Source organism: Sorghum bicolor, chromosome 9 (genome assembly GCF_000003195.3).
Source record: "Sorghum bicolor cultivar BTx623 chromosome 9, Sorghum_bicolor_NCBIv3, whole genome shotgun sequence".
NCBI classification, from domain to species: Eukaryota; Viridiplantae; Streptophyta; class Magnoliopsida; order Poales; family Poaceae; genus Sorghum; species Sorghum bicolor.
Genome location: NC_012878.2, coordinates 3,129,990 through 3,200,538, shown reverse-complemented (window position 1 = coordinate 3,200,538; position 70,549 = coordinate 3,129,990). Strand labels below are relative to the sequence as shown.

At 42.6% G+C, this 70,549-nt stretch overlaps 7 protein-coding genes and 1 pseudogene across 13 annotated transcripts; 3 read left to right on the top strand and 5 right to left on the bottom strand.

Annotated features, from left to right (window-relative positions):
• Positions 11,681-16,892, top strand: LOC8068198 (probable WRKY transcription factor 31). 2 transcript variants are annotated; one of them, XM_002440505.2, is made up of 6 exons: positions 11,681-12,139; positions 12,363-12,470; positions 12,571-12,726; positions 14,184-14,486; positions 14,650-14,763; positions 15,965-16,892. In XM_002440505.2, the coding sequence occupies exons 1-6, from the start codon at positions 11,852-11,854 to the stop codon at positions 16,697-16,699; spliced, it is 1,704 nt and encodes a 567-aa protein (XP_002440550.2). In that variant the 5' UTR covers positions 11,681-11,851; the 3' UTR covers positions 16,700-16,892. The 2 variants fall into 2 exon arrangements, with proteins under 2 accessions (XP_002440550.2, XP_021304147.1); XM_021448472.1 differs by having other exon boundaries at positions 11,682-12,139; positions 12,363-12,461.
• Positions 20,914-25,144, bottom strand: LOC110430277 (aspartic proteinase-like). 6 transcript variants are annotated; one of them, XM_021447662.1, is made up of 13 exons: positions 24,936-25,100; positions 24,788-24,855; positions 24,189-24,599; positions 23,993-24,053; positions 23,757-23,851; positions 23,543-23,655; positions 23,182-23,455; positions 22,776-22,889; positions 22,585-22,649; positions 22,232-22,373; positions 22,020-22,139; positions 21,429-21,517; positions 20,914-21,335 (listed from the first exon to the last, which is right to left on the bottom strand). In XM_021447662.1, the coding sequence occupies exons 3-13, from the start codon at positions 24,579-24,581 to the stop codon at positions 21,251-21,253; spliced, it is 1,551 nt and encodes a 516-aa protein (XP_021303337.1). In that variant the 5' UTR covers positions 24,582-24,599; positions 24,788-24,855; positions 24,936-25,100; the 3' UTR covers positions 20,914-21,250. The 6 variants fall into 6 exon arrangements, with proteins under 6 accessions (XP_021303337.1, XP_021303338.1, XP_021303341.1 ...); XM_021447663.1 differs by having other exon boundaries at positions 24,793-24,855; XM_021447666.1 differs by having other exon boundaries at positions 24,746-24,855; positions 24,936-25,044.
• Positions 29,092-30,387, top strand: LOC110430247 (annotated as a pseudogene).
• On the bottom strand, positions 32,351-34,275 carry LOC8071290 (diacylglycerol O-acyltransferase 3, cytosolic). Its single transcript, XM_002439196.2, has 2 exons — positions 33,932-34,275; positions 32,351-33,496 (listed from the first exon to the last, which is right to left on the bottom strand). The coding sequence occupies exons 1-2, from the start codon at positions 34,190-34,192 to the stop codon at positions 32,534-32,536; spliced, it is 1,224 nt and encodes a 407-aa protein (XP_002439241.1). The 5' UTR covers positions 34,193-34,275; the 3' UTR covers positions 32,351-32,533.
• On the bottom strand, positions 35,547-41,917 carry LOC8071289 (ABC transporter B family member 4). Its single transcript, XM_002439195.2, has 10 exons — positions 41,104-41,917; positions 40,620-41,017; positions 40,281-40,519; positions 38,909-39,434; positions 38,476-38,749; positions 37,533-38,395; positions 37,168-37,434; positions 36,802-37,065; positions 36,407-36,700; positions 35,547-36,261 (listed from the first exon to the last, which is right to left on the bottom strand). The coding sequence occupies exons 1-10, from the start codon at positions 41,480-41,482 to the stop codon at positions 35,908-35,910; spliced, it is 3,858 nt and encodes a 1,285-aa protein (XP_002439240.1). The 5' UTR covers positions 41,483-41,917; the 3' UTR covers positions 35,547-35,907.
• LOC8068197 (putative F-box/LRR-repeat protein 23) lies at positions 52,251-55,956 on the bottom strand. The gene is made up of 2 exons (XM_002439194.2): positions 55,521-55,956; positions 52,251-53,229 (listed from the first exon to the last, which is right to left on the bottom strand). The coding sequence occupies exons 1-2, from the start codon at positions 55,871-55,873 to the stop codon at positions 52,584-52,586; spliced, it is 999 nt and encodes a 332-aa protein (XP_002439239.1). The 5' UTR covers positions 55,874-55,956; the 3' UTR covers positions 52,251-52,583.
• Positions 56,264-58,789, top strand: LOC110430246. The gene is made up of 2 exons (XM_021447562.1): positions 56,264-57,637; positions 57,754-58,789. Exons 1-2 carry the CDS (start codon positions 57,621-57,623, stop codon positions 58,787-58,789), a joined length of 1,053 nt encoding a protein of 350 aa, XP_021303237.1. The 5' UTR covers positions 56,264-57,620.
• On the bottom strand, positions 60,954-66,881 carry LOC8068196 (acyl transferase 4). Its single transcript, XM_002439193.2, has 2 exons — positions 66,318-66,881; positions 60,954-62,184 (listed from the first exon to the last, which is right to left on the bottom strand). The coding sequence occupies exons 1-2, from the start codon at positions 66,762-66,764 to the stop codon at positions 61,321-61,323; spliced, it is 1,311 nt and encodes a 436-aa protein (XP_002439238.1). The 5' UTR covers positions 66,765-66,881; the 3' UTR covers positions 60,954-61,320.

Sequence of the window (70,549 nt, the reverse complement as noted above, 5' to 3'; positions counted from 1 at the left end):
GTCTTGCTCCCCCTTGGTCCGCGCAAGGACCAAGTGCTCTCTACGGGCTGATTCTTCGACACTCCGTCGCGGTGAATCGCCCAAAACCGCTCACAAGCTTGACACGAGCCACCCACAAGAACTCCGGGCGGTCTTCGTGCCTCCAATCACCACCGAACCGTCTAGGTGATGGCGATCACCAAGAGTAACAAGAAATGAACTCTCACTTGACCCAAACAAGGCACTAGAGAGTGGTGGATGCACACTTGACTCTTGGAACTCACTAGAGAAGGATTCTCTCAAGAAATCACTCAATTCTCAATCCTCTCTAGGCTCTTGCAACTCTCTTGCTCCACAACAAGTTTCTCTGATGTTCAAATGGGCAAGGGAGCTCTCATGGACGAGGTGGAGGAGTATAAATACTATCCACGAAGTCCAAAGGTCGGCCAACCGTTTTCCACTGAAAACGGGGTCACCGGACGCACATTATGTTGCACCGGACGCACTGCACCGAGCGTCTGGTGCTACATAACGGCTAGCTGCACTCTTCTCTGACAGGTCACCGGACGCTAACTCCCAGCGTCCGGTGCACCGTCCGGTGCTCGGGGAAAATTTACATGTTCCCTGCGCACGGGACCGGACGCTACCCGGTGCGTCCGGTGCTAGCGTCCGGTGCTCAGCGGAACTTTGCAAGCTTCCTGGGTATGGGACCGGACGCTGCCCGGTGCGTCCGGTGCCAGCGTCCGGTGCCTAACCCTAAGCACCACACTGTTCCAACGGTTAAGGACCTCACCGGACGCACTCACAGAGCGTCCGGTGCAGCGTCCGGTGCCCCTTTGAGCACCCAAACTTCGTTGAAACGCGATCGCTCCAAAACGAAGTTGAAACCTCTCGATCTAAGGACTATCTCTGAGCTGCCTAGTGCTAGGTTTACCAAGTGTGCACCACACCTAAACCTAAAGCCTTGCCTAAGTCAAGCTACTAGATCAAAGCCCGTCTTAATAGTACGGTCAAAGGAAAACAAAGTCCTAAACTACTCTGAGTGCCCTTCTTCACCATATGGCACTTAGACCTAGTCTAGTCTTGATGATGTCCATCCATCCTTTGAAAACCAAAAACGTTTTCCACTATTAAGTAGGCATGTACGTCCCTGTCCATCGAATATCTATATACCATGACCTTACCTATGACTTTGCCTCTGCAAAACACAGGTTAGTCATAGTAATCATAATGTCATTAATCACCGAAACCACTAGGGGCCTAGATGCTCTTTCACACGTAATAGGGGGATCTATGGAGGCAGCGTCCTCTACTCATCTCGAGCCCGAGGTGCGTCCTCCACTCTAGCGTGTCGTCCCCCACCTCGACGCCGGCCATGGTGGCTTCCCGTGGTGGATCCATGGAGTGCTGGCCTTCCCATGGTGGATACATGGAGCACGATGCAGATCCAGTAGCGTGGTGGTCTCCTCCACCCAATAGGCGATGGTGGCCCATCCCCCATCCCATCCATGGAGGCGGCTCAATCTGTACCCCCGACGGCGCCCCCAACCCATATGCCTCCCCTCTTTCCCTTTATATCGCGGCTACAGTGGATTTTATGGTGTTGCAATCGTTTATCCGAGATGTTTTAGTAGTCTATTTGAGATGTTTCAGTAGTAGTTCTTTTGTTGTTGCAATAATATATTTTTTATTGTTTCAACTTCTTGATCCCAATGTTGCTATAGTATTGCTTTCTTTGCGATGTTGCAGTATGTTTTAGTTGCTTCAATCTCATGTTACAGTAGGTTTTTTATGTTGTTGTAGCAGTTTGTTCGGTGTTGTTGCAATAATATGTTCATGGTGTTTCAACTGGTTCAACTTATTTGTTGCAGCAATTTGTTCGGTGTTGTTGCAATAACATGTTCTTGTTGTTTCAACTGGTTCAACTTATTTGTTGCAGCAATTTGTTCGGTGTTGTTGCAATAACATGTTCATGTTGTTTCAGTCGTTGTTTCATCATATTGTTACGGCGCCAAGCAGGGGGGCTAGGGGTGAGCTGTGGGAGTGAGCTAGCGATGGGTGGAGGTGCTGGGGGACCGACGAGGTTGGGAGGGGGGCGGATCTCGTGGGTGTGGAGAGCGTGGGCGGTTCTTTTCATCTCCGTGCGGGGCGGGTGCAGTCGTTTTATTCAAAAAATTTATGCAAACATAGTTCAATTTAAGTTATCCTTGTAGAACTTTTATTAATAAACCAAGCCACGACAAAAGAAGTGATATTTTGTATAAATTTTTAAATAAGACGAATGGTCAAACTTAGTGTCAAAAAAGTCAAATATCTTAGAATGGATTGAGTAAATAACAAAATACAAGCACTCATACTCGAACTCCAGTGAAAAGGTTCCACCATAATACAATGTTACTCTAAACAATAAATGGCAGGTCACTCTTTCTTTACCCCTTTAAACAACAAAGACATAAGGACTAAATATTTATGTATGTAAAAGTTAAATAAGCTAGAAAATATACATATTTAGGAATATAAAAAGTATTCTAGCAAATAAATATTTTCATAATACATATATTAGTAAAAATATTTTTATAATAAACTTATTTGAAGATATAAATGTTACTAATATTTTCTATAAATCTAGTCAAATTTAAAAAGGTTTGACTAGTATGAATATTATAGTGATAATTATTTTGTAACTGAAGGAGTATATGTCTAGTGACAATAATCATGACAGGTAGGACACAAATTTATTCTGTGCCTCCAAAGTAGTAAAACATCTTTATACGGCCTATTCATTTGAGTTTATCTGCCGAATTCTTTCATAACAAATCAGCGAACAGTACTTTCAGTCATGATTTAATATTATATGTTTGGATCCACCGACCAAACTTTAGTTGGCTAAATTTAGCTAGTAGGGATTAGTTGAGTTTAGCTACTTCAATACAGTTAAACCTAGCTAAAATTTAGTTGAGCCTATTAGCTAGAGGATCCAGATGCCCTAGTTGAAGTTTAGTTGAGAAAACTTTTGGTCGGTCAAAATTTAGTTTGGAAATTTTATCTAGCTAAACTTTAGTTAACTAAAACCAAATATACCCTATTACTGTAGAGGATGTATATCCCTGACGGTTTTCCAACAGGGTTGCATGACTTTCCAATTTCCATATAACGCTAAAATCATCGCTGACGGTGCGTAGATGTATAGCAACCATCACGACTGTTTGCTTTTACCGACACTATGTGAAAGCACAGAAAACAAACGAGGAAGACCTATCAGAGCGATAATTACCTTATTCACTTGAGTTTATTAGTCGAATTTACCAGTTATTCAATAATATTTTTCTCTAAAAATAAATCAGTCAATAGTATTTTTTACCATGAACCAAACGATCAAGACAAATTTGACTTGTAGCTAGCTTTTGTAATGATAAAAATATACCAATTTGAATAGTAAAAGTTATTCTAAAAGTATTTTCGCAATAAATCAAATAACATCAACCAAGGATGTTGAGAAGGGATCGGAGTAGTAACAAATATCATTGGTCGTATTTGCCATTGTACTGTTACTCAATCATCTTGCATGCATGTACCGACTCTGGATTCCTCTATGCATGATGTCAAGTAATCATTTTTATCTATCTCTTTTCTAAATAAACTAAGAGTCTGTAAAATCATTATTTTTATTAGAAAAGGTCTACTTAACACCCTCGATTATTGATTATTGTCTATTTCACCCAATGTCACTCTCTAAGACGGTACGCTCTGGCCTAGTGTTATAGGTGAGGGGGTGAATAGACAATCACCAATAGCTTAGGGTTTTAAATAGAGTTTTTTTCAATTTCATCGTATAAAGTAACTTTTTTCTGAGACCGTGCCTAATCGACACTATTTTATTAAGAAGATGTAGAAGTTTTGGTACAAGTGAGCCCACGGTAGTCCAGGGATTACCATTAAACTCACAAAACAACAAACCAACAAGAAAAAACAGTGGGGAAAAGGGGAGGACCCTCCATCTCAAACCTAACCGACTAGACCTGTAGAAGGAAAAACATCTACGCTTGATACCAACATAGGTGATGAAGCCACAGTGGCAAAGTATCCACCAAGAAGAGATGAGATAAACATCCAGTAGCATGGTGGCAAAGCATCTGAGACGATAAGAGTGACAAAGTATCTGCAAGCTGTGGGGCCCCATCATGCGCTCAGCAGCAAAGCATCTACATGAGGGGAGACCAGAACGACATCAGTGGTAAAGTATCTGTCCAAACAACAACGATAAGAAAAGCATCCGCCAAAGATAGCGCTAATGGCAAAGCAGCCACTAGGGAGAAGCAACAACTGTAGCAACATCATCCAACCTCGTTGGACATACCAAAGTGTAGAGGAGCTTGAAGTACACGCATGCACAACACATCAAAGAGCAACTCTGGCAAAAGAAGCAAGAGATAAATCAGCACAGGGGCGGATCCACGGGGTGGGCTGCCCGGGCTGCAGCCCCCCCGGAGCCTGATTTATGCCTTTAAATAATCTATAGTACTTTGTTTCAAATTACGATTAATCTCTAACTTTAGTTCTAAAACCTTCACTATTTAGCCCCCCCTTTTGTCCTAATTCTGGATCCGCCCTTGAATCAGCACGATGCTTCAACGAAGCCTTCATGAAGGGACGGACCTTTGTAGACGCCATCATCGTTGAAAGAGGCACACAGTGAGATTTTCATCGCAAAACGTAGCTTGCTGACCTGCGCATAAAAGCTTCGACGACGCCTCCATGAAGGTAAATGACACATGCTGCGTTACCGCCGCCGGCCCAAGCAATGACTTCACTGGCTCTAAAACTTCTTCAGGTACTATGCAAGAAGTCGAAGAAAGCCACGCATACCAAACAGGACCTTAATTTGAAGAAAATCGCACTCAAATGCATGCATATGTACTAGACACTAGCCAGTGAGGATTCATCCTGCTAGACTCCCAGCTAGGTAGGTCCCCGCCACCGGCATGACGGCGGCCCCTGTACGCCGCTCTCTCCATCAAGTAGAAAACTTGGACAAAATCATGCATAGAGATACGTAGTACCATGCACCTATCGATCTAGCTCAAGAGAATTGCAAGTCACGTACTGATCCTTCGACATAATGAAACCATGTGGACACGTCTCCTTCGGCCAGCACTAACGTTACCTAAGTTGATATTGAGTGTTCGGGCTTCTAGTGTTTTTAGTTAGTAATAAAACACTACCACGTACTAGTCAAAACACTAAGAAATCCTCACTAGGAGACATTTACTAGTGAAAGTTTATACTAAATTTTGAATGGTACGTAAAACACTAAGATCACATCACTAGAAGAAATTGTAAAATCTAGTTGTGGGGGGTCATATGCCTACATGCATGTACTACGACGTCCCTCTCGCTTAAGAGTTAAGACACGCCCATCTATGACTAATTTTCTTCTCGAAAGTCCAAGTGGTCATACGCGCAGAGACTACTGACCATGCACATCAGAGCTAGCTAGTACACACTAGCAGGTCCATACAAGTCTCTGTCCCTTTGGCTTTTTGGAGCAGAATTATCAGATCAACGATATTTAACCTGCCTCCATCCCTCTTGCAGGAGTATATCGATCGGCATCGCCATCTACATCTACTAGCTAGGTTGCAATCAGCAAGTAGCTAATACCAGTCCCAGTCCCAGTCCCAGTCCCAGTCCCAGTCTAGTCCAGGCGCTCCAGAGTGCAAGCTAGGGCGCCGCTATCTTTTACCGCCAGCAGATCGAAGCTACCTACCTTTGGTGGACATTTTGGCCTGCCTGCCCTGGTCTTCTCTTGCAGCTTTCTTGAGAAGCTGCACAATCAAGGAAAAACACATCAGTTAACATAAGCTGGTCTAACTCGGAGAGAAAACATGGCTATACAAAAAGCTGCAAAAAGACGTATATATTGTTCATTTGCTTCTAGTTTCAAGTTCATTTTGGCTACAAATATCTTATATATAAGTTGTACCAACCAGCAGGCCCTTAATCTTCTTCTAAAGCTAGCTAGTGGTCATAGGTTCTCTCTCTCCACGTACATACATGCATGTCAACGTATACACGTCGTGGTCATGCATATGTCCATCACCTTTTCCTCCCGATCGACCCGTCAATGAATCTTGTTGCTTTCAACTTTAGCACACTAGCTAGCTCGCCTTTATATATATGCTTCTCTATTTCCCTGCTGCCGTCGTGGATTGGTTGCTTATAGCTTCTTGTTATTGACCTCAATTCAGTCGTCGTTTGCTGCGACCTCGCGACGACCTCGGTTCGTTCATCGTCGTCGTTTCTGTGTCTCATGCCCTTGTATTTGTCTGTGAATCTATCATACATACATGCATGTCCCTGGCATTCCTTTTCAACCAATAAAACAAACTAGCCTGCAGTCCTGCACACACACACTGCCCACAGAGACAGAGAGAGGAGCAAGTGGTCTTGGCTTGCACACTGAACTTGCTTGGTCGATCTCGCTATCTCCTGCCTCGTGCTTAGCTTGGAGCCTTGGACTTTGTTAGGGTTAGGAGCTTAATCTTGGAGAAGGACAATTCGCAATTGTCTGCAGCTGAGATATATACATGATTTTCTTAAACCACCGTTGTTGCCTAATTCCAGTCCCTTTTTACACTAGCTCGCTATAGGGATGCTGGCTTAGAGCTACTTCAGATAATTTGCCGCACCGTACCCCACTTGTCAACTTAACTTCATTAATTGGATGGATCCATTACATTCGTGCATCACGTGACATGAAAGCACAGTTTGGAACTTAATGACCACTCAACTCTGGTCGTACACTCATGTCAACTAGAATACACAGAGGTAATAATATCGGTGCTTAGTTTGTAGAATTCTTATTAGCTAGTTGAAAATTATTAAGCATAAGACAACCTTGGCTGCAGGGTGATCACCTTTTTTCCATGGTTTTATTTTAATTAGCTTCAAACATGAGTATGATGTATTGTGTGGTCTTACACCTTACAAATGCAAACATGATTTTTCTTCTTCTTCTTCTTCTTCTTCTTCTTCTTCTTCTTCTTCTTCTTCTTATGTGGTCAATTACATTCTGTCACAGGGGCCAGGGTTTAGGTATGCACTTACTAGGAAACAGAAATTTTGTGTGGGTCAAAAACCAGTAAGAAAGCTAGCAATACTGCACCAGGAAAGTTTTTATTGCCTAATGGATAGAGGGACAAACAAATTTTGTTTTGTTTCTTAGTGTTGGTTTCTAATAATAAAGATTTTTTTATCGTTTTTCCTTGTTGTCGTCGTTTCTAGGAACCTAGAGTGTTATTATGTTCTTCTAAGCCATACCTTTCATGGGCAACCACTACAAAAGAACCTTTTCCTTAGGGTTCTGGTTTTCTCATATAACTGATCTCCGTAAATGAGCTTTTATGTAGAATAATGTGTATGATGATTTTCACTAAGCCGGCATCTCCTCAATGAAGGGGAAAGCGGGTGCCTCTTCCAATTCGCTGCCATCACATCCTCTGTTAGATCCAAGCCATCGCCGCCACCACCACCACCACCGGAAATCGCTAAAAGAACATTTTCCTTACAATTTTGATTTTCTTATATAACAGATCTCGCTTTTTATATGATGTGTAGGCTAGGTTTCACTAAGCCATCATCCCCTCAATGGAGGGGGAGAGTATGCCTCCTCCTTCATCATTGTCACCTTCTTCATTAATCCAAGCCATGCCTCCACCATCGGATCGGTGAAAAGGAGGAGAGGGATTGATGACAATGGTATCACCTTGCCTCTGAATCCTGATGGTAGAGGTCGAAGGAGGCCACCTAGTGGCAGGTCACAATGGCCTGACGTTGGAGCATGCTGATGAGTGCCTAGGTTTCTCGGTAATCAGAGGTCGGAGGCGGCCACACACCATTGAATCTAGATGTCTTGAGGTTGAAGAAGGGTCACAAGGGGCCAGGGTCTAGGCACCTACCAGGAAACAAAAAATGTGTGTGGGTCAAAAAGCAATAATAAAGTCAGTAAGACCGCAAAAGGAAAGTTTTTCTTGGCGCTAGTTGCTAATAATGAAGATTTTTTTATGGATTTTCTCGTGGTCATCATTTCTCAAAACCTAGGGTATTATTCATTTTAGGCCATAGTTTTTATAGGCATCTACTACAAAAGAACCATGTCCTTAGGGGCATCTGCTACAAAAGAACCTTAGGGTTTCGATTTTCTCATAAAAACATCAAGAATGAGATTTTCTTTTCAGATGATATGTAGGCTAGGTTTTGCCCTTTGAAAAGTTTGGCGCACGGACCTAGAAGATATTTTTGCTATAATTTTTTTAGAGAAGGGGCTGAGAAGCTCCAATCCATTAGCATGCACATAGAAGAAATTTTTCCTATAAATTCCTGACTATTTTTCATATCACCCGTGTTGATGCATTTGGGCTTGACCAATTAATTATCTTGAAAGAAGATCATAAATTTTCCTTAAATCATGTAACCTAGTCATTTTGATTATCATATTTTTATACAACACTAAATTTACAGAAAGTCTTAAACTATTGTTAAGACTCAGAAAATCTTACACTAAATTTAATTTTATACAATAATAAAGTGTAATAGTACAAGGGTTGGCTCGTATATACTCCACAGGGATAGAAAGGGAAATATCCATGTAATGGGTATCATACAATTAGTAACATCAATATGGATAAATTGTCAACGTGCGAGAATGGAGAATGTACAAGCTACCGTTCATTCGTTAATCGCATTTACATATATGTACTTATTAATTATCGACCACTACGACAGCATTTGAGTAGCTTGTAGGAATAAGCTATCACTCTAGCAGATTTTTCATACTACAAGTCAAAATTGAAAAGGTCCTTGTCTTAGATAATGCACATTGTCAACTAGCTGATGGTGGCCATTGACCAGCTAGTTAATCAAGGCAGCCCCAATGGCCGGCTGTTTCACATCTCCGGTCTCTCATTGTTTCTTTCTCAATTCTCCACAAATTTGCTATGGCTAGATAATATATAATATGGACGATGACTGAAAATATGTTTGTGACTATATAAGTCCACCTCATTTTGTCTTGCAAGCATAAATTTTCTCCGACCAGCACAACTCACATACTCCCAGGATTTAGAGATGTCGTTTAGGACAGCGACATGGTCTTCAAAACACAACTTTAACCTCTTATTTTTATAAAAAAAATAAGAAAAAAATAATATATGTATTTTTTATGAAAGTATTTTTCAAGACAAATTTATTTATATAATTTTTACATTTGCAAACTCAATAACTTAAAAGTTATTGATAATTTATATTCCCAATGTTTGACCTAAACCTTGTCTAAAACGACATCTAAATCCTATACGAAGGGAGTACACGCATAAATATACACATTCTACTCGAGATTGACGAATGGAGCCACCATAAATATCCATGATGTCACCTACCATTAATTTAAAAACGTAGTTGTGTTAAATTCTAGAATAATACAAGAAAACACCAATACTCCGTACCATAATAAATCTAGCCAACTGAACTACGCTTAGTTTGCTAAGAGCAAGGCTAATGGTTTAGCTGGGCTGCCGGTTGAGAGAAGTTGCTATATCACTTACAGCTAATCTAAACATCAACATGTACAGTGAGCCGGCTGGGAGGTCTACTATGGCCTTGTTTAGGCTATCTCCAATACAAGACCTATTTGGGAACCCAAACCCAAAATAGGTTTCTAACACAATACCTATAGCCTCCAACAGAGTACCCATACAGAAGACCCATTTTTGGTACCCAAATTTGGGTATCCTCTCTTCTTGAGACCCATTTGCAGAGAGTGTTGTCTTTTAGGTCTTGTTGTTGGAGAAGACTAAAAATAAGTATGGAACCTTTTACCTGTAGCGCTACCCAAAGGACAAATAGGTCTTGTATTTTGGGTGACCATTGTTGGAGATAGTCTTAGCTCACCCCAAAACCAAAATGTTTTCAAGATTCCCCGTCACATCGAATCTTTCGACACATGCATGAAGCATTAAATATAGAAGAAAATAAAAACTAATTACACATTTGTAAATCGCGAGACGAATCTTTGATCCTAGATAGTCCATGATTCGACAATTTTTACCACAAACAAACGAAAGTGCTACAGTAGCGAAATCCAAAATCTTTTCACATCTAAACAAGGCCTATAATAAAAATACAAGCATTTAATGATCGAGTGGAGCACGGGACCAGGGAGCGGAATGGCGGGAGACGGAAGCGTCGGCATCGCGCTCGCAGCGGGCTAAGAGACGGCTGGGACAATCAAATTTTTTCTCGTATCTTGAGCCAGAGGCGAGCGAGATGGGAATCGCCGGCTTTGTAATATCTCTCCTACGTGGCCTGCTTTTTTGATTACATGGACTCTTGCAGTCGGCTAAAAATAGCTTATTATACTTGCTCTAAACTACGTACAACTTCTTAAGAGCACATGGACAAAGAGTCAACAAAATCAACGCTTGGGTTATTCTTTCATTTTGTAAAATTACTTTCCAAAATTAATGCTGCAGATAGATAGATAGTCACCGCTTAGGATTTCCTTTCATTTCTCAAAATTAGCCGGTGTATATTGTGGGTTAGTGACACAATATAACCATAAATCCCTAATTTTGTATGAGCTTCTACAGTATATAACCATAAAAGGTAACCAGTTAAATTTATGTCCAAATGAAATAATGGAAAAAAGGAGTTACTCTGACATGTTTTATCAGTCAAAAGATGACCAGAACATGGTCAGCAATTAAGGGCGTGCAAAAACCATTAAGAAATATGGACAGTGTTGAGAGGATACGATCGAGTCTTTTAGGTAGGAATAAAAAGGGTTTTAGCACATGATATACAGAAAAAAGATCCCCTACTGTTCCATTTGCCCACCACAGGACAAAGAATTGTAAAGAAACCCAACCCGTAGTAATAATAATAATAATAATAATAATAATAATAATAATAATAATAATAATAATAATAATAATAATAATTTTATATATAAAAAATGATGAGAGAGATGTTATGGTTCGTGGCCCCCTCTCGGCCACTCCCGGAGTCGCAAAATGCAGCATCCGTTGACTCAGTTGACCCGGCCCACGCGCAGCGACACGTGGGGCAGGGCAGCGTCTTCCTCCGGCCTCCGGTCCAGCCTCAGCCAGCTCTCACGCTGACGCCACGCGTGCCTGGCCCCACCCAGTTCGTCGCCTTCCCATTGGTCCAACAACTCCTCCTGCCGTCGTCCCGTCCCGTGCTATGGTATGGATGGACAGGTCCAAAGTCGGGCCTTGTTTACTTGCCCTGAAAATTTTGCATATTTTCCGTCATATCGAATATTTTAACGTATGCATGAAGTATTAAATATAGACGAAAATAAAAACTAATTGCACAGTTTAGTCGAAATTAACGAGACGAATCTTTTGAGGCTAGTTAATCTATAATTCGACAATATTTGTTAAATACAATGTTTTAAATAGCGGGCTAAGACGTTTAGCGGTTCATGTCTAAAACAGCTAATAGCGGAGCTAAATCGGACTATAGCGGAATATAGCGGCTAAATTGTACATGAACACAAATAGCAGCACTTTGCCTCAAAAGGCTATAGCGAGCTATAGCGGCAGCTATAGCGGGATATTTAAAATTATTTAAATACAAACGAAAATACTACAGGTCTTTCCGTTCCACGTTTCCAGCTTCTTCATTCCTTCTTCTCCTCTCTGTAGTAGCTTGCATAGTTGGACATCTCTCTCTCTCCTCTTTTTTTCTCTCTCTAGCTCGTACGGCACTGCAGGTCGTCACAAGCTGTATATAGCCGTCTCTTCGTCTCCATTACCTGGGTTGATACCCTCTCGCTCCAACCCCACCATCCATGGACTTGGTGCCGAAGCAGCAGCAGCAGCAGCGGAGCAAGGAGAAGCAAGAGGAGGAAGAGGAGATGATGATGGCCTTGGCCGAGCACGGGGACAGGCCGCAGGCGGCGGCTTTCGGTCACGGTGGCGGCGGAGGCGGCGGGCGCAGGAGCGAGATCAAGGAGGTGGACTTCTTCTCCACCGCCGGCGGTGCCGCTCGCCGCAGGACCGACGACGACGACGATGGGGATCGAGAGGAGGCCGCCGCAGGAGCACTGGCACGCGGTTGCCATAACACCACGGTCAACGTAAGTCTCCCGTCGAGATCGAGATCGAGATCGAGATTGCGAGCTTGATTGAGATCGATTAATTGATGTCTGTGGCTGTGCAGCCTGTGCTTGCAATTAAGATATATATATAGCCATTATAGTATATACACTTTAATTTACTTGATCATCCTTTGTGCTGTTGTGCGCGCGTGTACGTTCTTTAATCTGTATATACATATATACATGTTTCGTGCCGGCGCAGACTGCACTTGACCTGCTGACCACCAGGGCGGCGGCGGCGGCGGCGACGCCAGCAGCAGTCGACGGCGGCGAGGGTACGGCGAGTGGTCGTGATACAGAGGTACCAATAGTAAGCTTCGTCTGATCCTGTTCATTAATTCTTCCACACGTTCAGAACTTATATTGATCCGGCCTCTTACGAACACACATGCATGTGATCGATGGAGTAGGTGGATGTGGCGGCGACGGCGGCGGTGGAGGGGGAGCTCCGGCAGGCCAGCGAGGAGAACCGGCGGCTGCGGCGGATGCTGGAGGAGCTCACCCGCAGCTACGGCGCACTCTACCATCAGCTCATCCAAGCCCAGGCTCAGCAGCAGCAGCAACAGGTATGATAAACTAGACTAGATAGCTAATTAATTGGGTGCCTAGCTTGATTCTTCGTGTTCAAACTTCAAACTTTGTTGAAAAGAAATGGCTACGCGTCTTAATTGGAGCCTACTACATAGTCAACGTTGTACTTGTCTTGTTATCAAAAAGATATGATTTAAAGATCTCCTGAATATCTCTGTGTTTACTATTATATATAATCGAAGAGAAAAAAAAAACTCCTATCCTACCTCGTGAATGGAGCAGCCAGCAAAGCGAGACTACTACTCATACTTTATTCACTTCATGCACACAAATTTTTAAATTGATCGTTCCTACAAACCCGCTGATAGAATATTACATTTAAATTATTGAGTATATATAAATAGGCTAATTATTAATTCCAATCTGACACCCTGCCTATCTATTTGACTCATATTTTCTTTTCTGGATCCATTTGATTCCTCAAATTAGGTCGGTCTTGTTCTAATATATGTATTCTCCTTTATATATGTGTGTGTAATTAACCAAGAAATGTCATATATAACGATGTTAGACCAATTAATGATTGATGGAATTTTAGAAATTATACATTTTAAAAGCTAGCATTTCCTCAAGTTAGACCCAAATATAATGCATTGCATACCCAGCAGATCCCAAGACATATGTGAACAACACAACTATTTTCTCTTCAGTGGTTCAGATGGGCACCTCATTTAATTTCCGTGACCACTTGCTATAGTGTTTACCGTATTGAATTGAAATGCAAGCTCCTTTCTATTGAGATTCTTGTGCTCAACTATCAATTAATAAGCATTAACATCCCCAAGAAAAATTTGGACACCTGATGATTTTAGGTGGCTAATCAAATCTATGTACGTCGATTATCGCCCATGCATTTGCATTGATAATTTGGATTGGAAAGAACTGTCTCCATCCATGTGTGCACCCTCAAAAGCCTATACTATATACAGAGTACATATATAACTGTGCTATAGAACCTAATATATATGTCTTAGAATCAGACTCCATATATCATCGATAGATACGAGTTGTTCTAACTCGTATGATTATGAGTCGTAAGTCTTGAGGAGCAAGTGAATGGTATTTTAAGAAATAGTAAAAGACGGAAGAAAGAATTAGGTAAGTATAGATGTAGTGCATAGATATAGATATAGATGTATATAAGTAGATCTCGCCATCGAAAGCAGCTTGCCGTGCAAACACAAACTAAGCTTGACAGCAAAGCCTCACTTAATTACTAACAGTAGTTAGCATGTTCATTCATGTCAACGTTACATTGGGGGACACATTGCACTGCCCCCATATGCATGCATTTCCGAATTCCGGGTGCTTTCATACGCACCATTTTCTTACTCTTATAACTAACTCTTGTCTACGTGCTGCTGTCAAGCAATTAATTAGCACGAGTAGTTCATGGCAAGTGATACGATGGTCGATGGATCAATCGATGCAGGCCTGCAGTGGCGGCGCAGCGAACCCGATGCTACCGGCGGCAACGACGACGGGAGTACAGTTCATGGACCACGCCGGCCGCGTTGCTCCGGCGATAGCAGGAGAAGCGGCCCCGCCGGCGTTCAGCGGTGACAGGGGCGATTCAGACGATGGCAGCGGAGGAAATGGCGGCGAAGCGGATCAAAACGATGGGATGAAGACGCCTGAGCGCGGCGAGAACGTCGACCGGTCACCGGCGGCGGCGGCGGAGGCGCCTTTGCGGCGGGCAAGAGTGTCCGTGCGCGCACGGTCCGAGGCCCCAATGGTACGTACTAAGATTTGCAGATACAGATTTATGTTGCTGCTGTCAGCAAATAGAATACATGTATATATGAGTGTGGATTGAAAAGACTGAAATTCACATGCACTCTTTCTCAAATTTTGAACGAATCTTTGTTTGGGATATGTTCATATTCATGTGTGTGTAGATCAGCGATGGATGCCAATGGAGGAAGTATGGGCAGAAGATGGCCAAGGGTAACCCATGCCCCAGAGCTTACTACCGCTGCACAATGGCCACAGGATGCCCAGTCAGGAAGCAGGTATATATTGCACTAACAATCTATTATCTATGCATATCGCGGTTGCTACTTCGTAAATACTCTCTACATTTCAAATTATAATTTTTTTTAGCTTTTATAGATATATTGTACATAACATTTCTTACGCGCGCGTTTTATGTTTAGATGCATATTAAAAGTTATGTATATAAAAAAGAAACTCATGTTTTAAATAACGAGCTAAGGCCAAGGTGTTACACCGTAATTAGCGTACTTTAGCGGTAAAATAGTAGCAAAATTGTACATAAACGTAAATGGTGGTATAATTTTTTTCAAGCTATTTCGAACTATAGCGGCAGAAATAGCGGGCTATTTTTTTCTACGAAAGAAACCATAACAATTTGCAATTTAGAACGAAAGACAGAATCGTTACGATACTGTGCATTCTTCCGCTGGCTTATATTCAAAAGGACTGGTCCATCACATGCTAGGACAGGTTTTTCCTAGCTATTGGTCAAGGAAATGCCAAACAAAAGGCTGCGTGTACTTGATTTGAATTGAAGGGGGACTACTATACTTACTACGACCTGTAGGTATATAATGCAACATGTATGCACTTAGCTAATAAACAAGCAAATGATCGCCATGGTGTATTATTATATGCCGTGGTCCGAATGTCTGATACGTTGCGTGCTCCACAAATTCAAACACATGTGTAGTACTTTCTTTGCATTTCAATATTTGGATATATATAGTCAAATATGGCATTTGAAAACGCACACACATACACCCAACAAACCAGCTGCAAGTACATTTGAATATACCTTTGCAACCCCTGATGACGACATTATCCTATGATAGAGATGACATTTTAATGTGAACATACTATATGCTAGTGTTGCAGCCTGCACGCTTGCATACGTTATTGATTTGAACCTACCTAGCTATATATCTCCCCATCTTTGCCTTACCTGTCCCAATGAACATTTTATAAATAGATCAAACTGTTCACAGATTGTGACATCTCACCAGACGGCTTTAAAATATTTTCCCTTACGTGTTTGTTGCCTTTAACAACTTTATTATTTAATAATGCTGCTAGTTTTTAGAGATCAGATGCCTGCATCTGCATGCATGCAGCATGAAAGAAATGAGCATACGTCATCAGTAACTAATGGGCACACACCGACACACGTGTGCGTGCGATGCATATATATATATATATATGTATATATGTGCGCAGGTACAACGGTGCGCGGAGGACAAGGCGGTGCTGATCACCACGTACGAGGGCACGCACAACCACCAGCTGCCACCGGCGGCGGCCGCGATGGCCAAGACGACCTCCGCCGCGGCGGCCATGCTCCTCTCGGGCCCGGCCGTCAGCCGCGACGTGGGCGCGCTCTTCGCCGGCCACCACGTCGCCGCCCCGGCGCCGCTATTCCAGTACCACCACCCCTACGCGTCCGCCATGGCCGGCGCCACGCTGTCCGCCTCCGCGCCGTTCCCGACCATCACCCTCGACCTCACGCACGCGCCGTCGCCGGGGGCGGCGGCGGCGGCTGCGGCTGCCGCGGGCCTGCTCCAGCAGCGCCAGCTGATGCCGCCGCCTGTCCCCACGATGACGCCGTTCCCGATGTACGGCTTCACTGCTGCCGCTGGGCACAGGCCGGTGCCGCCGCCACAGCCACCGGCGGCGACGACGCTGTTTGGTTTGGACGGCAGCAACCGGTCGGCGCTGGAGACCATGACTGCTGCGATCACTAACGACCCCAACTTCACCACGGTCGTGGCGGCCGCCCTCTCGACGATCATGGCGGGAGGCGCAGAGCCACCGGTTCCCCGGAGCGGCGCCGCTGACGCCGGAGATGGTAGCAACGGTAGCGTTGGCATTGAGCCTGCCACGGCGGCGGCGGCCGGAGCACGTGAGAATGCATTGCATGCACTTTTACAAAGACTTCATGACAGCCGGCAATGACATTATTGGAATCAAGCTAGCTCATGCACCTCTCGATCCATCTGTGGATACATCCATATACACATGCATCGGCTTTGTAGTTTGTACACGTAATGCATGTATACCATAGAGCCCTCTTATATACGTTGTAGAGTTGTAATTTTGTAAATGGATTATAATTGAGATTTTTATAGAGGCAATTTGATTTTTCACACCTTCTGTACATTCTTTCTGCAGTTAGTTGGGGAAACAGCACTAGCTACACGTTTCACAATCTATTACAGTACTATGCATAAGCGCATAATCCAACCATTATTAATTAGATGTCCTAAAGGAAGAGCGTCCACGTTTCACAATCTATTCCAGTACTATACATAACAATGCTATATACCACCATATAGCACTACGAAATATTAAAGGATTTTAGAAGACATTCATCCCTATTAACAGAGGTGTGCATTCTGTGGATCCGCCTCTGTAAATAGTTAAGCCGGCTCCAAGCAAATGTCCGCCTTTTTTGTTAATAACTTGTAGAGGCATATGACAGGCTCCAAGCAAATGTCCGCCTTTTGTTAATAACTTTTACAGGCATGGTATTCTAAATTAACTGCTTCTGTTAATTGACTGTTACCAAATTGTTAATTCACTGAGACAACTTCTAATAAGATGCCTGCCTTAAAAATGACTACTAACAGATACCGGCGTTCTAAGTGTCCGCCTCTAGAAATTGATAGAGGCCGCACGCTTAAGAAGGCCTGCCCCTGCAAATAGTTGTATGAAAAAATTCGTAACTTTTTTATCTGAACTCAAATAAAAACAAATTTTATACCAGAAATTGTAGTGCTCGATGTGATATACTCCCTCCATCCATTTCGGAGTCATTTTAGGGTCATGCGCTAAATTACCAATGAAAAAATACCCAAGGAGAAATTAATTCGGCTAGTGAAAGGAGCTGTATGTAGACGGTTGAATTAATTAGACCAATTAGAGGAGCTGCATGTACTTAGAAAAAAGTGAAAATAGTGGTCCCTAGCTTAGATGACTCCGACTCTTGGAGAATTTGTTTCCGATAAGATGACTCCGATAAATGGATGGAGGGAGTACAACTTTGTAGTTGCTAAGTTTTTTATTTGAAACTATTTTGTAGAGTACCAAAAATTTATAACTACAGTTGTAGTTGATCACATGCTCTATTCACCTTAATAGTCAAATGGTAAACAAAGGTTGACTATGTCATTTACGGTCTAAAATGTCCATTAGATGGTTGCCATTTAACCATCTAAAATGGTCCAAATGGAATAGAGTTAAGTGTGATTAAATGGGCTAAATAGTTGCTAATTCATCATTTAGTCAATAGGAGAACTATAACTAACACATTGGCACTCAACTCATTAGCATCACAAATATAAGTTAGAGTGTGATTTAGTTTCCTTTCCAAAATATTTTATTTGCTAGGTTACATATTTTTTTACATACATAAATTTGAATACTTTCTTGTATATTTGAATTTTACATACATAATATGTATATTTAATGGTACTTTACAAGACCATTGAACTCTGTTTAAATGCAGACTAAACAGGTCTGGATGACCGACTATTTATCTTTTGACGTTGAGAATATATTTCATCTCATATGTCTATTGTGCATCTTTTCCCTAGGGCAGAGGATGTTTTCCCCCTAAGGGTTTAGGATAAAGTGTGACCGACAAAATGGACCCAATATAGGATGAATTCTCAATTGTTAGGCTACAATTATGTCTTGCCAAATGTCTTTCTCATGTTCCAACTTCCAGCACCATTTACATTTTTTTAGATAAAGGATAAAAATCCGGCTTCATCTATCTGAAAATAGAATGAGACCAATTATTACAACGAGAAACGACCAATTATTACAACGAGAAACTATCTCAAGTTTGGCTGAGCAAAACAGCCGGACAAAAGATCACCGGAAAAAAGAAAAAGTTTTTGACTAAACGACACCAACATGTCTGTGTGCAAGCCAACCATTGGAACTAAAAAACTCTAGAGCCGACGTCTCTAGATGAACTGCTACTGTGACGAGCTGATCTTTCAGGCCTTCAAGCCGCTGCAAGCTCGCCCATAGGCGCAGCCAGTGAGTTCCTCTGAAGAGTACCTGCAAAAAGGATTTAGGTTTGCATTTATCAAAAACTATTTCATTCTGTGATATCCATATAGCCCACAATAAAGCTGTTGCCGCTGTTAATAACAACGTATTTAATTTTTTATTTCCTTGTTTGGACCAAGACTCGAACAAATCACTGGTACTAGTGGGTGGAACAATACCGTAAAGAATATGAATAGAGCGCCACAGAAATTTAGCGTAGAAGCAATCAAAAAAAAAGATGTTGAATCGTTTCTGGAAGATGACAGAGACAACACGATTTGTCTCCATGCCAATTCCTCCTAACTAAATTATCTTTAGTTAGAGTTACTCCTCTCCTTAAGTACCACATAAAGATTTTTATCCTCATTGGTAACTTTGTTTGCCAAATATCCATGGGAGACCATGTTGTAAACGTGGTGCAATAGTAGGAATGCAAGAAGCGCAACCTACAAGCCCAAAGTTCGATTCCCCGTTCTTACAAAAGGTGTATGTTGATGGCAAGAAGGGCACTATCCCTTGCTAGAAAAAAAAAAGTTCTCTGCTGGATCACAGTTTTGGCAACAATGACCCTAATTACAGATTCCTGATGTAGGTCTGTTCTTTTTTCTTCTATTTTGCTCTTTGTTTCTTTCCTGGTGATTGTATTTCTTAACTTTATTTTACCTTTTTATTACTACACTAGCAAATATGCCCGTGCGTTGCAGCGGAAGAAAAACATCAAATGACCCTAGAAAGTGATGACATAATGTTACATATCTATTTATATTTATCCTTTTTATAAAATTTAAAGTCCATAATTTATTTTATTGATAACAATAACATCTATGGTATTAGATAGTTAATATTTACAATAATATGTAGCTTGAAGACATATTTATTTAATAATAAAAATAGAAATTAGTTAAACCTTATCTCACTCTAATATTACGTCTTAATATACTTCAGTATTATATTAAAACATGAGAAGTTTGATGCTAGCATTATTTTTTATTTAGATTAGGATTGCTATGAAATATGAATCAAGCATCACATTAAATAGGCTACCATAAAATTTTTATAATAATTGGAGCAAGATAACTACAATTTTAATTTTACACTAAAAAGCATAGGCAAACATTTCCAACAAAAAAAGTGTACTAAAATTTGTGATATTTTTGTTTACTGCATGGATCTACATATGTGGAGGTGAACAAAATTTGTTTTATATTTTTTAGATTTTTCTATGAATTACTACGCATTTATTAATTTTCAGCTGATTTTTTTATTTAGATTAGGATTGTTATGAAATATGAATCCAGCATCACATTAAATAGGCTACCATAAAATTTTTATAATAATTGGAGCAAGATAACTACAATTTTAATTTTACACTAAAAAGCATAGGCAAACATTTCCAACAAAAAAAAGTGTACTAAAATTTGTGATATTTTTTGTTTACTGTATGGATCTACATATGTGAAGCTGAACAAAATTTATTTTATAATTTTTATGTGAAGCTGAACAAAATTTATTTTATAATTTTTTATGAATTACTACGTATTTATCAATTTTTAGCCGATTTAAAGAATAAAAGAAAAATAAATTGAAGATTTTACATTGGGACCCATATGAAAACTTTTTTTTTTCTTCCATTGTACCGATTCCAGACTGTTGACCATGACCGACGGGTAGAGGCCATCCAAGGAATTGAAGATTTTGCATTGGGAACCCTAGAAAATTTTTTATTTTTTTTCTCTTCTACAAACTTGGACGGAGGAGGCCACCGGGAACCCTAGAAAATTTTTTATTTTTTTTTTCTCTTCTACAAACTTGGACGGAGGAGGCCACCGCCGAAACCAAACGAACGGGGACAGGAGACGGAAGAAAATATTGAGGCAAACTGAAATTTTGGCTCTTTATTAGTAGGTATAGATATAGATATAAAGAGCCGGGGATTTCCCCTACTGTTGCTTTAAAAAAAGGTACACTTAATTAATAAATATACACCTATTGTTGTCTCTCATGCCAGGCTTATAAATGGCATCATTGTTCAGGCCCAGCCCATGTTGTCTCTCTATTCTTAAGAATAGCCCACTTTGACACCCTGTGCAACTATAATTCAATCCATATCCAAGAAGGCAAGAGCTATCCTACTGAAACAAGATTGCATTTATACATGCTCATCAGTTCAAAGGCAATCCATAAATTATTTTACATGTGATAAATTGTACTACCATGAACAAACAGTTTTCAAGAAAGCCCTGTCCAAACATTTGCTCTTCAACTTCAAGCATACATGTCTTCGAGCATCCACTTGCTTTTCTCCAGAAAGAAAGCTCTGTTCACGTTTTCAGTTTCAGCATTTTTGGCCATCCATTTATTTGCGGCGTGCTGTCTGCACGTAGGGGATAGAGAAACTACACATCCCTGATATATATAGGATATTTTCATGAAGAGCCACACTCCTCATGCAGATTCCGCGAAGCCAATCCTGTCGTTGCCGAAGTCGAACACCGTGTGGTAAGCTCCCATGAAGACATCCCCAAGAATCCTGAAATTGTTCGTATGCAAGCTCTCAGACTGAGATGGGGTAGAAGAAAAATATCAAGGTAATGAAGCAATGCCATGTTCCAATGTTCCATACCAGAGAGGACCACGCGGTGGTGGGACGTCATATGCCATGAAGCCACTGATGCAGACAGTTTGGCCTCCTTGCTCCAGCTTCACGATGTACTGCAACACATGTTTCACAAGGTTTGAGGGGTGTACACAATTGCAGGAATGATTGTCTAATAAAATTATAAAGAAGGAACTTGAGGTGAACTAGAACGACTTCACTTCAAACCATGTAGAGTTATAAATTTATCTTCAATACATCTCCTAGGCATTTTTCGGTTCCAAATGTCAATTACTAATCATGTCACTTCAAGACTTAAAAATCGTTGCCCTCAAATGTTGAGTTACTAACTGCCCAACACTGGATCCTTCTTAACTAGGATAGATTCCTTCTAATAAACATCAAGTATAAAATGTTCGAGCCTACTAATAATAAACATCAAGTATAAAATGTTTTAGCCTACTAATATATATCTTGTTTACAAAATGTTCAGTAAATTTGATTAATCATTTATCGATAGCATCATTTGCTGAAAAAATTGGCTACTTTATTTTATAAAATGAAAAAAAATGTTATTATAAGTTGAAAAATGATATATGATGGGCTACTGAAAAGCACCTGCTCTGGTGTTAGGGTGAAGGTTTTGTTTGCAATGGTGAATGCAAGATTGGGCATCGTTGAGATATCCTCGCAGCTGACAGTTGATTCTCCGCTGGGGCTTGGTAGACGCTCACATAGCTGGAACACAAGCAGAACCTTGTCACAAATTATATAATTATAAACAAATGACAAAAAGAAAATCCACAGTAAATCATCATTAATTTGGTAACCTGGTTAGCATATTGCAATATCAGCTCCTTCGTTTTGTTCTCACGGAGCTGATTCTCTATCCACACAACAGCCATCTCACAGGCTGAGCACATAACATCTGAGCCCAGGTTTTCTTTGCCAACAACAGATTCAATTCCCTTGCTGCAGAAAATTTTGCATGATAATTTATCACATCATTTTTTTTCTCGAATACGCAAAGGATTTGTGTATCATTGCTATTAAGAAGAAAATAGTTTCCAGTACAAACATTTATCACATCATTAAAAGAACATGCAACAACATGGAAAAAGCATTTTTGGTGTATATCACAACTGTACGATGGTCTGGTAATCTGCAATAATAATAGGCTCACCTGACAGATTGAGCGCCATCAAACAGACACAGACCAACCTGGCTGCACACTCTCTCTGGATCTGTCTGCAGTGTCAAAGCATTACCAAATTACTGGAGTTCAAAACAAGTTTAACAGCGCACAATCATCTATAACGCCCGTTCCACAGTGAGAAGTCTGATGAAAGATAAGAAATGCAGAAACTAGCAAACCTGTGCTATGAGCAGTTCGAGGATCATCTCTCCATACTGGCTCACAACTTCTTTGCATTCTTGGCTGATAATTCCAGCAGCCCCAATTGCTTCGTTCACTTGGGCAATTATAGTCTGCAAAAAAACATGAGACAAGGCTTTAGTCATGGCATATTCCAAAAGTTGTACTCCCATTCATTCAGTACCAAGGGACCTTATCCAATTCTGTGTTGACTCAAGCTGGCGATTACCAATAGTCTTAACGGTGTTACATAAGTAAATAGTGTAGCTCTAGCATCTACCTCAATTCTAGTAGTAATTAATCTACTGATGACTGACTCCAAATCAGCTCAAGTTTTGCAATCCCAGTGCCTATGATGAAGCAAAATACAGAGAAATTCAGGATCATCAGAATGGAGAGACATACCGTTGGACCGCCCAGCAAAGAAGTCCCAGAGTCGACAATAGCGGCACAGCCCTTGGCGCAGAAACCAGTGGACTGGCCATCAATGAGAAGATCACCCATGTTGAACTGCCAGTAACCCTTGGTGGAAACAGGAACATAGGTGTGGCTTCCCTTGAAGTGATCAGGGTCGACACCACCAAACACAAGCTCGCCACCAGATTCCGCATCAGCGTTCCGGTTAAGCCAGAAGGAGAAAACATCTTCCGCAAGCAGGTTCTGCTCTTGCATGCTCTGCCTGGCAAGGAGAAAAAAAACAGGTCACCTGTTAAATGGCAGCACAGGCAAACCAAGGCCAGTGATTTGGTACACCAAGACTACATACCAGATCGGAGGAGCTTTACCGACGGAGATGTCAGGGTATCCAAGACCAAGAATGCCATCAAACTTGCCAATTATAAACGTGATGCTGGATTCACGCGTCGTCTCGATGAACTTCTGAAATGGGTAGATTGATCTGCAGCGTTAGAGATACAGTCCCGCGCACGCGCGTGAATGTCAACACTGGAGGCCGGTGATGTTAGTAGCATCAGATTTACCTGGCTTTTGACAGTAAGGTCTCCAACCAGCACGTCGTCGTAGCTGAAGAATCCAGCAATTGAACCAGAGCCATAGGTGATTTTGCAAGTCTCTCCTGAACAATTTGACCAAGAAAGAGTAGAGGCATTTAGTGATAGTCTTTGAACTACCCACAAAACATAAATTGTTTTCTTTTTTAAAAAGAAGAAGAAGAAGAAGAAGATATGATGAGGCCTGGACACAAATATATATGTACCATCCTTCTTGTAAGTGCTAGACTTGGCGGACTTGTATCTGGGGTGGAGGTAGCACGCTATCTGCAGTGATGAGAACATTGCAACGAAACCAAACATCAGTCATCAGATGTAGTATTTGCAATGATGCATATGGATGTACATATGACGAGCCAAGAATGCCAAGAACATAGATAGAAAGAAACAAACGCCGCGCACCGAGAAGTAGCATTTGGAGGAGGGGACCCAGAGGTTGGAGCTGCCGGTGTCGAAGATGACGGTGAAGTTCTGCGGCGGCGTGCCGAGGCCGACGACCCCGTAGTACTGGGTGTTGAGGTAGTCGACGAGCGGTACGTCGTCGCCGGTGCTGGAGGCCCTCAGGCGGCCGTGTTGGAGGCTGTCCTCCTGCCTGGCGACCTTAGCCGCCTGCAGCGCGTGCTGGTCGAGGCCACGCTTGCTGAGGCCGACCCTGAGCAGGCCGCCGTCGCTGTGGGCGGACGCGCGGAGCAGCAGCAGCAGCACGCATGACAGAGCCCACAGGCAGGCGGTGCTAGTGCTACTGCCGGCCGGCAGCAGGAGCTGGTGGTCGGTGCGGCGCCGGCGCCCGGCCATGATCCTGTCAGTATCCCCCTGCAGAAAATTAAAAAATAGTACAGGTAGGTGATGGAGAAATTTGTGAGAGGATGTTGGCACTTGGCACGGCCACTCGCATGGAGCAAGCTCGATATGCAGAGACTGCAGAATGAACAGTCAGTCATGCATCATCCTAGGAGTACCAGTATGGGAAACTGCAAGCGTCCAGATCGACGACGACCTACCCTACCCGGCCACCCGGCAACGGCGTACGGCGAGGCGGAGCAGAGGAGGGAGCTGAGGTCACGGCGAGCTAGGTGATCGAGGCAGGCAGGGGAACGCGAGTCAACGGTAGTAAGGAAGGCGGAGGGAGCAAGCGAAGCGACTACTCACCCTGCTTGTTGGCGGCTTGTTGCGTGTAGCTTGTTCCTGATTCCTTCAAAGAGCGGATTGATGATGAGGAGGAGGAGGAGGAGGATGAAGAGGACAGTGGCGAAGGAAGTCAAGGCGGAGAGGGAGAGGGAGAGGGGTGAAGTGAAGTGGAGGAGGGGGAAAGAGAGAGGAGGAGCCGAGGGCCGAGGGAGACGCGCGGACCAATGGCAGTGGCAGGCACTGGGATTGGCATCGTCCACGTATACTGAGCATCTCCAACAACAGTTATTCAATTAAAATTTGCTATTTGTTGAAGTTTGCCAAGTCACTAAACATTTTGCCAAAGAAAAAATAAGTTCATTTCTAAGTGTTTGACATTTTTCACTTGACATTTCTCAAAATAGTGGACCCAACTAATTTTGTCTGGGAATCTTTCATCTTCGCGGGAAATTTTCTCGTCGCTGCGATCGATCTCCTAGCCTCGCATCGCTGCAACAAAACGAGGGGGTGATGGATCTCCTAGCTGGAGTAGCGTCGCATGAAGGAAGGAGAGGAGGCGGCGATGGATCTCCTAGCCTCGCGTTGCTGCAAGAAAAGGAGGCGGCGCGCAGAAAAAAGGAGGAGGCGCGCGGGGGAACGAGAATAGTCGCGCGCGAGGACTCGTACGCGGGAAACTACCATGACGTGGGGAGTACGGGCACGACAAGGAGTCCAAAATTCTCGGGATATCAAAATTGCCAAATCATTGTGCCTATGAAAAATGCCAAGTTTTGTCCATCAAATGTCAAGTTTGCCAAAATGCATAAGTCAAATGCAAAACTGTTAGAGAGCAGTTTTTAAGGTTTTTGGCAAATTTCAAGAATGCAAAGTCCAATTGCATAACTGTTGGAGATAGGAGTAAGGGTTGAGAGCGGTATGAATAATTCTCTGTTCCAATCTGTTTTGAATCTAAATTTTAAGAATATAAATAAATATTTTTAATATCTGAATGGATATGAATAATTCGGATCTAATTATAGGCGGTGCAGCGTAGGATATAAGATTGGTAAAATCTGCTGATATAGATTATCTAATAATTGAAAACGGATTATCTAACACTTATAATAAAATAATCCGAATATTTTAAGAAGTTTAAGTGAAAAGAATATAAGTCAGTCTAGCCCACAAGAAAGTTCGTCCGATAAAAGAATTCTACCAAAGTGGAAGACTAGTACAAGACAAAGAATGAGGACAAAATTTTGTCTAATTAAGGCCTTGTTTAGATGCAAAAAGTTTTGGGATTTTGACACTTTAGCATTTTCGTTTTTATTTGACAAACATTGTCTAATTATGGAGTAACTAGGCTTAAAAGATTCATCTCATGATTTACAAGTAAACTGTGCAATTAGTTATTCTTTTTATCTATATTTAATACTTCATGCGTGTGCCGTAAGATTCGATGTGACGGAGAATCTTGTAAAATTTTGGGTTTTTGGGTGTATCTAAACAAGGCCTAAAAATATTTACTTATTATACACACTTTTTTATACTCTTAAATTCAAACTGCTAACTTGTATTAAACTTTTTAGATCTTAAATTGAAATGCTGGATTGATGGTGATTATTTTATTACACAACCGCTTTATAACTTTAGTTAATGAATTATTTTTTATTATAAAAAAACAACACATAAACATATATTATTTGACTTTTAAAAATTTCACTTCCACTTAGATACCAAATCCATACCATTTTTGACATCTCATCCCTATACTACTCCTCCCTCCGCGTCTCAAAATAAGTATCCTTTTCGAGGAATAACTTTAACTAAATATATAGTAAAAAGTATTAATATTTATAGTACATAATTAGTATGATTAGAAAGATCTTTAAGTCTAGCTTTTTAACAAATTTATTTAGAGATATAAATATTGTATATATTTTCTATAAATCGAGTCAAACTTATAGCATAAAAACCTACAACGACACTCTTTTTAAGAACCGAGGAAGTACGTCCAATCACCACCCTGGGCCCGGGCTTGCCTGCCTGGTTCTGGGTCTTGTTTACTTCCAAATTTTTTTGCAAAATATGAACAGTGACATTTTCGTTTGTATTTAACAAATATTGTCCAATCATGGACTAATTAGGGTCAAAAGATTCGTCTCATCAATTTTGATCAAACTGTATAATTAGTTTTTATTTTTATTTATATTTAATACTCCATGCATGCGTCTAAAGATTCGATGTGACGGGAAATCTGAAAAATTTTGTAAAATTTTTTGAGCATCTCCAACAACTTGGTATTTCAACATGCTATCCTACTGAGGGCCTGTTTAGATTAGAGATGAAAATTTTTTGGGTGTCACATCGGATGTGTCGGAAGGATGTCGTGAGGGGTTTTTAGATACTAATAAAAAACAAATTACATAACTCGTCATGAAACTGAAAGACAAATCTATTAAGTATAATTAATCTGTCATTAGCACATGTGGGTTACTGTAGCACCTAAGGCTAATCATAGAGTAACTAGGCTTAAAAGATTCGTCTCGCGAGTTTCAACCAAACTGTGTTATTAGTTTATTTTTTTATGTACATTTAATGTTCTATGGATGTGTCCAAAGATTCGATGTGATGGATGAAAAAATTTTGGGCAGGGAACTAAACAGGGCCTAAATTTGCTAAAAGCATAAAAATCCTCCTCCAACAACTCCTTATCTCAACTTGCTAAATTTCCCAAGTTGCTATCCAGAGGTTTCTACTGTCGAGATTTGTCAAGTTGCTATCCCGAGCGCAATTTGTTGGAGAGACATATTCTTTTACCAAGTGAGCGGGTCCTATCTGTCATCCTCTATTTTTACCAAGTGAGAATAGCAACTTATTGGAGACACAACCTTTTTTCTTTTGTTAAACAAATTAGTAACTTGCTATAACTCAAGATTTTGACAAGTGAATTTTATCAAGTTGTTGGTAAACAAGGCCAACTCTTGTTCGGTGTACCAGTAACAGTTGTGAATAGGCCTCGGTACGGCAACGAGGCGAGTCGGCAGGCGCATTGATGCGTCGACGTACGATGTTTCACCCGTATATTGGGCTGGGCCCCAGTAAGCCTGGCCCGCGTGTCGGCGGAGGTAGGTTACTTGTGTGGTGGACACACAGTTGATATAATGCATGCACAAGAAAAAAGAAAAAAAAAAGAGCGGTGCGAAAGGAACGGGTGGTTGCTGATTGGGGTGGCGTGTTCCACGCCGGCGAGAAGATATTTCCCACCGTCCATGGTTATGGTTGTACAAAAATCCACTCCCCTATACAGTACACGGGTAACACACGTACATCTTGTTCCTTGCTAATTTTGAAAACTCCATTAAATAGCTATTAATTTGATGATTAACATTAATAAATATACATATTAAGTAAGAAATTAGTGATAAATGGCTCACTCGATCTTGTTTTCCTGTCAAGCTCCACCACTGGTTGAAGGCCTTAGGGGTGAAGGGATTGGATCGTATCAGTCCAAAGGGATAAGAACACACGGTGAGAAAAATTAAAATTATATACTGAAAATATAAACTTGTGCCTACTTCGTTACTGTATATATTTACTCTAGATTTTCCCATGCCTAGCACCTCGCAGCAAAAATTTATGAATGTTTAATTTTAAATCATATTTTTAGTATTTTAAAATGTATATTTATCCTAGAAGTATTCAAAAAAATTCAAAAATTACTTATACTTTTTAAGAGTCTAATTGACCTCCTTAAATTATCGTGAAAGTTCAATTTACCTTGCTTGTCGCTAATGTGGCGCCATGTTAGCCAACACTGTTTCTAAAACGATTTACGGGAATTAGAGTTATGCGAGTCAAAAAAAAAGAAAATCCAATTTTCCAATTATAAGAAAGATTGGAGGAGGGTAGATGGACTTTTTCCTCGTATCTATGCTTATGTCGCCGTTGCTTGGGCCTTGAGTCCGTCTTCTTTTTCTGGGCTGCACGCATACAACGATGCTGTTGTATATGGGCCGGATCGGACGCGTGTTTCGTTTGGTCAGCTGCCGCGGCGCTGGGGTTACTCTCAGCTCTGACGGGCAGCAAACAAGATACTGTTGCTAAGTAACACATTTTCATTTGTTTTGGCTGCTTGCAGGAATTTGCCTTTCTCATCTAAGGTTACTGCATTGCATTCCATAGGAATATAATGGCTATGGGGTTGATTAATACTAATCCTATAATCCATAAGCCAATAGACGACCAACTGGAAGTATTCGATATCCTTCTTCATGATATCGCTTTCATAAATGCAGTGAAGCTTTTTTTTTCCTTCCATTTATCTATGAGTTCTATACCTTAGCCAATTTGTTGTGGCCCTTAATGTTCTTTACATCATATTAGAGATATAAAGGATCCAGAGCACCCATACTCACTGGAACAGCTGTAACTGAAGACTCAGTTTCACTGAATGATGAAAGTAATCATGTCAGGTAAGTTTTTTCATATGTCTAGGTTCCTTGGTTTGGATGTACTATTCAGGATCATTACTGAAGATCACTCTTGAGATTCATTTTTCCTTGCATCAGGGTTAATTTCACCCCAACAGTGCAGCACTGCCGCATGGCAACTATTATTGGCCTTTGCATACATGTGAAACTTGTCCGAAGTCTCCCTCCTCGTTACAAGGTTTGTTGTCGTTGTAGAGCTTGAGACAAAGTTATCATGTTACGATTTACACTATCAATATTATTTTTCTAGAGCAATCAGGGTTTGGTATGTTAGCATCATGACCTGTTTAGAAAGTTCAAGAAATCTGTGATAGGCATGTCATTTATGTCAGCGTACTGCTGTCATTAGGGATTGTATTGTTGCTAACTACTTTTTCAGAGGTGGTACCTGGGCCTCAAATGTCTGTTTATCAGATTGAATTACAAAAATGATTATACCTTTGTTGCACATAAAACTTGGTCACTGAAATGGTTAGAGAATTAGTAGCCCCTGTACATATATGCTGTACATTTCATAAGAATGTATTTGATTTTTACTGGTGGGAATACAATCTAATCAGTCAGATCTGGAATCTTTCTTTCTTTATTTTTAATCATCAACATGTTATGGATATTGTTTCTTTGTTGTGTGTGAGCGCTCTCTCTCTCTCTATGTGTGTGTATTATTTGTTATGTCCTGAGAAAATTTAGTCAGCCATCTGAATCTTAGCTTTTGCAGGTGGACATAACATGCAACTGAAGCTGCTGGTATATGTTCTACAGCTTCTGCAATAGTTACCATATCTATCGCTTGGCTGAATATCTCAGCATATAAATTAATTCTTTGTTGCAGTAAATAAGAAACTGAACGACAAAGAACGTGTTGCGGCTGCATTGGAAAACTCAAACCTACTGGACATGGTTGAAGAGTGCTTATCAACAACATTTGAATGTTGAGGCCTGAATACTATATCTGGGTGTCACAGCGTTGATGTTCAGAAGCCACATAAGCTTATTCCCAGTGGAGTTCACTTTTGTCTTTCTTGGAGTAGGTTCTATGCCCTCTCTCTTGTCTTTTTTCTATCTTAATGAAATGACACGCTGCTCTCTTGTGTCATTTGAGGAAAAAAATGTTAGATTTTGATGACGCTGATCTTTTGTCAATAATTTGCAGTACTACTCTCCAGGCCCTCTAATTGCAGATGACTATTTCAGTGTTCTGGCTAAGATTCCCAAATGTGAAATGCAGAGACCTGTGAGATTCGCTTTCAAAAAGAGACCTGTGAGATTCATCCTCTACGTGATGGCTGTGCACTCCAGATGTTAGATATTCTCTCTTTTCGAATGGACTCAAGGTGGTACTGATGGTGTTGGGCATTACTGCCATTCTGTTGTTGGCAGCCTCTCGGATTCCAACCAACAATTGAAGTATAAGTTGTCCTAAAAAAAACTTGCATCTCCTATCAACAATCGATGGAGTATATCTCAACATGGTTCAAAACAGCATGTTGCTCAGATCAGGCCAACTCTAGTATCTGGTGATCTCAAAAGCAAAGCTTTTCAATACTATTGTTGTTGCATTGAAAATTTTAGGTGGCCATGGCAACGCACCCATGCCCTAGGACCTTGAACGTAAGAATGAGACCCCTTATCCCGGAAGTAAGAAAAAACAACAGAGGACAAACAGTCCAGAGTCAATAAAAGAGAAATCAAGTAGCAACGGCTAACTTTTTTTAGCTGGGGCAGAAGATAAATTGAGTAATGAAGATGGGCAAGAGCTTGCATCAGAACTTATATGAAGATGGGCAACTGAAGCTGCTGGTATATGTTCTACAGCTTCTCCAATATTTACCATATCTATCGCTTGGCTGAATATCTCAGCATACAGAATTCTTTGTTGCAGTAAATAAGAAACTGAACGACAAAGAACGTGTTGCGGCTGCATTGGAAAACTCAAACCTACTGGACATGGTGAAGAGTGCTTATCAACAACATTTCAATGTTGAGGCCTGAATACTATATCTGGGTGTCACAGCGTTGATGTTCAGAAGCCACATAAGCTTATTCCCAGTGGAGTTCACTTTTGTCTTGCTTGGAGTAGGTTCTATGCCCTCTCTCTTGTCTTTTTTCTATCTTTTTTTTTTGCGAGCAAGTCTTTTTTCTATCTTAATGAAATGACACACTGCTCTTTTGTGTCATTTGAGGAAAAAAAATGTTAGATTTTGATGGTGCTGATCTTTTGTCGATAATTTGCAGTACTACTCTCCAGGCCCTCTAATTTCAGTGTTCTTGCTAAGATTCCCAAATGTGAAATGCAGAGACCTGTGAGATTTGCTTTCAAAAAGAGACCTGTGAGATTCATCCTCTACGTGATGGTGTTGGGCATTACTGCCATTCTGTTGTTGGCAGCCTCTCGGATTCCAACCAACAATTAAGCATAAGTTGTCCTAGAAAAACTTGCATCTCCTATCAACAATTCATGGAGTATATCTCAACATGGTTCAAAACAGCATGTTGCTCAGATCAGGCCAACTCTAGTATCTGGTGATCTCAAAAGCAAAGCTTTTCAATATTATTGTTGTTGCATGAAAAGTTTAGGCAGCCATGGCAACGCACGGATGCCCTAGGACCTGGAACGTAAGAATGAGACCTCTTATCCCGGAAGTAAGAAAAAACAACACAGGACAAACAGTCCAGAGTCAATAAAAGAGAAATCAAGTAGCAACGGCTAACCTTTTTTAGCCGGGGCAGAAGATAAATTAAGTAATGAAGATGAGAAAGAGCTTGCATCAGAACTTATATGAATCTGATAACCTCAAACACAAACACTGCACCTGCAGGATACTAGTTGTCTAGTTCCAGTTATTTCTTCATCCAGACAGTGGAGAACACTAACATTAACCATCCTTATATATCCCTAGATGGTTTGCAACAGATGCTCTCATGCTCAAATACGAAAACCATGAAAACAATCACAGTCCAATATGGATCAGAAATCAGAAACTTTGATTACCATACATGATACATGTTCTATATAGTATAGACATATAGTACATAAACTTAGCACTAGCAGCCTAGCAAGGCCGTAGCTATTATTTGCACTTGAGTCTATACATTTGTTCAGTGCAACATCTGTGAATAGAAGCTTCTCTTGAAGTAAGATTAAGTCTATGTGGGTGTCATGCCCAGATCAGCGTCTCCGAAGAGACCTGCCACTATGGTGCTAACATCTTCAAAACCTACACCGATGCAGAGTGGGCTCCCCTTTGCAGAACCTTCTGCAGAGATGTCGCTCCTCAGCCGCACGTTGGGACCTAGGCCACACTTCCCCAGGCATTTGCAGCCGACAACCGCACCTTCAGTACCCACAGTCTTCTCGAACTCCTGCAGAAGAGCAAGTGCGCCTGCCTTCTTGCATTTGCCTCCCATGCAGACCTCAATTCTGCTGGTTGTGGATGTCTCAGCTACTGCAACGCTGCTGACCCTGGTGGCTTGCACCGCGGTTACTGGCTCTAAAGGTTGAGATGGTTCCGGTGCCAAAGGTGCTGGAATTTGAGGAACTATGATGGGGAGACCTGTGGTTGGAGATGGCATTTCTGGTGTGGTGATTGTAGCGCAGCGGCTCATCCTGACAAGTTGCCCCTCACATTCGCTTTCGCTGGACTCTGATGAGCATGAGGAATCGTCTTCATCCCTGCAGCCATTCAGCGTAGCCATTGCCATCTTCTTTGCTTCTTTTTCCATCTTCATGGCCTTCTTCGCGGCCTTCTCCATCTTCTTCATGGCCTTCATTTGTTCCTTCTCCATCTGCTTCATGGCCTTCATTGCAGCCTTATCACACTCCATCGCAGAGACAGCTAAGATGCTTGATGCAACAACTTCAGGATCCGCTGTTGAGATCATTGTGCGCTGATCAACGTTCATGGTCGCCTCGTCCTCGCAATCGCTCTCGCTTGACTCCGAAGAGGACTCATCTTCTTCACACTTCATCATCGCAATGGCTGTCTTCGTCGCGTCCTCCTGCTTCTTCAGTGCTTTCATAGCAGCCTTCTCTTCTTTCTCTACCTTCTTTATCTTGTATTCTTCATCCTTCATCTGGCTCAGCTCTTGCAGCAGCAGATCTGTGGCTTCCTGCGTGCACAGGTGAAAAGAAATGAGAACTCAAGTTGATTGCTTCAATCAACACACATAGGCAACACAAAACTATCAAGTAAATCAATTACCAACACTTAACGCACATGTTCAGTCCAAGTATTATGCAGTAAATACACATGTTCAGTCCAAGTATTATGCACTGGTAATTTGTTCCAAAAACCGTTGGGTTACCAGCAGGAACTGAAATTAGTTGGCAAATAGAACGTACGGATTTTTACCATTCAGATAACAAATCGACCATATTACTTATTATACCATCATCATGGTTATCCTCAAAGCGCACCCGAATTCTTCCACAGGAACCAATTAATTGCAGCAAGCACCACCACAAGGCAGATTCTTCATCCATTTCCCAAATCGAATACAAGAACAAAAGGCGAGGAAGAGAGGAGGGAGAAACAGATAGCTCACCGAGAGGACCTTCTCCTTGGCCGCGTCCCCCGCGACGAGCCCCATGGCCCGGAGCTTGCCCAGGTCCCTCGCCACCGCCTCCACCGCCTTCCTCCGCGGGGCCCCCTCGTAGTACCTGAGGTGCCCCTCCTCCGCGAACCCTCCGCCGCCCCCGACGCAGGCCACCCTGGCTGGGAGCCTCCTCCTCCTCCCCACCCTCGCGGACACCGGTGACGCCGACGGCAGCGCGTATCGCCGGAGCGCGGCGCCGGTGAGCTCCATGGCGACGACGAGAACGAACCTTCGTTACCTGCCCGGCTGCCGACGCCACACGTTTGTCCGATTTTTTCTTTTCTTATTTTTTTTCTAGATTTTTCGTTATAGAAAAAGCTCGTGCGTCACGCTGCTTTGGCTTGGGATTTTACCGTTATGCCCCTTGGTGGCGTACGTGGCGCGCGCTGACTGGCCCGGCGACGGCCGCTATCCCGCTCGTGCCGTTCGAAGATCCTGGCCGTCGGGCGCTGGAGTTCGGCGAATGGACGGCCGCGATGCGTGACACGTCAGCGAAGACGTGGTCTAGCTGGCGGTGAATGGACGGCCGCGTGGTTCCTGCTCCTGCCTACGGTAGAGGGTAGACCAAGGGCTTGTTCACTTTCCATTTTTTTAAAAAAAATAGGTATGGTAGTATTTTTGTTCGTATTTGATAAATATTATTTAATTATAGACTAACTAAGTTTAAAAATTCGTCTCGCAAATTACAAATAAATACAATTAATTATTATTTTTATTTATATTTAATTAATGCTTTATACATGTGCATTCAATGTAACGGGAAATCTAAAAATTTTACAAATTTTTTTAGAACTAAACAAGGCCCATATTGAGAGGAAAATTTCAACAGAGTCGGGGTCGTCGGGCCGATTCCGATTCAAGAGCGAGGGAGGGAGGTGCAAATCGGATTGGTTGATTCTGATGATGACGGGCTGGATTACTAGCCGTGAACCGAAATTTTCTGAGTTCTGACAGATAATCAAAATGTTTTCTGCAGGTTTAGATGCTGCTCATCTTCTCTAGGGTTCATTGGTTTCCTTAATTTAGCGTCTTGTTGCTTGCAGGAGGATTCAGCGGAGGATTTTCTCGAATTCAGCATCTTCTGAAATCATTTACAGTTTTATATATGTTGACGGAATTGTGATAGGTTCTGTCACTACAAGGTCTGTCCCTCCGAGTGACGGAACACCTGAAGCCTGAAGGAGTGAAGGCGCCTTGTTTCCCACCCAAAAAATTTTCATCCATCACATCGAATCTTTGGACACATACATGAAATATTAAATGTAGATAAAAAAATAAGCTAATTACACAGTTTAGTTAAGAATCGCGAGACGAATCTTTTAAACCTAGTTAGTCCATGATTAGCCTTAAGTGCTACATTAACCCACATGTGCTAATGATAGATTAATTATGCTTAATAGATTTGTCTTGCAATTTCTGATGAGCTATGTAATTTGTTTTTTTATTAGTTTTTAAAAACTCCTCCCGACATCCTTTCGACATATCCGATGTGACATACAAAAATTTTTTATCACCAATCTAAACAGGCCTTAGCTTTTCCTCAAACTGGGATGAACTCAAGGCAAAGGTAAGGAGATGTCACCATCATCTACATGTTTCTTGTTATTATATATAATGTATATACTATATTCAGTATTTACGCTTGTTACACTGAATATCTGTGTTCATCACATTAGTAGTAACTTAGACAGGATTGTTACATTGCTATTTGTGTAACTTAGGATTGCTACATTGCTGTATTTGTGTAGTCTTCTTTCCGGCTTAGCTATGCTACGGAGTTTATACATCTTTTGCCTTGCAGTGTCTATTTCACCAGGAGCTGGACAACCAAAACGGGCGCCTCAACTTTGTTAAGCTGCCAGTCTTTGCATGCTCAGTTGCTCACCTATCACAAATTCAGACTATCTGCCTGGACTTTCCATGTGTTACGACGGCGCTGCTGAATGGAGCGCGACGAGGGACGCATAAGCGCCACCCTCGATCTTGATCAAGGCGTCATGCCTCCCCTTCTCGACGATCACCCCATCCTTGACCACCGCGATCACATCCGCGCCCTGTATCGTGGACAGCCGGTGCGCGACGATCACTGTTGTTCTGTTCACCATCACCCGGTCCAGGGCGTCCTGCACTGAACGTTCGGATTCTGCGTCGAGGGCGCTTGTCGCTTCGTCGAGCAGAAGGATCTTGGGATCCTTAATGATGGCGCGGGCAATGGCGACGCGCTGCTTCTGCCCTCCTGATAGCTGAGCCCCACGCTCCCCGACCATGGTGTCATATCCCTGCATTGTTCAGGTAATAGCTGATCTCTGTAAGGTCTCATTTCTTTACATATCATCTTGTTCTTCAGAGTAGGAAGTTTCTTTACATATCATCTAGTTCTTCAGAGTAGGAAGTACACAGTAGTACATTTGAGGAGATTATTACCTGATGCAGTGAACTGATGAACTTGTGAGCATTTGCCAACCGTGCGGCAGCCACGATATCTAATTCTGTTGCTTGCCCGTCCTTTCCGTAGGCAATGTTTGCCCGTATCGTGTCGTTGAACAGGGATGGTTCTTGACTCACCAGCCCCATCTGTTGCCTTAGCCACCTCAGCTGGAACTTCTGTATGTCCACTCCATCTAGGAGTATATGGCCTGCGTTAGGATCATAGAATCTCTGCAGCAACGCTATCGCTGTTGATTTGCCACTACCACTCTCTCCAACAAGTGCAACAGTCTGACAAGTAAAACAGTTCGATTTCGTAAACTTGTATGCTGTATGATGATAGGTTCAAATCAAGTAACACTTTAATCCTGAGAAATTTAGATGTTTAGTACCTTTCCAGATTGAATTGTCAGGCATAGGTCTTGGAAAATCTGAACATCGGGCCGTGTTGGATATCTGAATCTCACATGCCGAAATTCAATGTTGCCACTTAGTGGCTCCAGAGTTACCCCAGCATCATCGCTTGGATCTATCCTTGATTTTCGATCCATGATGGCAAATATAGAAGATACGGCTGATTTTGCTTTGGAAGAATCTGATGTGAGGGTACTTGTATGTGACACCCCGATTGCTGCCATACTGAGAGCAAGAAATACCTGCATTCAAATGGCGAAAACATATATTATTTACAAATGTTTTATACCCTTAAGATTCACTTTTTTATAATGTAAACATCGCATATTTAACATGATACATACCCTGAAAACTTTGGGAAAAGTTGTTTTATCATTCTCTACAAGCCGTGCACCAGCATAGAAGCTGGCAGCATAAACTCCAAACAGCAAGAAGAAGGAAACCCCAAAGCCAATACCGTTTGTTATTCCTGTCCTGATCCCTGCTCTTAAAGGTCCTTCACATTTTTTCTTGTACAAATCCATCACCTTTTCTTCAGCTGAAAATGATGCCACTGTCCTTATGCTGCTCACTGCATCAGTTGCTACTTGACTTGCCTCCTCATACATCAACTGAAATCATAACGTGGAATCAGTGAATTGATGAAATGTGAATAATATGATAAACTAACTGAAGAAACAGCAGCATTTGTTATGGCTTCTTGCCATACCTTTGCATCTGCACTAAATCCCTGAATAAATTTCATCTGGATCCATCCATTGAGGCCAATAAGCGGTATCAGAGCCAGTATAATAAGAGAGAGCTCCCAGTTTGATACAAAAGCAATTACCAGACCGGCAACTAAAGTTGCCAAGTTCTGCACCACCAGTTGCAATGCATCACCCACAAGCCCCCGAACTTTTGCTGCATCCGCTGATAGCCTTGCGCCTATTGCTCCACTTGAATTCTCTGGGTAATCGAACCATTCGATCTCCATATTGACAACCTTCTCAAATGTCATCAGTCTGATCCTTCTTATCAACTTGCACCCAGCCACTGAGAAAAGGTATGAGCCAAGAGGAAGTGACAAGAAGTACACTGCACCGAATACCAAGAACATAGATGACCAAAACTCAGCATCCTTCCTCAGAATACGTGGCGGCTCATAAAATGCTTTTATCACATTTGATAGAAGTATCGCAAAGATTGGGAAGATCATTCCGCTGACAGCCGAAGCAATAGAACCAAGGATAAGCACTGGGATTTCGGGTTTGTTAAGTGAGGCGAGGCGACTGAGAGGCACTTCGTGCTGAATTTCTTCATCTATATTCTTTGATGAACTGTTTTGGACGTCAATTTCTAGAGGCACACCATGTGATACTGAGAACGAGTGGTTGCTGCTATTGTTCTGTGGTGACCTTTGGCTTGGTGACTGATTTGTCGACATTTGTTTTCCTAAGTGAATCCCAGAATCACCCTTCCTGTTTGACTTGTTCTGGTAGTTTGCACCCTCAGAAGCATGGCTCGCTTCCTGTAGTTGTATCAGTTGACTGTAAGCTCCCTCTGGATCCCTTATAAGATCATGGTGTGAACCTGATGAGGTGTGAAATTTTAAGGAGTCAAGCAATTGATAACAGAAAAGGCATGTTATGATTTCAGGAAAAAGGAAATACCTTTTTCAACTACTGATCCTCGATGAATCACGGCAATGGTACCAGCATTCCTGACAGTGCTCAAACGGTGAGCAACTATGACAGTTGTACGGTTTGTCATGACCCTATCAAGAGCCTCCTGTACAATCCTTTCAGATTCAGTGTCTAGAGCGCTTGTTGCTTCATCTAATAGTAAGATTCTTGGATCTTTGAGAATTGCTCTGGCAATGGCTATTCTTTGCTTTTGCCCACCTGAAAGTTGTGTTCCATGTTCACCAACTGAAGTAGCGAAACCCTGGGAAATGTCAAAAACATCAAGAAATTCAAACACACGGCGGGATAGTTTGTCTCCCTCATTGGTGTTTAGATTTCCATATTACTACTAAAATATTTTCTTTAGAATTCGTCATCAGTGATGAAATTTGCATATTCATAGCATAAGCAGTATTCTGACCTGGGGCATTTTATCTATGAATTTGGAGGCATTAGCAAGCTCAGCTGCAGCTCTGATTTCCTCATCGGTTGCATTGTACTTGCCATAAGCTATGTTGTCTCTTATGCTAGCAGTGAACAGGACCGGTTCTTGGCTAACAAGACCGATTTTACTTCTGATCCACCTCAACTGGAACTCCCTTAGATCAACACCGTCTATCAGAACTTCACCGAGCTGAGGGTCGTAGAACCGCTCAATCAAGCTGATAACCGTCGACTTGCCACTCCCACTCTGCCCAACTAGTGCGACAGTTGTGCCACTCTGTATGGTAAGGGAGAAACCACTGAAGATCTGTTCATCAGGCCTTGTCGGATATGAAAAGTAAACATCCCTGAACTCAATGTCTCCCTGAATGTCGTCCAGCTTCCTACCTGCCGTGCTGTACGCGTCAATCTCAGGCTCCCTGTTGATTGTTTCAAACATCTTGTATGCCGCAGCCTGCCCTCCCGCGAATGCTTTCATGCTCGGAGATGCTTGGCCCAGAGCTCTGGTGATTGCAATAGCAAAGAAGGTCAGCTTCCTAAACTAACTAGTAAGTAGTTCTGTTGGTCTGATCAAAGAACTCCATGTGCATCCACAGTAGTTTGATTTCGGTCATTATCTAAAAAAAAAAGTAGTTTGATTTCGGTGACAAGAAAGCATGCTCATTTAGCACTAACCAAAGATAGAAATTTATCTCCTGTACATGATATGAAACTGTGCCAGCGCAAAAGACAAAAGTGAAAAAAGTTTGTAAAAGACAAAAGTGAATTTCATGAGAATTCGATTCGATTGGGTTGGACAATTACGGTTACTCGACAACACTAGTGCTCTGTTTCTGCCAACCTTGCCGGGTATGGATGATATGAACCTGTGAAACCAAAAAGGCAAGGTTGGCATGATCTGCATTTGGTCTGTTGCTGCTATGCAGCTAACTGAATAAACCAAACGTGCAGAGTTGGTCTAGCTGCTTTATCTGTTTGCTGATGGCGCATCTAGTGCTTATCGCTGTCAAACAAATTGCTAATTTTGCGTCCTCGAGTGGCCTGACATGTCTTAATCAGGGGCAAATCCAGATATAGTTGGCTTTAACATAGACAGAAAGCGGCAGAATCCTGATAGATTTATCATGTATACAGAGAAAGCAACATGAACATTTTTTTGCTTAGTCTTTTTGTTCCTGAAACCACCCACCACCCAATCGTTTGTTGCAGTTGCAGATAAAATACTATTTGGTCACACACTTGTCATGATCTTGACTGACACTTATATTGAGATGAGATTACTGGTGCAACTAAATTCTGTCGGAAATGCATGTGTTGGTGAAAATGAAGGGAAAAAAAAAAAGACTTACAGTGAGCCAGTGAGCACTGCGAAGATGACATTCATGACTTGTGCGCCGGTGTAGCCCTTGTCCAGGATGAGCTTGGCGCCGTACCAAATCCCCAGGGAGTAGCCGCAGAAGAGGAGCACCATGACGATGCCCATGCCGACGCCGGCGGCGAGCCCCTCCCAGACGCCGGAGCTGTACGCCCTCTTGAGCGAGCTGCTGTACTTCTCCACCGCCCGCTGCTCGCCGGTGAAAGACGCGACCTTTGGGTGGTGGGATGACGTGTCATCGGACCGACATGAACGACGCAAAGGAAAAGGAAAGGAAAGGAGAGGCATGGTGGAACGGATAAAGATATCTCACTGTCGTGATGGAGCCGATGGTCTGGTCGACGACGCCGGCGGCGTCGGCGTAGGCGGCCTGTCCGAGGGAAGCCATCCTGGCGACGACGCTGGACATGAGCGCGCCGGCGAGCACGAGCGGCGGGATGGTGGCGAGCATGACGAGCGCGAGGAGCCAGCCCTGCGCGAAGGCGACGGCGAAGCCGCCCGCGAAGGCGACGAGCAGCTGGATGCACTTGCCGACTTTCTCGCCCATGGCGTCCTGGATGAGCACCGTGTCCCCCGACATCCGCCCCACCACCTCCCCCGTGGTGGCCCGCTGGTCGAAGAACGCCACCTCCTGCCGCAGGATGGCACCCAGGTACAGCCCCCGGATCCGCGCCGCCTGCCGCTCGCCGGTGATCATCCAGCTCGCCACCTCTGTTGTTGAAGCGTGGGGTGGATGGCCGTCGGTGAGAGTGTCGGTGGAGCAGTCAGTCAGTGTGTAAATAAATAAATGTACTTACGGACGAAGGAGGCGACGGCGGATGCGACGGCGAGGTAGATGAACTGGAGCGAGACGTTGGAGACCCGGGCGACGACGTCGCGCGTGTCGGCGGCGCCGCCGAAGGCGTCGATGAGGCGGGCGAAGAGGACCGTCATGAGCGGCATCGCGGCGCCGTTGGCGAGCGCGCCGAGCGTGCCCAGGGACATGAGCGCGGCGTCGGCGGCGTCCGCGAACGCGAACAGCCTGTGGAACGGCACGCTGCCGCCGCCCGTGGTGGAGGCCGAGGCGGCGGACTTCCCATGGTGATGATGACGGTCGCCGGCAGCGGCGGCGGTGGACGACGACGACGAGGAGGAGGACGGCGCGTCGAGGTGGAACGCCCTGCTGGACTCGGACATGGGCACGACGGCAGTATGGTAGCACTACCGGTTTTGGTGTGGACTGTGGATGGATCGGAGCAAGCAGAAGCAAGGAGTGATGGGATCTTTTGTATGTACGCTGCCGCTACACGAGTACGCGTACGTACGTGCACGCGCTGTGGCGATGGAGTAGGGACGACGACATTGGCGATGGAGCGGCAAGGATGAGACAAAGAAGACGAGCGAGGGATGGGTGGGGGTGGGGGAAGCGACGACGACGAGCTGAGCAGGGGTTCAAGGAAGGGAGACGTCAGACGCGGCGCCGCAGGCCGCCATGGACGTCTGGCCGCGGGGTCGCTCGTGGCGCGGGCGAGACAGGTTGGTTGAGGTAGAGGGGGCCGGCCGGTAGCTGTTACTGTTACTCCCAGTCCCAGTTAATGCGGCTTAGTACTCTCCTGGTGGCAGCTGGCAGGTGTGTGTGTGTGTGTGTACTGGAGCTAAGAGAGGTGAGAGTGGTATGGGTACTCTTGCTAGTCGTCCTTGGTCTGGTCTTTGCTGCTACTAGTCTGTTGGCTCGAGCTTATCTGCTTGCTGAACTTATCAGTCATTCTGTAATTGTTTTTCTACTTTAATAAATTAGTGAACAATATTTGATTTGCTGGGCTTCTCATTGACGGCATGGTTCACAGCCCTGGGTAACTGGTGTAGTGAGTGTGGTAGCCATATATATGAAGGTTGCTGGCCGCGTGTGTATGGATGTATCCCAGCCCCAAACCCAAACATGTGCATGTGAGTGTGATGAGAGGCTGGTCGGTTAGTGGTGGTTACCTGTAACCTTGGCGTTTTGGACTGTTTTGCTCCAAGGGTCAAGCACCCGTGGACCCGTGTCGTGTGTGCGTGTGCGTCCCCGGGGGCACCAGCACAGCACACACATCATCCATTTGCATTCATCCATCCTCCCAGTCACACTCAACACCAGTGGTCAAAGAAGAACCCAACCCAACCCATCCATCTGATCGCAGCAAGTGCAAAACCTGCTGCACACTCGTCGATGATCCATCTCGGCTTCGCTGCTAGCTAACCTCCCTCGATTAGGACAACAAACATTTGACAGCGCTCTGGTCTACAGTACAGTACTCTACGGAGTACCTGCTTGTTCCTCACTCACCTGCAGTCCTAATAATCCCAGTCTAAAGTGTACATTTTCAGCAGGGCAAGTGTACTACGCATCACGCGACGCGGAGGATGACGGAAAACAACAACACGTACAGGGGCCCCCGTTGAAATGTCGAGCGGCGTGGCTGTGGCTGTGTCCTGTGTGTGGACGGGCGTCGCCATTTCGAGGCGTCACACCACACACTTGCCTGTCAGGATCAGGATTCCGTCTCATGGGTCATGGCTTCCGTTCCGTCCCGTCATGCCGTTGTCTCTCCCTATCTCTATCTCTCTCCGGTCCTGTGTCCTAATTTGCCCCGGCCTCCACAGTCCACACATACAGCCAGCCATGGCCATGGGTCCATGACACCCCAACCAAAGCTGCCGCCTGCTTTTTTCCTCTCTGCTTGTATCTTTTGTTGCTTTAATTGGCTGCCTGCTATATACACTAATATACACTGTCACTGTGTGTACTTGTCCTCTGCCTTATTATACAGTACAGTAGTAGCTAAGTATACCTATTATATGTTTTGGTCATGGGCACTTCTCAAGTTCTCAAGGAATTAGCCGCCCAGCTTTCAGATAGTAGCTTCACTGATAGTCTGGTCGAAGGTCGATCAACCATCATCTGAGAGGAGATCCAGTCTTACTAAACCAAAAAAAAAACGCCGTGTTATCTAGTGCGTGCAAACCCCTACCAGGTCCATCAACATCATCTTGTGATACTGATGATATTGTTGTAGTTTCCTGCATTTGCAACTGCATGCAGACTTTACTTAATTGGGTTGTTGTAGGAAGCGAATTCTGAAAAAGGATCAGGAACAATGAGTTGTGCAGGCATGAGAGACATTGGGAGAATGATGGAGGCAGAGGCCACACAGAAAAGATCTGGGGGACATGCATTGCATGGCATGGCATGGGATGGTCCAGGTCCTGCTGCTCCTCCTGCTTTGCCGCGTTTTATGTATATATGGACCACAAGTGTAGTGCAGTTGTTCCCTCTAGTCCCTCAACCACCGCCGGCGGCGGCGCTTTCTTCTCTCCGACGGCGTCTGTTCGTACTGTCTGCCCCAGTGAGCCCAATTCAAAGTTCAGTCTGATCTACTACTGGTGGTAACTTCAGAATCAAACATGCTGAAAACGTCTTCGGTTTATTACAGTTCATACTTTCATATATGTCCTTTGACGCTTAATCGATCGGCCACAGTAAGAGAGATGGACATGTTCTTGGCTTTGTTTTAATTTGCAGAGAGGAGCACCGAATCATTCACGCGGCCTACACTTGCTGCGAATACACGAAGTTCCCTTGAAACGAAGGTTAAAAGAGAAGCGTCTGCATCTCTTATATCTGCTAATTAAACAATCTAATCTAGTTCCATAAAATAAAATAAAATCTAATCTATTGTTTGCATAGTTACAATGATGCACTCTGAAACTTTTTATCTTCTCCTCCTTGAACATGAGACGCAGGCCGGCCTTGGCGATCCTCTTTTCCGGATGTTACTCGACAAAGTCTACATCAATCCTTTTGCTGCAACTTTAGTAGACGAATATAAATACAACTCTCCGACGCTAGCTAGCTAGCTACATCTTTTGCTACGCTTGGACGATGGTAGCAGGAACACGCACGCTAGTGTGGTATCTATACTGATAGAATAGATAGATGGTGGGCACTCCAGCTAGTAGGTCTGCTTTCAGTTCAGATGCTGCTTGTTTTAGTCAGTGGTTGTGCTAATTAAGCTTTCATTTTCTTCCTAAAAATGATTTTTTTTCAACTTAAATTGAAAAGTTTTTATTTTCCATCCTGCACTGCACAGTGTTTGATGCGCAGACAGCTTGAGTGCGGCTACAGCTGCTGTCTTTCACTGAAACTGCTAGCAGCGCATTCTCTGATGGTGGACTGGATGAAAGCTGTTGGTGCTAGCTACCTTGGATGCAGGACAGACGTGGATGAATGCACATCTGTGGGACGGTCAGCTAACATTTCCTGCAATCCGGGCGGCCTGTCCACGTTGCAATAATTGGCCGGGGCCAGCTCAAAATCTGGACTGGACCGTGCCAAATTGCCAATGCTGCTATGCGCCCATGCCATGCTGTGCCTGACTCCCAACTACTGCATTCACAACTTAGTTTGAGATCAAATCAAATCAAAGCTATATGGAGTACTACAGGACTACAGGTACAGTACTGTATAGAGATGGATTAGCTAACATCATCATTTATATGTAATATATAAAAGCAGAAACGACATTGAGAATGAAAAAGACAATAAGCAAGTTTGGGAGCACAAAGAAATAGACGCGTGGCTAGTGAAGTACATTCCGAGGAAAAATATACCATGTGACCATATCGAATTCTACTATAAATATACACTGTATATATGCTGCATGTGCATACAACGTGTCTGGAATTTGGAGTTTGTAAAAAGCGTGGCCTAGCTTTGTTCGGCTGGTTGAAAAGAAAAGCTGATGTCGTTAATTTGTTACGAGAGAAAAGTATTATTCTATAACTGAAAAGTAGCATGATAAATTCAAGTGAATAAGGCAAGGGCATGTCGTCGCAATGGTAGGTCTAAATCATTGGCTGACGTGGTGATGAGAGAAAAATAAAAAAAAAGATAATTTCATTGGCATAGGTGATTATATATTCTCTCTTGCAAGCTTGCTGCTACTTGCTAGCCTCTTCCTGTTTTCCACGTTTTCTCTTCCAGAGCACACAAAATGAATGGAAGATGATGCGTTTGTTTGAGCTTCTATACCGGCTTCTGCACAATTTTAAAACAGTAGAAATTAATAAAGAAGATTCTTTTTTTAGTTAGAATCAAATTTCAAAAGCCAGCTGTTTTCTTCAAAAAAGCAAACAATTAAATTGGTACGGTTTCCCAGCAGATTGAACTTAGGTTTTGCCGTAATCAAGTTTCCTGTAGCTTCTCAAAGAAGTTCAAGTAGACACGACCAAAGTCTTTTTTAAATAAAAAAATAATTATAGCCTCTGCAAAGAGCTTTATACTCAACGCCTTCGGCTAATAAAAAAAACCTTTGAAAAGCAACAAAAGTGTGAGAAACCATATGAAAGTTTGTGAGACCAATCCCAGATGAAAATCATGCCTTGGTTTGAGGTGGGCAGCATCGGCGACTCTCGTGTTGTTCCTTCTTGAAGGCATTGCCTTGGGGCCTATCTTCACGCAGCATCGACCGGCGGGTTTATGCAATCCTCTTGGTTATCGAGTTTCAATTTATGTAGATTTATTGTGTATTGTCTTCCCTAGAGGAAGGTAGTCACTTGCGAAAGACTATTATTTTAGAATAATGTGAGTGGAGAAGTCGTATTAGGATAGAGACTTGAGTCTCTATCTCTTTCTCTCTCTCTCTCTCTTACATTTTACTAGCAAACATGCATATGCGTTGATACATAGTTAGTTTGTTTCGTGGTCACTCAGATAACCTATAACTTGAAGTTAATGACATGTTTTTTTTCCGAAAGATCCGGTTACCCGGTATTTCATTGAAAATAAGCGAAGAGAAGCAACCAACAGTTTTACATGTGTGAGCCTAGGCTGCAGGGGTATTTAGTAGATACAAGGGCCTATTACACACTAGGGTTCCTGGCAACGGTTAGAGGTTTGAGGATCTTTCCTCCGACATTGGACCATGTAAAGCAAGTGTTCTTGGTTTCTTCAAACAGCTCATGCGCCACCTTCCTAGCCTCCCTGAAGACGTCAGCATTTCGCTGCTTTCAAATGCTCCAGGCGGTTAAAATTGCAAGTGTATGGACCATCCTGTTCTTTCTCTACAGTAGATGGGAGAACCAGTCTTCCATGTCAAGCTCCTTCCTTCACTGTGAGGGATGTAAATAATAGCAATGGCTCTAGTCTGCTACAAGGGTCCAGACTGTAATTGCGCAAGGGCATTCCGAGAACAGATGCATTGCAGTTTCCAGATTCTTTTCACATAGGGCGCAAAAGTAATTTGTATAACCGTGGAGTTGTAGGCGAGCGGGAGTCCAGAGTTTATCCTAGAGTGGAAGCCAAAGGAAAAACTTACACTTTGGCGGCGCCCACGCACTCCAGATGAGGTTCGCGAAATCTATGGTGATCTGGCAGGCAAACTGAATATTGTAGGTTGATTTAGCTGAATATTCTCCTGAGCTCTTAAGCATCCATACTATTTGGTCCTCCTTATCATCATCCAAATTGAGGTGAGTAGATTCTGTCGCATTCCATAGCTAAAAGTACTCCCTTAGGATGTCATCATTTAGGTCATACGCAATGTCACCTATCCAGCTCCCCCCTTGCACTGCCTCTCTTACAGTTCGGTGCTTCCTCCTGTTGTGGCCATAGAGGGCTGGGAATAGTTTTGAAGGTGCCTGGCCATCAATCTAGTAGGAGTGCCAAAAGGATGTCTGATCCCATTGTAGATAGTTATGTGTGTGGCTGCATTGAAGAGTGTCAAGTCCACTGAATCCACCGGTAGCGCCATCCCGTTCCATGGTCTTTCTAGTTTGGTCCATTCAAACCATAGCCATCTTAGCCTCAAAGCCTGCTAAACTTTTCCAAGTCCACAATTCCTAAACCACCGAAGAGGACTGATTTCGTCACCATGACCTAGGCCACCTTACATTTGCTGCCATGAAACTCACTGTCGCCCACCTAGAGAAAACGTTGTCGGGCCTTATCAATGTCCTCGAATAGTTGTTTAGGTGGTTTGAGTGAGGTCAGTAAATAGACCGGTATAGCACTAAGGACTGAATGCACCAGTTCACGCCGTCCCGACAGGTTTAACAACTTCCCCTGCCATCCCGCCAGCTTGGATCTTACCTTGTCAATAATTCTCTTCACATGGACAACCTTGAGGTGACCTTGAGTGAGTGGAAGGCCTAAATAAGTCATCGCGAAGGTAACTCTCTAGCCAACAAAGCTTCCCAGAATTTTGTCATGGTTGAGCCCACAACATCTGATAGGTGCCACTACACATTTTGTTAGGTTCAGATGTAGGCCCGTGGTTGAACCAAACTGATCTAGTATTCTCAGCATGGCTCTTACTTCCTCTTGGATGGGGTTGATAAAAATCATAGCATCATCAGCATAAAGTGATAGGCGAAGCTTTGCATGTCGTCACCTCAGAGGGGATAGAAACCCATTTTCAGTTGCTATATCAAGTACCTTTTGCAAGGTGTCAATGGCCAAGATGAAGAGGTAGGGGGAAAGGGGGTCACCTTGCCTAAGTCCTCGGGCATGAATGATCTTTCCTCTAGGGACTCCATTTAACAATACTGTGGAACGGGAGGTGCTGAAGAGTAATGCCAACCAGTCACACCAACCAGTCACACCATTTTTTGAGTGAATCCTCTGTTCCAGCATGTATTCCCAAGAGATAGTGTCAAAAGCCTTAGAGATGTTAAGCTTGAAAAGTAGTGCTTGGGTCTTCGTTCTATGGTATGCTCAAGCTAGGTTCCTCGTCTTCGTTCTATGGTATGCTCAAGCTAGGTTCCTCACATACATGAAGTTATCGTGTATGCATCGGCGCTTCACAAAAGCACTTTGTGCCACCGAGATCAAGCTGTCTATGTGTGGGGAAAGATAGGTCGCAAGAGCCTTTGTGATCAGTTTTCCAAAGGAATGGATTAGACCAATGGGCCTGAAATCTCCCGGCCTCTCTGCCAAATCTAACTTCAGAATCAGAACGATGTTCCCGCCATTCAGCTTATTTTCATGACATGTATTTTAAAATCACAAATATATTAGCTAGCTATTTTCATCTTTTTCACTCGCGTTCATCCAACAGTACATGAAAATAACTCATCTCATTCATCTAACAAAACAGGCAGCATGGATAAGTCCATCCCAAAATCCATGGGGCCTCGTTCGTTTGGCTGGTTTTGAGGCTAGCTGGAACTATTCTAGCTAATTTATATTAATACAATTAAGCCTATATATCAATCTATCTAGCTGAAATAGTTCCAGGGCAATCATTACAGGCCCTAATAAACAAGTCATGCGGAGGAGTTTTATGCCGAAATTTTTGTGACTAGCTGGAGGTCGTAGCTTCAATGTTAAGAACATCATCAAGGTACGAAATCAATGTGATAATAAGCATCCCTCCACGGACCAGCGTCTGAGCAGTGTAGCTTTCGGCGCCTTTGAACGTGCGATAGCTTGTAGGGCCACAGCTGGCTCAGAAAATAGTATAAATAATAAACTCCGCCTGCTTTATTCATCGGTCATCACCGGGGCAATGCTGTGGTCGTCGTCGTCGTCGTCAGTCACCATTTGTTGCAGCTAGAGCTAGCTACCTTCTCGTAGCTTTATAACCACTGCACTTACCTAGCTTGTGTCTAGTGTCCATTGCTAGGAACTTACTTCCTCCACTTACCTTGTGTCTAACTAATTGAGAGATCTACCTTTGTTTGTATTGACTGCATACGTGGGTATATATGTAGTCGTCCGAGTGCATGCTTATTTAATTTGCTGACGCTTTAAATTCATAGTTGCTAGACACACCACTAGACAACAATGTATTACTAATAACTAGTGGTGTGCAAACTTACGAACAAGCTGGAAGCAGGCCAGTTTCATTGGGCCTTGTTTAGTTCCAAAATATTTTGCAAAATCGACACTGTAGCTCTTTCGTTTGTATTTGACAAATATTGTTCAATCATGGACTAACTAGGCTCAAAAGATTCGTCTCGTCAATTTCGACCAAACTGTGCAATTAGTTTTTATTTTTGTCTATATTTAATACTTCATGCATGTGTCTAAAGATTCGATGTGACGGGGAATCTGAAAAATTTTGCAAAATTTTTTGAGAACGAGAAAGTTGGGCTAGCTATATATCTGACACATATATGATGCACAAAGTGAGCTTTGCTTGCACGTATACGTAGCAGTGTACATGCCGCTGCTAGACTTGTAGACTAATCTCTGAACTTGTTGCCGTCGTCACCAGTCCTTGTCCACACACCACACATGCATGTATATACAATGAACGAACGAATATGTTCAATATATATGTATAGGACAAATATATACGTCTGCCGCCGTGTCAGATCTATCGCTGCACCGATCGAGACCTCTGGTCGATATACACATACACATGCATGCAGGCTTGTTCACCGCCGTCGCCGTCGACGGCGATGGGCCGGGACGTACGTCGGCGTCAGAGGAGAGGAGACAGTCGTCCAAACAGGTAGTACTAGATGCACGGATTATGGATGTAACGGAATCGAACCCAATGAAATGCTCATCACACACAGGCTCTCTCGATCTACAAAACTCAACCAGCAGAATGTATTCTCCTCGTCGTCGTCGTCAGTGACGGGAAAATTCGCTCGCCGCCGGCGATCGAGGTGCATGCATGGCGACTCGATCCACGCCGACCTCACGTACGTCTCGTCGCCGCCTCCTCTTTCGTGTTCCATTTGCTGTACTAGCGGACTGCTAGTGTCACACACATATACTGACCACCGACCATGCATCAGATCATCAGTTGGAGATAGAGTTGCTTTTAATTTAGGGACACAAATTGTGTTGTATCTTCAATTCAAGTGCGCAAATAACTTCGTTTTAGATAATGAATAATGCGTACGCGAATAACTTGTCTGAAGTCTTTACATAACCGAGAAGCGAGCACATTATTTTATACTTTGTCAATCTTGAGAATTTGTCACCCCAGTCTTCAAAGGTACTCATAAAAGTAGAATTTACTTGTATGTGTTCATAAATCATAAGGATGAGTATGAGTGTTTAAGTTGTAAAAGAAAATAATCAAAAAGGAACGACAAATTAAAGGAAGTCATAGAAAACAGAACGTGAAGGAAGCAAACCAGCTAGATTGATCAGTTGATCGCAAATCTAGGAAACAAATTGACGTTTGGGCCAAAAGCCGGAAGAGAAAAATAGATGGAGCGGCCCATATAACCTAGCGCAGCAACAAATACTCTCTGTCTCTCTCATCCACACGTTACTGCGACACTTCTGAGTCGTGGTCTCCACGCTCTCGTGCCACACATGTCTTCACTAAAACCATGTTATATGTCTGGTTGTTGGATAGCTTGAGTGCTTCATACGTGCATTGACCATTGAGTTTTATCTCCCTCTTCAAGGCTTGCCAATGAACTTGCCCCAACCATTGATGAAAGGATCAACAAGGGCTTAGAGGGTTTTGTCAAAACACAAGGGAAGGGCTTAGAGGGAGGGGTGAATAGACTTAAAATTAACCTTTATTTCTTCACACTTCAAAGCCGTGGATTAGCAAAGTCGGGAAGTTATGAAGATTTTTCCGGAACTTCTATATGAAAAATTACAGAAACAACACCAAAATTTGATCCAAAAATAGATTGCTCAATTACCACACTTCCTTAAGGTTAGAAGAACCCCCTTGTACCTTTCCCTTGACTTGAAATATGACTAAGAGATAGATCAGGTGAAAATACTAAATGTCAACGCAAGAGAGAGAGAGAGAGAGAAATTGAGTACGAACAATAAGTGAAAACACAACAAACAAGCACGTGAGATGTATACAAGGATCTAACCTAAGATTTCACCACACCGCCAAGGCGAGGACTTGCCATGAGTATATATACATCCAACCCATAGCCACCACAAGGCTGTCATCACCCATGAAATTAATAGCAAGAAGCGGTAGCTACAGCCCCATCATACTGTTTAAAGGGATCTCTAAAGACTAGAGGAGCTGGAGGAGGATCAAAGGGGATGTTGAGGAAGATTTTGCTAAGGACAAACTTGAGCTCACTACAACATTCCCTTGAGCCACTAGACTAGAGGAACAAGTGGTTGCCCTTTGTTATTGAAGGGCTCAATTACATGTAGTTTTTAGTATTGAGACTGCCACTTGGGTTCACTATAACATTGGAACTACCACTACAACATTACCAATTACATGTAATTTCTAGCATTGTTTACATGTAGTTTTTAGTATTGAGACTGCCACTTGGGCTCACTATAACATTGGAACTACCACTACAACATTACCAATTACATGTAATTTTTAGCATTGGGACCACCCTAATGGAGATGGGCTCACCACCTTCCACCATCCTGTTAAACACATTCCAAGAAATGCTAAGCAAATAAGTGACATCACCTTTCTTTAGATTGTGGCACTGAAAATGTTGTTATTGAAAAAAAAACTAGGAGACTGTTTGGCTGACAGCCACTACCAGCCATGCCTCAAATGCATGTGTGGCGAGCCACAGTTTGTGGCGCTCAAAAGTTACGCCGCATTTTGTGCCGGGAAATATTTCTACTGCAACTGCTGTGGTGCGGTGTTGCCTATCTTAAATGCTGAACCAAACATCCATGCAAAATTTGGCTTTTGGTGTCTGGAAGCCAAACACTCCATTGGTATTCTATCGATCACTCTATACAAACATTATACATATAGCTAATTTGCAGAGTGTTAATTTGACAGGCAATATATACAGTGCAAAACCACATACAAGGTTAAAGTGAAAACATTTAAACATGTACTGGGTGTACATTATACATATAGCTAATTTGCACGAGTGTTAATTTGACAGGCAAAATATACGATACAAAGCCACATACAAGGTGAAAGTGAAAACATTTAAACATGTACTTGGTGAAAATGTGAAAACCAATTTAAAAAATTTATTTCGGTTGTTCAAAAAATCAAAAATTAAGACATCCATAATCACATGCAAACATGTAATCAAATCTCTAACATGGCCAAGAGGTATATATACACATATTTGTTTGGCCCTAGGTTATTAAAATATCAATTTAAAAAGTTCAAAATATAAAATCCAACCGGTCGACATCAATTAGAACCAGTTTAGCTACTTAAGCTTCATACAACAAATGGAGAGGCGCAGAAGTATAAACATCATGGAGATTCCATCCTAGCTACCCGAATCTCAAACACAAGGGGATGCCGAACCATTCCAGGTCACAGCACTACACAAGGGGCACGGAAAAGCTGTTCCAATTAGTTTCTTGCTTGTTGCTTCAGATATCAAAGTCATCACCGTACATGCCTCCATCTGAGACTGTATCATCAAAATCATCCATATCATCAAAATCAGCATCATCGTCTTCAGTGACCACATCCAGCAGATCATCATACATATCCAATTCAAAATCAGAGCCAGTGTTAGCGATGCTGCTGACGATGTAAGCCCGATACCTGAAGTCGGAGATGGAGTCATGAGGAAGCTTCAGATCTCGTATCCTAGCACATTTCAGTTTCAGTGCATCGTCCATTTGTATGTTGTAGCACTGGCGAATGTCAAGGGATTCAAGGCGAGGGCAACGGTCAAGGATTGCCATGAGTCCATCATTGGTCAGCTGGTTACCAATCAACTGAAGTTCTTGGAGCCCAGGCATGGTGCTAGCGATCCCTAATGCTTCCGTGTCATCATCCATGCCCTCGTAGGGTGCAAACTCACTTTGAAGAATACACCAGCGCTCATTCAACCTGAAGCATTTAAGTTGTGGGCAGGCTCTCCCAGCAGTCTCACACATGCTACCATTCAATGAGCAGAATGTAACATCTAGCTCCTCGAGCTGAGGGAAACCATTAATTGCCTCTGCAAAACCTTGATTAGTGACATGATGGCACAAGCAGAGATGGAGGCTCTTCAATGAGGGGACCCTGCATGCAGAATGGGTAAATCTTGATGAGTTTGTTTTTTAGTGAATACACAAGTAATCAGGTGTCAGACCCAAGCTGATTTCTAATATCATAACAGGCACAATAAAAACGTGTGTTTCTACTTCAGTAAATCAATGCCAGTTCTTAAATCAATAAACAACAATATATCAAAAATCATCTAAACCTAATTAAGAGGCAAAATTCAACACACAATCCACAAAAAAATTAATAGCTCAATACTGTGTGAGTTGACACAATACAAAATTACAAACAATCTACGTATCACATCTTGCTAAAGGATTGAAACAAAGCAAGGATAACGAACCACAGTAAAACACCTCTAACAGGGATAAGCACGATCTCAGCATAAATGAGAACTCAAACTTGCTGAAACTGGTAACAGTTGTAAATCAAAGTTGGTACCAGGTCCAAAAAAAGTAGTTGATGCAGCAGAACAAAAAAAATATAGGTGAGCTAGTTCAATTTGTGGAACTTGAAGCAAACAGAACACTAAACAAACAACAAAAATAAAATATCAATTCTGACAAAGACATTTACATGCATTGGATAATTACACAAGTACACAGCCCTAAACGACATGAGTAATGTGAAGTAGGAGAAAGAAAATAATCACAGATGATAGTAATAATTTGGCACCAGACACTTCAATTACATGATGATCTTTTCCTTTGATAGCTATATAAGCTGAATCTAGTTCTAGTAAATGATTTTAGACTAATATCAAGCTGCATGGCACAATCAAATTTGTCGAGTCATCAAGCTATTATTACGAATATGCAGCAGGAGGAACAGGAACTGAGTTTACTCGGTTGAAGGAATGGATGTACACCCATACTATAAGACCACCAAGTTCAAGTCCTTGTCAATACAAACTTGGGTGCCTATTTCGTCATAAATAAAAAGGCACCTAGTTCCTCCTAGGGTGGTTAAGTTTTTACAAATGTCCGAGGCAACAATTTAATTTTCTTCCTCAAATACCAGTTCATTCAGAAACACTCTGACAATTTCTTAAGAAATCAGATAATAGGGTGAAATATATGCAAGCTGCCAAGCTTCCAGATACTGTGAACATTGAAGACATATTGTTATGTAGTGTGAGGCAGGCACTATTCCTGCCAGGCCAAGAAGAACAGCACAATAACAACAGTGACGATAATGGCGTGGCAGCGTGCGTGGAAACTACAGTTCCAGTTTGTTAGGACTTAGGAGTTTGATTGGTTTGTTAGTAAAGTTTCTCAGATTGCTTCGAGTTGCTGGAGATTCGATTGATAATGCTCAGAAGTCAGAACTAGGAGGTTGTTGGGACTGGATGCTATAAACCTAGATGCAATCATGAACTTAAGCAAAGAGTTATCTTCCTTACAATCTCTACCCCTCTTTTACTTTCCCCAACATAGGGTGTCAAGATGAACAGCCTCACCCCAGCACTGACCATGACTACCATCTGCATAGTCAGGATCCACCTCTTGCTGCCCACTACACGAATGTTTTCTCAAGAATGCATGAAACGGGGTTACTAAAAGAATAAAGGTTAACGAAGTCTGCGACAACAAGATAGTTTGCCATTCGCCGAAGGTGACAAAGACATAAGAATGAACTGCAGAAAAGTTCACCAGCTAGCAATATTTGGACTCATTCCAGCAACAATGGCTAATGCTTCAACTACAAGAGAAAGGTTTTTGAGAGACACCATGGACCCTACAAGTTTATTGAAGAACTGTTAATTCTTCCTTTTGAGACAAAATTTTGGAAAGACATAAGTTTCCAAGTCAAAGATATTCAATTTCTATATCCTATTAAATAGCACATGAATAGCGAATTCTGCCTAATCCAAAAGGATCTGATTGCAAATGACTCGCGGTTCCTTTGGAGCACTGAGCCGAGCTCTAGACTGATAAAACTACTCACAGCATGTTATCCTAAGTAACCGAATCCTCTACACAAATAGGCAGACAAAGGAAGACCAACACTCCGGCTCTAGATTTAGCTTGAGGTGGAATCGTACGTTTCGCTAGGAATGCTCTAAAGAAATACAGAAAGATTAAACATTTCCTCAACATCCTGCTGCAAGTGTAGCTTGAGGTGCAATCGTACGTTTAGCTAAGAATGCTCTAAATAAATGTAGAAAGATCAAGCATCTCCCCAAAATGAGAAATTGGTTGCAGTAATCACGCACAGTGGGAGCCACGAATTCGCTAGAACCTGTGTCTCCATCAATCGATCATTTAACAGAAAAGAAATGCAAACGGAGTGGGTAAAGCTTCCCCGACCTCTGAGAGATGTAGCGTAGGAGCTCGTCGTTGACGAAGGTCTCGGCCCCGAACGCCTCCATGGTGCCCGCAGCGCGGTCGACGGCGGCGCGCGCCATGGCCTCGACCTCCTCGGTCTGCAGCTGGTCCCCCTGGTAGGTCATGTCGACGCGGCGCCACAGCGTTGGGTCGGAGGCCGCGAGGCGGCGCCACGCGCGGCAGACCAGCCCGGCCCCGAGCAGGATCTCCGCCACGTCCAGCTTCGCGAACACGGCCGCCAGCGCGTCCGACGGCATCTCCGCCCAGTCCCGCGCCTCGTCCTCCGCGGCCGTGGGCGGCGAAGCCGGCGGCGGCGGCAGAGAGGAAGAGGACATTGGGTAGGGTTAGGGTTCTCGCCGGCGCCCGGCTGGGTGAGTCGGGAGGGGAGGGGAGGGGAGGGGATAGCGCCGGGAGTAGGTGAAGAGTAGAGGAGATGGTGCGTCTACATTTTAGCACCGTGTTGGGCCACGTCTGGGCTTGGAAGTGGACCAGGCCACGTAGCCAGCCCGCTGGGCCGGCCCGCTCCGTCAGCCTGCAGAATCCTACAGGCCAGCACAGTGCTTCAGGTGCTCAACGGGGATGAATTACCAGAAGAAATTAACAGTACATTCATTGTTCTAATCCCGAAGATGGCAAATCCAATCTCGATGGGGCAATTTAGACCGATCAGTCTTTGTAATGTGGTTTATAAAATCATTTCTAAGGTGTTGGCTAATCGGCTAAAGTTAGTCCTCCCTAAAATCATTTCCGAAGAGCAGTCTGCATTTGTCCCTGGTAGGATAATTTCTGATAATATAATTGCTGCATATGAATGCCTACATTTTATGCGAACAAATGGCACAAAGAGGAATGGCTATTGTGCTCTCAAACTTGATATGTCTAAGGCTTATGATCGAGTGGAGTGGCCATATTTATTTGCCATCATGGAGAGGTTGGGATTCAGTAAGAAATGGATTGATGTAATCATGAAATGTGTAACCTCAGTATCTTTCTCAGTTCTTTTCAATGGAGAAATATTAGAACAGTTCAAACCATCCAGAGGAATTAGACAAGGTGATCCAATTTCTCCATACTTGTTTCTTATTTGTGCTGAAGGCTTATCATGTATTCTAAATAACAATAGCAATCAGGAGAGGGGAATTACATTAGCTAAGAATGCTCCAAGAATCAGCCATTTACTTTTTGCAGATGATAGCATTTTATTCTTCAAAGCGAGTGTAAGAGCGGCAGAAATAATTGATTCACTTCTTGCTGCTTATAGTGATGCATCTGGACAACGAATCAACTACGACAAGTCATCAATTTATTTTAGCAAAAAATGCAGCAATACATTAAAGGAGGAGATAAAAAAGAAGATATGTGTGAATAATGAGGCACTGACTGAACGCTATTTAGGATTGCCAACTGATGTGGGTAGGTCAAAAAATGGTGCTTTTAAATATTTAAAAGACCAGATATGGAATAAGGTGCAGGGATGGATGGAACAATGCCTCTCAGCCGGCGGCAAAGAAGTGTTGATTAAAGCTGTAGTCCAAGCAGTACCTACTTATTCCATGAGTTGTTTCAGACTACCAAGGGGACTATGTCAAGCTATTAATGCAATTATTCGAAAATTTTGGTGGGGTAGCAAGGAAGGGAAAAGGAAAAATTGCTGGGTATCATGGGAAGAAATGACTCAGCCTAAATACCTTGGTGGGCTGGGATTCAGGGATATAGAGCTCTTTAACTTGGCTCTTCTTGCTCGGCAGGCTTGGAGGATTATGCAAAATTCAAAATCCTTGAGTGCTAGGCTATTGAAAGCATTATATTTTCCTGATAAACATTTTCTTGAAGCAGTCTTGGGAAGTAGACCGTCACAAATTTGGAGAGCTATACTTGATGGACGGGACGTTCTTGAGCAAGGATTGATCAAAAGAATTGGAAATGGTAAAAGTACAGATATTTGGAAACATAATTGGCTCCCAAGAGATGGTGGGTTGCGGCCAATTGCATCAAAGCTATCAAACCCACCCAGATGTGTTAGTGAATTAATAGATGGAATAACTATGCAATGGAGGCAAGATGTGATTCAAAAGTACTTTTATGATATGGATGCTCAGGTAATAAAAAATATTCCTTTGAGTTCTTGTTGGCAAGATGATTTTTGGGCATGGCACTACGAAAGATGTGGTATATTCTCAGTTAAATCTGCTTACAGAATGCTTGTCCACCGTAGGAATCAAATACAAGATTGGCTTGATGGCAAAGTAGAGAGCTCGGACACTGAAGGAGCTAAAAAAAGATGGAAATTATTCTGGAAGGTCAAGGTACCATCAAAAATTCATATCTTTGCTTGGAGATTGGCCCATAATTCTTTAAGTACCGGTGAAGTTCTTAAAGAAAGGTCAATGAGTGAACATAGTGGATGCAAGTTATGTGGTGCTATTATTGACTCGTGGCGCCATGCTCTTTTCTATTGTACAATGTCAAGATGTGTTTGGACTCTAGTAGATGAGGATCTCATTGACCATATTGCTGCAACTGAGATTAATAATCCAAAGATGTGGCTGTTTTTTATGCAGGAAACTTTATCGGCAAAAGAATTTCAGAAACTTCTAATCATATGTTGGGCAATCTGGAGGGCACGAAGAATGGCATTACATGAGGGTATATTTCAAAGCCCATTATCAATATTCAGCTTTATTACAAAATATCTTGATGATCTCAAACTGGCTGGTTTGATTGAGGACATTGATATGACCAAGTCAACAAGAAACAAGAAATCAGCTCCCAAATGGATACCTCCACCTGAAGCTTTCGTGAAGTTCAATGTTGATGCTGCGGTGGCACGAGCTGAAGATAAGGGGACTGTTAGTGTGGTGTGTCGAGATAATGTAGGGAATTATGTGGCTGCAAGTGCTATGGTCATTGATGGTTTAACTGATCCGTCATCTTTGGAAGCTTTGGCTTGTAATGAAGCAATTTCTTTGGCCATGGACATTGGGGTGCGTAAGTGTGTAATAGCTTCAGATTGCTTGGAAGTGATTTTGAATCTTCAGAAGCAAAGTTTGTGTGCTTATTCCTCAGTGTTGAAGGAAATTAAAGCTAGAAGCACTTTGTTTCAGGAAGTAGTTTTTAAGCATGAAGGTAGAGAATCAAATTGTGAGGCCCATGCTCTTGCTAAAGGTGTTTGTAAATTGGCACCAGGGAGATATTTATGGCTCCTTGGGCGTCTAGAAATTTTGCATGTACCTCAAAACATTATGAATTAATAAAAGTCTACCTTCCTCTCAAAAAAAAAGCAGATATAGCAGTAGAATGGAAATAGATTTTCTCAAAAAAAAAAAGTAGAATGGAAATAGAAAAGGTTTATATTACCTCTCTCAACTTTTGCGAAAATTCATTTTTTCTTCTTCCTGAACTCTAAAAACCAGGTAATAACTAAACAAATATACGATCTAATGAGTATAAATTTTTTTTTAGTATAGTTCAATAATACAATAATTAAACCACAATCAGACCATAGAAACAACAGCTATGAATTATTCCAATTAAATACATAAAAGCATAGATCTAAAGACAGAGCAAATATTTTATACTAAAATATACTATATTATATATTTACTGTATAGATCTACTCATTTGGACTAAAAAAATTAGATTTTTTATTTTATAATTTACAATAATTTTTTAAAGATTCAGCCGAAATAAATAAAAAAACAAAAACAAAAACCTGCCTGCGCGTCGTTCGCACATACAGAGCCGAAGGCTGTGAAGCGCAACCTGGCCACGCTGTTGCAGTCGCGTCCAGCACCACCCCTCGACCCGGGTTCGTTGACCCTAACCTAGGTTCACGAGTTTATTTTTGACTCAAAGTGTAAATTTTTTTCGCAAGTATCATACCATGTATCACGACCCCGTACCTCAACCCCATCGTCCCAACACTAAATTAGAGGCATATATATTATTCTGTTCCACATATCATTGACTCATGTGTGTCTCATATGTGATACCAACGGCAAATCTCCAACTTTGTAAAATTATAATGGCAAATCTCTATATGCATGATATGTGTCATCCTCATGCCAAAAAAAAAACATCAAAGATGTTCAAACTCGTTCATTCTGCTCTAATAATTCACATAAAACTTACTCCTGTTCGGCTGTGCTCCTGTGTTAAGATATTGAGGGAGATCGAGAAGAGAAGAAGAATCGGCTGTGCTGTGCTCTGTTCGTGGCTGCATACGTCATGCCGGCGGCAGCTTTGGCGTCAGAAAGCATAGAACGCGATGACGACGACAGACGACTCGACACTTTCTGTACACTATACGTAGACAATATAGATAGATAGATTACTATATAAATTCTAGGCGAAATAATTTACTAGCTAGTGAGGCCCGCCTACAAAAGAAGGTCAGATTCCACATCAGCTAAGCTATCTTCATTAACATCCGTCGCACTTTCAGTTTGTTAGCTCGGCCGACACAATCATGAGTCAAATCTTGCCAACTATACTATACCGGCCCCGTCAGTTTCAGCCAAGTTCCTATCACAAGTCGTCGTTGATGGTTCATACATACCCTCCATCTCCAAAAGAATGTTACTATAGAATGGTCAAATTTTCTTAAGTTTAAATATATTTATAAAACATTTTGATATCTATGAATAAATCTATTATAAAATATATTCAATGATTTACACCATAAACATAAATATCGTCTTATATATGCTTTGTTAAATTTGAAAACGTTTGACTTCTTGTGACGTGAGAATGACATTCTTTATGTAACGAATGGAGTAATATCTGTAGTACCTGCTTTGTATAAAAAAAATGTAATTCTCAATTCAATACATTTTATGATGGTACTGACGCTTATGACTCTAAATAGTTATACTATGAAAATATATTCTATTATTATAAATCGAATTATATTCCTTTTGGTATTATAGATTATAGATAATATTAGTCAAGTGTTCTTTTTTTACATTTTTAGGACGGAAGACTATATACTACGTGTCATCTATGATATATAGACATACACACTGCTGACTCTCGATCTAGAACTATAACCTACCAGTCGGTTATATATAGCAGTACAAAAGGAATTCCTATTCGGTTCTAATTTTTCGGCCATGGCTTTTCAAGTATTATTCTTCTTTGACCTCACTATTTCCTTGGCATGGAGAATGGAGCCTAAAATCATTCTTGGATTTTACGCACTCTCTTCGTGTCAAAAAGAGTGTCGTTTTAGGTTTTTTGTGTACCACAAGTTTGATTAGATTTGTAAAAAATAGGTGCAATATTGATCTTTCCAATAATATTAATTATGTACTATAATTATTAATATTTTTTATTATTTATTTAGTTAAAGTTATTTCTTAGAAAGCGCAAACTACACTTATTATTTTGAGTCGGAGGTAGCAGGAGATGTGCATGTAGGATAAATCATGGACCTTTATTTCATTCATTCTTCCGTGAATTGCTACAGGTGCATAAAAAAAGAGCTTAGCTAGCCCACCATTTTTATATTTTGGGCAGCCGGGCAGGTATAAGGTGTTGACTCTTGACATACATACATTCACACATACAAGTAAAGTAGGATGGATTTTATATACGTGTGTACAACTAGTTGTGGCAAATTTGGACAAATAGAAGAAGCAAATTACACGCGAATTCGAATCCAATTCAGTTGACGACGACGTACGTACGGTTCGTTCGTTCGTTATTGACAAATTCCAAACTTGCACGCGCATGCATGCATGATCATATACGTACTAGCAGCAGGTTGGATCATCACATCGGATCATGAGCAGGGCTGGTTCATCTGCTCCTGGAACTCAGGCAGGTGCTGCTCCTGGACGCACATGGTCATGATGCGTGCGCCGGGCTTAGGCGCCGGCGGCGCCCCGATGACGGCGACGGCCATGAACGGGTGGTACGAGAACGGCACGACGTGCGTCGGCGTGCCCCAGCCATAGTCAGCCTCGAGGAACCCTAGCCTCGTCCAGTCGGAGACGAAGAGGGAGTCGTAGGTGAAGGTGAGCTCGTAGGGGTCCCGATCAAACCCGCCCGCCGCCCACCTCGCGAAGTCGGCGGCGAGCCTCGCCTTGGCGTCCCGGATGGCGCGCACGACGTCGACGATGTCGGCCGCCGCCACCTCGCCGCTGGGCCGCGTCGCCTTGACGGTGTAGAAGCAGTTGCCGTAGAACCCACTCGCCGGCGCCGCCGCCGTCGCCGGGAGCAGGTGGCGGGTGTTGGCGAAGAAGCAGACGTGGACGGGCGCGGCGGCGTCCGGGAGGCGGAGCGCGCGGACGCGGGCCTGCCAGGTGCGCGCCACGCACACGTCGAACGCCGAGCAGCGCTGCCCCGTGGACTCGAGGTAGCTGGACTTGACCTTGGCGATGTGGTCCGGGCTCAGGTCCGTCGTGAAGTAGACCAGGTCCAGCAGGTCGAGGCGCGGCGGCGGCGCCGGCATCTTGGGCGGGTCCGGGATCACGTCGCGCGCCCAGATCGGGGTGATGCGGGGTCTGGTGACGGCGCCGGCGGTGGCGCCGCCACGGGCGTAGTCCGCCACCGCGTTGATGAACTGCCCGGCGCCTAGACCGTCGGCGATGGTGTGGACGGAGATTAGACCCACCACGAAGCCGCCGCACGTGAACTCCGTCACCTGCGATTACGTGTCCATTTCCAACGCGTCATGAGTGAGAGAAGCTAATGTTACAAGCAAAATACAGTATACCAGTATTTCTCAAAAAAAAAAATACAGTATAAGGAGAAGGCCAACAATGATTAAGGTGAGATGAAAATAACTAACTAGTAGAGATAGTTAATAATTAGCCACACAATATGTAATGTATGAAACAATGCAAAACGACGACGTGTCAAGCACGTGAAGGAAGAATCTGATGATTGATCGACGGGAGGTTAAAATTTGGTAGCAAGAGATAAGGCGAGTCATCGACGTGGCCGCTATCAATCTCGAAAGCTACGTGACCGATGGAGGCATTTCACCTGCATGCATGCCGGCTGGCCCAAACAGCTTTTTCACCCCGGCTGGCCTGTGGTACGTTATTATCCAGACAGATGTTGTACAGTATATGACGATAGTACTATATATTACCCGAGAGACTTTTTCTTTTTGACGCGCTAACATCTTACCAACCACGATATGGGTAAGTAGTGGATTGGATGCACTGCACCGGCCACTAGCTAGATTTACTGAAGATTTTTGCCCACTTTTCCAGCTTTTTGTGGACACCGAAGATTCATGCACTTTTTCATGCATGATGCACCATATCTTAGGTCAGTGTATATACATATAAATAAGAATACTCATATCTCGGTGGCGGTCTCCACTTGTCACTAGCTAGCGCAGTAGTTAGGGCTTGTTTAGTTCCAAAAAATTTTAGAAAATTTGATACTGTAGCATTTTCGTTTGTATTTGATAAATATTGTTCAATTATGGACTAACTAGGCTCAAAAGTTTCGTCTCGTCAATTCCGACCAAACTGTGCAATTAGTTTTTATTTTCACCTATATTTAATACTCCATGCATGTGTCTAAAGATTCGATGTGACGGAAAATCTGAATAATTTTGCAAACTTTTTTGGAAACTAAACAAGGCCTTAATTGATCTCATAGAAATAGTCTAATATTGCCTAGTACTACAGAGAATTTACCTACCTACCTAGCCATTATATATATATATATATATATATATATATATATATATATATATATATATATATATATATATATATATATATATATATATATATATATATATATATATGACATAACAGCTTTTTTATTCTTGAGGATCTCGCGGTTTACTCAAGGATTCTGTAATTTATATTTTTATTAGTATTTGAACAAGCTTATAGGTTGGAACTAAACAAGGCCTTAGTTTATCCATACAATTTGCTGAATGATGGAGTACATCCCACTGATGGCCCATGCTGAAAGTAATATAATCATGTATGATTAATCCAACTTGAGGCGACAAAAGGATATGCGTGAGGATTATATAGGCGTGTGCTCTTCGGCCGGCCGGCCGGCTTTGGAGCTTGTTGTGGTGTGTCTAGTTATTTGCTAGCCTAGCAAGCTAGTATGCATGCTGATAAAAGCTAACTGCAATTAGCATATTTGCAATCACTTGCTTGTTATTTGTGGCGGTCGGCTGCAGTGATGAGTATTAGTATTTTTTTTTTGTCGATCAATGTGTCCAAATAAAACGTCGTCGTCACCGCTTTACTTTTGGCTGTGTCCAGTGAGTATATATATTATATATTAGTATATTTGGCAACGGTACGACCGGTCCCTTACCGTTGTCTAACTTTCCCTTTATTTGTCCTAACATTGTTCATTATATATATATATAGCACACGCAAAAGAAGTTAAACTAGGAAGCGTGGCAACAATAGCGGGTGCAACAGCAGCGTTTTTTTTTTTAACCATACATGCATCTGCTGGTAACCAATCACCACTAGCCGCGCTAGAGGTTAACAAGGACCTTACAACCTTCAGATAGCTACGTAAACCAACATACATGCATACTAGCTACAACAACAAGATGGACGACGACATGCATGAAGTAAACATTACGTATGGCACATGTAATCTCCGGTCCACATGATGATGATTATAGATGGATTATTACTAGTTTAATTAGATTTAGAAACGGATGGCTAGCTCGCTCCTCGGTCCATCGATGTCACGCATGCATCATACATGTACTACCTCCGTATAAGGTTTAGATGTTGTTTTGGACAAAGTTTGGGTTAAACATGAGAATATAAATCATCAATAACTTTTAGACCTTGTTTAGTTCCTAAAAAATTTTACAAAATTTTTCAGATTCCCCGTCACATCAAATCTTTAGACGCATGCATGAAGTATTAAATATAGACAAAAATAAAAACTAATTGCACAGTTTGGTCGGAATTGACAAGATAAATCTTTTGAATCTAGTTAGTACATGATTGGATAATATTTGTCAAATACAAACGAAAATGGTACTATTCATATTTTGCAAAAATTTTTGGAACTAAACAAGGCCTTAGTTGTTGAGTTTGCAAATGTGAAAATTATATGAATAAATTTATCTTGAAAAATATTTTCTTAAAAATATACATATATCATTTTTTTAAAATATTTTTTATAAAAATAAGAGGTCAAAGTTATGTTTTGGAAACCGTGTCGTTGCTGTCCTAAACGACATCTAAATCCTATACGGAGAGAGTACTACGGTAGATTATAGTGTAGTGGTGGTAGGCAGGTAGTAGGTATGTAGGTACACTCCTGCAGTCCTGATGATGGAACTTAATTATTCTGAGATTGAGATTGTGTGGCTCCAAACTAAATGAAGTACAGTAAGTGTGTACATAAACTATGGAAGATGATGGGGGTCAAAGCTAGCAGGCCGGCTAGGACATATATACGAATCTCGATGCTCCCAAGCCTCTTGTTGACGACCGAGATCTCTTTCTTTAGTTTATTTTAAATACAAAAATTTTAATATGCTCCGTCATGAAGCGAGCATCATCGGTGGAGATCCGATGATCCTTATTGATTAAGTGGCAAACTAAATAAACATGCATATGTATATACTGCTTGTATATATATATATATATAATACGTGGTAGGCGGTCACTGTTGTACGTGGCCGTCGTCGTACATACTTGTTGGTGCTAGCTCATCATCACATCAGTCAGTCCGCACTTCACCTACCTACCCATGGAATATATAGCTCGTTAGCTAGTAGCGACACCTGTTATACGTTACACTATACTCGATCTCTCCCTCACGTCTCACCCACTGTTAACTACGTACGTACACCATTTATTTGCTTAATTAATCGTGCACGGCGACGACACGTAGCGATCGCAAACTAAACACCATTTATATACGTTTTATTTTTAGCAAACTTGGTGATTTTTCATCGCACCGCTGGCTTGTTTAATTTTAAAAGAATCGTTAATTTGTTATATTCAGTTACGACGGACGCTTTTTTTTAGCGGAACGAGAATTGATGAATACAGTACGTCACGGTTTTGCATGCATGTCGCTTAGGCCTTGTTTAGTTCACTCCGAAATCTAAAAAGTTTTCAAGATTCTCCATCACATCGAATCTTGCGGCACATGCATGAAGTATTAAATATAGACGAAAATAAAAACTAATTACACAGTTTGTCTGTAAATCACGAGACGAATCTTTTGATCCTAGTTAGTTTATGATTGGACAATATTTGTCAAATAAAAACGAAAGTGCTACAGTAGCGAAATCCGAAATTTTTTCGGAACTAAACAAGGCTACTTAGCTAGTTTAAGTGCGAAATTCTTTTGACAAATCATCATATATACCTTCCTGGCCGTACCTTGCTTGTTCAACCACAATCCCTATATCATATCTTTGAGGCTAACAGTGATATTATTTATTATGCATGCATGGCGCCAAAGTTTCTTAGCTTCAAAATAAGGCTCCCTTCTCTTTTCCTTGACTCTAACTTTTCTCAGTGTGTGTTTTTCGTTAATAATTACAATTTTTTTTCACTAGATTACTAATCATATGCTTCTCATCACTAATTCAGCTTACTATACATAGTACAATGTTTTTTCTTTTGCATGCTAGTGCATGCAAAACAAAAATATTGCATCATGAAACTACTACACACTCCTAGCTAGATAATAAGAAGATAGGTAGGCATGTTAACTTTTTACTACTGTTTGATTCGTGCATGCATGGAGAGATGTATATAGTGCAGTGCTTTGATTACATTTTACATAAACATATACTCCTACCTGCATCATGAGCGGCATGTCGAGCGGGTTGACGCCGGGCGCCGGCTCCGGCAGCAGCTCCTCCTTGGGGATGAGCATGGGGTGGTCCAGGTGCCGGACCTCCTCCAGGGAGCACGCGGCGGCGGCCTCCACGAACCAGGCGCCCTCGCCGGTGCACGCCACCCGGACCTCCCCGTCTTCCTCCACGAACCGCCCCGCGAACGGGTAGTAGTCCACCAGCGCCTTTCCCAGCGCCTCCCGCAGGGACTTCGCCGGCGGCGCCGCCTGCTTCTTGTTCTCGCCGCCGGCGAACACGTGCAGCGACCGCACCAGGTGGCGCAGCCCCGCCACGCGGTCGATCACCGACAGGCGCAGCGTCTCCTGCGGCGTCGCCGACGACGGCGGCACCAGCGACCTGTTCGTCCTCGTCACCGGGAATAACCCGGCGGTATCATCGATTGTGCCCATAGCTGCTAGCTTAGCACCTGCTTGTTTTCTTTTTTGGAGTGTGTAGTTGTATTAAGCTGCTAGCAGCTAGTGAGTGGGGTGTGTGCTCATGCTGAAATGTGTTTGAGAGATGGCATGAGTATATATAGGCCCAACCCAATCCAAGAGGGACGTCTAATGGCCACAAAATGACACTACTATTTATGATTATATATTGTGTAATGCATGCGTGTAATAAGAGTATATTGTTTAGTTTTCATCTAAAAACTTTTCATCAAATCTTATCGAAATATAAGTCACAAAAAAATTCTTATCGAAATATTTGGATACATATATACATGGAGCATTAAATATAAATAAAAAAATAACTAATTGCACATATAATTTGTATGTATTTTATGAGACGGATCTTTTATATCTAATTAATTTATAATTGAACACTAATTATTATAATTATATATAATATGCTATAGTACCATAAACTTTTCTTTCCACGAATTAAACAAGCCCTTAGTTTCATGGTCGAGTCTATCAGTCGACTCGATCATAAGAGGACTGTGCTGGTAGTAGGTGAAGGAGGAGGATGGGATAGGGCCCCACGCACTACTACCCCAACGGATACTGGAAGACGACAGGTCGGCGAGTTCGGACGCTCCGATCCAGCAGCGGACGGTTCCGATCTTCATCAAATCCACTCGACGGACGGAAAGAACGACGGCTGATATCGAACGTCACCGTGTTTGTTTCTCCACGAATTTGTCGTCAGATCGGAAATTTTCAAACACGGTTTGTCTAGTGTTTGAATTTGTGAATTCTGGTGTAACTATATATATATATATATATATATATATATATATATATATATATATATATATATATATATATATATATATATATACACCTCACACGCTAGCTTCTGGCATCGCGTGTCCCTCTTTTCGTGAACTAAACAAGGCCGAAGTTTCAAAGTCAATTAATGTCAAGCAGATGAAGCAGAGATACGTACATGCGCAGCTATCCGATACTATATCCGAATTCGAATGCACCGTTTGCATGGTTTGGTACGGTGGAGCGAACCGATCGAGTCCATCTCGATCCGTTACCGGGTCATATCGATCATGTTCCTCAGCTGCTAGCTAGCATACGGAGGAGTTCATCGACTTGTTCCAAGCAGCGAAACAGTCGGACGACGATCCGTGCCAATATTGGAGCTGTTTGGTTTGGCCGGATCAGATCGAGTGATCACTAAGGACAAGCAGGTGACCCCATTGGATGGTTTCGTGACCGACGAGATGATCGAGCTGATGAGTTCATTACAAGGATTAATAAACTACAATGGGAAGAACTACCGTTTGATGCAGGACGGACCATGTCATTTTATGCATGGCTCAGTCCAAACGACTCCGTAGGATCGGGGATGGCTCTGGAATAATGGGTCCGTAATGCAATCCAAACACATGCACTAATTCTTTAAACCAAACGTGCCCGCCGGCCAGGTCATCATCCGGACTTGGTAGGAATGCATTCCATGCATATATGCCGGATGCGTTGGTTCACTTAACTAATTAACTTTATATATAGTACGCGCGCGGTTCACCTAATTTTAACTCTAGCACACCAACTAACCTGTCCTCGTCAACCTGTTTAATTTGTCTGAAACACAATTTGCCTATTTATTTTCATTATTATCGGACACAAAATGCATGAAAAAAATTAAGCAGCATGTGGCCACAGGATGATGTCGTCCGTGCGGTGAACATACAGTAGCTTTGACTTCTCCTCATCACTCATGCAAGACAGAATCTTATGGTGTGGAAGCAATTACATCACATCTAAAGATAAACCCCACTAACCTAATTCTCTAGCATCTCCTTGAACTCTGCTGCCCCCGCGTGTAAGTGTCCACTCATAAATAGTTTTTAGCAGATAGAGTTACCTAAGCATCACCATGCAAGCATATCGTTAGCATCATTATTCTCTCACATGACTTCCTTTCTGCCTCTCTTCAAAAAATGACTACTAATAATCAAGCTATATGTACTCGGCGATGATATATTTATATTCCTCCTTCGTACCCGCGGCAATATGTAGGAATCCTTCTAGTTGACTTGGAAATTAAGACACGAATGAGGAGGAGGCTGTTAAGTTTCTGTAACCTGTATGTGTGCGTGCCCACCCATTTCGTGCGAGTTCATCTAATTTGTGATGAGTTCTAGGAAACTCTGTCTCCAAAGAAAAATCATCGTTAGATGTAGCATATTTATGCTACAACACATTAAACTTTAAAACTTTCACAAAAAATTCTACGATACCATTTCTAGAGGTGGTCCTGTGAAAATCGTTTCAGATGAGAATTAAAAGAAAACATTATCCTTTTTTCTATCAAAACACACACTCTTGCCTGTGATGGTAAGTAAAATTAAAGGAAATGCATGGGAAGATTTAACAGTTTGATTGTTCAAAAACGCATGTGCATAAAAAAACCGCACCCCTCTACAATGTTGTCTACAAAATCCTTGCTAAGTCCCTAGATGACAGACTCAAATCCCGCCTTCCAGATTCAATCTATCCCTCTCAAGGGCGTTCATTAAGGATAGGCACATTGCCTCTAACATCATCATAAACTACAAAATTGTCCATTCCTTCTAACTCAAAACCTAGCCAAAGCCTTCAACGATATAGAATGGAACTTCATTGTTGCTGCCCTTCTACCATGGATATTTAATTAACTTGATCCAATCCTGCATATCCACTTCATCTCTCTCCATCTTTGTGAAAAGAAACTCGTATGTCACCTATCGATCAGAATGAGGAATCATGAATCATACAAGGTTGCCCCTTATCGCCTTACATTTTTGTTGTAGTTATCAATGAGTTGTCAACAATACAAGAACATGCTACCAATATACATGCACACTCACACAAACTTTGTTTTTAAGGAATCAAACTCACACAAACTTATGAATACATGCACGTAAACCCTACCCCTATTAGCATCTCTAAAATATTGAGCAGAAGATCTTAAGATTGGCAAAGCCATACAAGTGTCTCGAGGCCGATAAACAACTTGCCAGCCATTTTAAAACTATTTTCATCAAATCCTAAATCATGGCTTGCAAATTTAGTTTAAGAACCAATGACATATGGAGCCCAAATGTCATCCCCTTCCTTCCTTCCTTCCTTTGCTATCGACAAACTCGGCCAACACAGTCATAGGGAGGGGATGGGTTGTCGCCGGGAGGGCCAACTACCGCGCCGCTGGAGGCCATGTGTCGATAGAGAGTGATGGTGGGAGTAGGGGCAGCGCGATTCGCCGGAGCACCGGTGTTGAGCAGTGCGGACGTCGGGGAGAGTGGTTGCATGCCGAGAAGGAGGAGAGGCCTACGTGTCGGGGAGGGTCGCCAGGGAGAGTAGCTGCGCACCGAGAAGCGCTGCCAGGGAGAGGGCTATGTGTTGGGGAGGGTCGTCGGGGGAGAGCGTCTATACACCGGGAAGAGACTCACTAGATCCTTGCCGTGAGGCCCATTGAGCCAAGGGTCCGCCAGATTCGTGTTTGGGCACTGGTGAGGAGGGCCGCTGAGGAGGGATGGAGGGCCGTGTTGGCTCCCTGGTAGCGACGGATAGAAGGCACGGGGAAGAAACCGTCGGTCGTGGGGAGGAAACTATGTGGAAGAAAATAGGTAGACACATTTGTTGCCCCAATAGATATAGATAACGGGATGAAAAACTTGTTGGGACAATAAAAATAAATAGTCTGATAGGTAGCCTGCTAGAGTGCTTCTTTTGACCTCCACTTTCCAATTATA

Coding starts and splice junctions, on each gene's coding strand:
- LOC8071290 (XM_002439196.2), bottom strand. CDS start 34,192: ATGGAGCTCACCGGCGCCGCGCTCCGGCGATACGCGCTGCCGTCGGCG. Junction 33,497..33,931: donor CCAAGGAGAAGGTCCTCTCG/GTGAGCTATCTG, acceptor CTGTGCACGCAG/GAAGCCACAGATCTGCTGCT.
- LOC8068197 (XM_002439194.2), bottom strand. CDS start 55,873: ATGTCCTCTTCCTCTCTGCCGCCGCCGCCGGCTTCGCCGCCCACGGCC. Junction 53,230..55,520: donor CTACGCTACATCTCTCAGAG/GTCGGGGAAGCT, acceptor TTCTGCATGCAG/GGTCCCCTCATTGAAGAGCC.
- LOC8071289 (XM_002439195.2), bottom strand. CDS start 41,482: ATGTCCGAGTCCAGCAGGGCGTTCCACCTCGACGCGCCGTCCTCCTCC. Junction 37,435..37,532: donor GATTTAGTGCAGATGCAAAG/GTATGGCAAGAA, acceptor TTATGATTTCAG/TTGATGTATGAGGAGGCAAG. Junction 36,701..36,801: donor TGACAATTCAATCTGGAAAG/GTACTAAACATC, acceptor TTTACTTGTCAG/ACTGTTGCACTTGTTGGAGA.
- LOC8068196 (XM_002439193.2), bottom strand. CDS start 66,764: ATGGGCACAATCGATGATACCGCCGGGTTATTCCCGGTGACGAGGACG. Junction 62,185..66,317: donor ACATGCCGCTCATGATGCAG/GTAGGAGTATAT, acceptor ACGTAATCGCAG/GTGACGGAGTTCACGTGCGG.
- LOC110430277 (XM_021447661.1), bottom strand. CDS start 24,581: ATGGCCGGGCGCCGGCGCCGCACCGACCACCAGCTCCTGCTGCCGGCC. Junction 23,656..23,756: donor ACCTTACTGTCAAAAGCCAG/GTAAATCTGATG, acceptor TACCCATTTCAG/AAGTTCATCGAGACGACGCG. Junction 21,336..21,428: donor CCACCGCGTGGTCCTCTCTG/GTATGGAACATT, acceptor GAACAATTTCAG/GATTCTTGGGGATGTCTTCA.
- LOC8068198 (XM_002440505.2), top strand. CDS start 11,852: ATGGACTTGGTGCCGAAGCAGCAGCAGCAGCAGCGGAGCAAGGAGAAG. Junction 12,140..12,362: donor GCCATAACACCACGGTCAAC/GTAAGTCTCCCG, acceptor GTGCCGGCGCAG/ACTGCACTTGACCTGCTGAC. Junction 14,487..14,649: donor CACGGTCCGAGGCCCCAATG/GTACGTACTAAG, acceptor ATGTGTGTGTAG/ATCAGCGATGGATGCCAATG.